Source organism: Neomonachus schauinslandi, chromosome 1 (assembly GCF_002201575.2).
Source record: "Neomonachus schauinslandi chromosome 1, ASM220157v2, whole genome shotgun sequence".
In the NCBI taxonomy this organism is placed as follows: Eukaryota; Metazoa; Chordata; class Mammalia; order Carnivora; family Phocidae; genus Neomonachus; species Neomonachus schauinslandi.
In genome coordinates this window covers 78,444,635-78,512,378 of record NC_058403.1, presented here as the reverse complement: position 1 = coordinate 78,512,378, position 67,744 = coordinate 78,444,635, and the positions used below count along the sequence as shown (strand labels likewise).

Genomic DNA, 67,744 nt, shown 5'->3' with positions numbered 1-67,744 from the left:
CTGAGCTGAAATCAAGAGTCAGACGCTCAACTGACTAAGCCACCAGGTGCCCCAAGATTTATCTGTTTATTTGAGGCAGGGGACGTACAGAAGGAGAGGGAGAGAGAGAATCTCAAGCAGACTCCCTGCTGAGCACAGAGCCTGACACCTCGATCCCACAACCCTGAGATCATGACCTGAACCAAAATCAAGAGTCAGACACTCAACCAACTGAGACACCCAGGCACCCCCTGTTCTTTCTTTTTATATATTTTATAGTACATAATACTTTAATGTTCTATGTGGGAAATTTAGAAAATACAGAATAATGTAAAGCAGAAAATAAAAGCTATTGTAGTCTCACAAGCCAAATGAAACTACTGTGGAAATTCTGGTTATAACTTTCTAGAAATGTTTTCTCCAAATGTCTGTAGGTGTGTATATTCCAAAAAGGGAATCATGCTGTAAATATTTTCCTCAACATAAATCATGACCATTTTTTATGTCCTTAGATTTGATTCCCATAAGTTCTTTCATAATTATAATAAATATATGAATGCCTTTTAAATTTTTTTTTTATTTTTAAGTAATCTCTATGCAACATGGGGTTCAAACTCACAACCCGAAGAGTCACATGCTCCGCCCACCTAGCCAGCCAGGCACCCCAAATATATGAATACCTTTTTTTGTTTGTTTTTTGTTTTTTTTAAGAAGGTTCCACACCCAGCATGGAGCCCAATGCAGGGCTTGAACGCAGGACCCTGAGATCTGAGCTGAAATCAAGAGTTGGAGGCTTAACCGACTGAGCCGCCCAGGCCCCTCTGTGGATACTTTCAATTGTGATATGCTGCCAAAAAATTGCAGTGGGTAAGAAAATTCAGTAAGCATGGTATTTGTTGTTGCTTTTACTGTACTGCCCTGTGGCTAATAGTACAAAAGGTGGGCCCATAAAATAGGTGGAGACCCATCGGTCAGTAGCTGACTCAGAAGGAGGACCCACAGCCTTTACTTCTTGAATACGCGTTTCTACACTTGAGAGGTGATTCAGCTTAAATCTTATTCCAGTGAGTGAGGATTATTTGTGAGATTCCAACCTTGGTAGGAAGCAAGTTTCCCCTCACTAGTAAAATGAGAAGTGGAATGAACGAGGTCAAGAGGCCAAGCTCCTTTTCCAAGGTTATCTTTCCTCCTTTACAGGGAACTGCTGCCCCCCAGAGGATAAATGCATAGGTTAAGGTCTTTCTAGGAAACTCAAGGCTGCTGGGAGAAAATGCTCTCCTCCTCCTCCTCTTCTTTTTCTTCTTCTTCAAGTTTTATTTATTTATTTGAGAGAGAGAGAGTGTGCATGAGTGGGGGAGGGGCAGAGGTAGAGAATCTTCAAGCTGACTCCCCGCTGAGCATAGAGCCCCGAGGTGGGGCTCCATCTCAGGACCCCTGAGATCACCACCCATTAGATCACCACCCATGAAATTACGACCTATGAGATCACAATGTGAGCCGAAACCAAGAGCCTGTTGTCCAGCCAACTGAGCCACCCAGGCATCCCACTTTCTTTTTTTAATGAATACATTTCTGTCCTTTCTTTTCCTTGCTCTTATGGAGTTGCTGTACAATTTCCCTTTGCTTGAGAATTCACTAATTCCCTTTGTTATCTGGTGGTGGATTTTCTTCCCATATGAAAGTTCTTATGTACCCAGGAGGATGTGGGATTCACAAAGGGACGCCAGCCTTTCTGAAGCCTTTGGCAGGGGAAGCTGTCTGTTCCTGGAGGCCTGGTGTGGATCTGCCACAAACACCAGAGAACAAGAGCCTCCCTTGGCAGAAGCTTTTGAATTATATAGGATAACTTAGCCATGGAGGAAATTAAAAGATAAAGTCCAGTAAAATATCTCAAGTTTAATGAGTTGGTTTCAAAAGACCACTAAGAGGGTGCCTGGGTGGCTCAGTCGGTTAAGCGACTGCCTTCAGCTCAGGTCATGATCCCAGAGTCCTGGGATCGAGCCCCACATTGGACTCCCTGCTCAGCGGGAGGCCTGCTTCTCCCTCTCCAGCTCCCTCTGCTTGTGTTCCCTCTTGCTGTCTCTGTCAAATAGATAAATAAAATCTTAGAAGAAGAAGAAGAAGAAGAAGAAGAAGAAGAAGAAGAAGAAGAAGAAAGCAACTTAAAAGGGATTTTTTTTTCCCCTGGGGACTTCCAAGAGGAAAAGTTTAGGTTTATATGAGAATTAATACTATATCTGATTAAAATAAAGTTAAAATATGTAAATTATGATATTAAGATAACTCAAGTATTAATAAAAGTTTAAACAGTATAGCTAGTGTTTTCTCTTATAAACATTCTCAAAAACATTTTTAGATGAGAAAAAGGAAATTTTAGCTTTCATTGAATGACCTGGTGTCCCTTTCAATTATAAAATAAAAAATAGAGATTGGCAAATTGACATTTCACCAACAATTTGTAGTTATAAAAAGGGAATGAAAAGACAAATGCCAGAGAGCCCTTTCATTTGTAAAATGTTTAATTATAAAGACACAGCTTCCTATTGAAAAGACTCTAAGAAATCCTTTTAGGGGCACCTGTGACACAGTAGTTTAAGCATCAGACTCTTCAGGTTTCGGCTCAGATTGTGGTCTTAGGGTCCTGAGATCGAGCCCCTGTTGGGCTCTGTTCTCAGGCACTCAGTGGGGAGTCTGCTTAAGATTCTCTCTTCCTCCCCCTCTAAAATAAATAGATCTTTAAAAAAAGAAATCATTTAACCACAATTTATAGGGTTTTCATGCTACTTTTAAAATATACAAATAAAAAGTAAATATAAGTCAAGTTTACGTGATACTGCTCAAATACTTTGATAAATCATTTCATATATTCTGGCTGTGAAAGATAGCTATATATTTTGTCCTGATTTTGCCATTTGAGAAATAAAAATTCAAACACATAATATGTAATTTCATGTGAGAAGTTTAGCATTTTACAAAATGCTAAATTAAATGCAAGTTTCAAGATTCTAAACACTTGGCTTATAAAGTATTATTGCTTTACACTAATATTTTAATGTATATAAACATAAATATGGGCATGCAACTGGATTTAGTTTTTACTTGAATAACAGGTGTCATTGGAAACCAGTCTCATAAAACCTCAGACAACATTGCAACTTAGGAGAACCTGCAGAGTTCGTCTATTTACCCTGATGTGTAAACTTAGAAGAGGTGAGATCTCTGTGATCAAAGTTGAAACCCGGTATTATATTGAACTTTAATGCCAACTTAATATTTTTTAATCCATAATTGTCTTTGGAACCTTGAACTAATAGATGATTGAGATACTTAGTTAATAATCAACATTTACCTAGGGACTTTTAAAACTGTTAAAGTTCAGAGTGCCAAGAACTGTGAATAATCTAACATTTTACTCTAGTTTCAAGCTAACAAGTTAGCGCCCCCCCCCCCAGTTTCATGATCCTGGCAGAAGATACAAGACACCTGAGTCCAAGACAACATTACACATAGCAATCCCAGAGTTTCACAGGGTGACACAAAAGGGGTCAGCTAAGACCTGCACTGCACACACAGTGGACTGCATAGCAGGAGAGGAACCCCAAGTTTTAAGAAAACAAATATTTTATAATGAGCAGTAAGCCTGCCTGACCTTTGGGCTCAAAGGAGACATTATCTTTTTTATAATGGACAGGAAATAAAATTGCCCTTTACTCAGGAAGGAGACACAATCTCTCCTGCGAGGGCTGTTCATTGTACAAACATCCTTGAAAGATAGTCCAGAACAAAGTTAGCCATTGCCTCTGCTCTTAAGATGTGCAGAATTATGAGAAACCCATGGAAGCTTGTCTCCCAATACAAAGAGAAATAAAAAATAAAATGTATAGTTCCTACACAACACCGAAGCATGTTCTCATATATGTATTCTTATTTATGCATGAATACTATTTTCCTTCAGAATACTCAGTTGAGACAAAATAAATATAAACATCAAATTACGATAGACTTGATAAAGCTGTTTTAAAACCTAGAGTTTTAAAGCTTTAAGTATTGTCATTTAAATTTATGTGACTATATAAGTATATATGGATGCATGTGTACATATCAGAGCTATATCCAGCTTAATAAAATTTTTGAAATTATATATAAAAGAGGAGAGATGGCCTGCAGTTTGGGAAAAGAAAATTAGTCTCTGGATATGTCCTCTGTTGTCAACGTAAAGCAGGTAAAAGTTCTTTGCCTAAATTACGTTCCGACATGGTGGGAAAAATTGTCACAGCTCTGGATGTATACTCGCACTTTTCACAAGTGTGCCAATATTTATCCTGATCCCTGTGATGTCTTTGAGTACTTCATGATTCTACACAAGTATAAAAACAGCAGAGGTTCTTCACTGCTAAAGGAATTTTTTTTCCCACTGTTAACCTCTGTCTGGCTGTTATAAAATATCCATTTAAAATTTTTGGTCACCTTTTCTATTATTTTTATCAACTGTGCAGTCTCTTCAGGCTACTTTTTCCTATATTATCCATTTCTACAATTTGACACCAAATTCAGAAGCTTTGGGCACTTACAGGACATCCCACTCACTGGCCAAGGATCTTGGAAAAACTGGATTCAAATGGCCAGAAATACTCTTCTAGCAAAGAAGCAAGTAGGAGTGGTCACCTCTGGGGAGAGCAGCTGGAGGGGAAAAGGGTATGAGAAAGACTTCTTTTTAACCACTTACCCTTTTCCTTTACATTTTGTACAGCGTGTATTATTGCTTATCCAAAAGTGCATATAATAAAATAACCCTCTTCTAAATTACAATTTCACATACCTGACCCTTGAACTGCGCTTCTTATGGATATATCTGCGCATGTGCAAATGATGACGGTACAAAGCTGTTTACGTCAATGTTGTGTGTAACAGCAAAAGATGGGAAATGTCTAAATGTCCATTGAAGGGGATCGGTGAAATGCACTGTGTAACCGTACTGTAGAATGCAATGCAGACCTAAAGATGGATCGAGATTATGTACTCATATGGAAATGATATCTCCAAATATATTAAGCAAAAAAAAAAAAGAGAGAGAGAGATTCAGAAAAGTAAAGTATCTCTCATTTTCTGTAAATTAGACATGATTTCCTTGCTTATGCATTAAAATATATATCTAGGTGGAGCCTGGGTGGCTCAGTCGTCAAGCGTCTGCCTTCAGCTCAGGTCATGATCCCAGGGTCATGGGATCGAGCCCCGCATCGGGCTCCCTGCTCCGCGGGAGGCCTGCTTCTCCCTCTGCTGCTCCCCTTGCTTGTGTTCCCTCTCTCTCTGTCAAATAAATAAATAAAATCTTTAAAAATATATATATATATCTAAAGGATACAGAAGAAATTAGTATCATTGGTTGAATCTGAAGAGAATAATTAGGTGACAGTGAGACAAGAGTGAGAAGGTGACTCTTCACTGTATATACTCTTGTACCTTTTAAACTTTAAATCTTTTTTTAAAAGATTTTATTTATTTATTTAGAGACAGTGCACATGTGAGCAGGGGGAGGGGCAGAGGGAGAGAGAGAATTTCAAGTAGATTCCACGCTCAGCGTGGAACCCCACACAGGGCTCGATCTCATGACCCTGAGACCATGACCTGAGCCAAAATCAAGAGTCAGACGCTAAGCAACTGAACCACCCAGGCACCCCTAAACTTTAAATCTTATAGATATGTTACCTATTTACAAAATAAAAATAAAAATTTTTAGAAGAGGAGGATAATCGTGAGATGTTACCGATTTCAAAAAACTTCAGCAGTGTGCGTTTTCTACACCTCCCCCAAAGTTCAGTTGGCGCCCCAATAAAGTCCATTCATACTCTCAGAAAGTAGCCTAAGATTGTGTGAAGTAGAAAGAACGTGGTAACTGAACTATTCTGTAGAGACAAACGAGGAAACCCAGGTAGTTTTTCATAGATACAAACTTTTTTTAATGTGTAAGTATCCATACATCAGAGTTCTCTTCTTCCAATGAGCTTTTCCAAACTTTTAAAATTGTGACCTGATTTTAGACTGACAGAAGAGTTACAAAAATAAAATGGTTCTTGTATACCACCTTTCACCCAGCTTCCCCTAAGGTTAACATCTTATCTGATCACAGTACAATTATCGAAACTAAGAAGTTAACATTGTAAAGTATAATACAATAGTAGACATAACATACTATAATACATAATATAATACTATTAACTACACTATCACATTAGTCTGATTTCCTGTGGGCTTTTAAATGATGTTTCAAAATCTACTTGATTCAAAAAGCAAGCCATTAGTAGGAACATGAACATATTGTTTCTTTCTGTTTACAGCAAAAGTTTGGGTTTTTGTTTTTGTTTTTGTTTTTGTCTTCAGGTCTTAACTTTTGTCACATATATTTTTGCAAATGTTCAAAATAGCTAGATTGTATCCTGAAGATTTTTAAATTTTCATATGTATGAAAAGGCACATTTGTATTTGTAATGGAAAAAGTGGGATGCTACAGAATTGAGGATTTGTCTTAACGGGCTGCCTAAATTATGGCCTGAGGGAGCTGTTTATCTGTTTCATCACTTGACCACAATGTTTTACTAGTCAAATATTTTGTTAATTTTCCAGTTAATTGAAAAGATTTCAATTCCATTCCTGAGTCTACCATCAAAAGCAGTAGTTCTCAAAGTGTGGTCCTCAGACCAGCGAGTCAGCATTACCTGGGAACGTGTTAGAGAGGCAAATATCCAGCAATCCATGTTTGAGCAAGCCGTGGGTGATGCTGAAGGTGAAACTTTAAGAATCTGGTTAAAAGAATTATTTTGATGACTAAAGGGAGAGAAGGGAGAGGAGGGAGGGAAAGAAGGAACTAATAGAGAAAATCCCAGGGGGACATTCAGCCTGACGGTTAACAGAAAGGTCTTGCCTCAAACGTGTTTCTCAGGAATTCGATTGTATGTACTTTGTTTCTTTCTCTCTCTCTCTCTCTTTTTAAGTCAAACTTTATTCTATTTTTTTAAGCAATGTCCATCCCCAATGGAGGCTCGAGTTCATGACCCCGAGATCAAGAGTCCCATGCTCTACAGACTGAGCCAGCCAGGTGCCCTTGTACTTTGTCTCTCGTAAGTACTGACTCACCTTCCTGTGCACCAAGGTGGGACCTTAGCCACCTTTTGACCTTAGTGAACTGATTCCAAAGACTACAAAGTAATTAATGTAGAACTTCTATCTTGATAACCTCTTCTGCCAGAAACCGCTTTGATCATTTTCTGGACCCGAAATGAATACTGGCAATCCTTATGTGGCACGGTTCTGATATCCACAGATTTCGGTAGTTAAATGAAGACCAGTCCCCCAACAATGCAGTGCAAATTTCAGTTACCACAGTATATTACCTGTGAGTAATTACATAGTGCAAATTTCACGGTCCTGGAAACACTGGGGAAATAACAGATGTGCATCCTGATTAGTGGCCAATCACATCTCTTCTTACAAAGTGTGTTGATGAGTCGTCAGTGTGCATCTGTTATTCAGTTCACACAGTCTGCCAGGCATGTAGATGCTATAGAGGATGTTTTTAGCCAACTAACTTGAACAATGGAAACCTGACTAAGGTAGAAGGGCCCACAGTGACCCCCAGCCCCCTGGCAGAATACAAACAGGCTGGCTAGGTGACCCACCGCAAAATAGCCATAAACCCTAGCTGACCAATGGGTTACCACCCAGACCAAAAAAGGAAAATTCCACACATTCCGACACCTCCTCGCCCTCCCCACTTAACTACATCACCCCCACCCCACCCTCACCTCTTCACAGACAGTCTCTCCTTTGCTCCCCAACCCCCCTCCGTTGCAGTGTATTCAAGAAATTTCTATCTCCTTTGTTCTGCCTTAGGTGAATCCTTTCACTGCCCCGCTGCTGACTTCCACCCGATCGGGTCACCCCATCTTTGGTGGTCCCCATCCGATCTGGACACACCACAGTAGACACTGTGTCTCCCAGTAATAAACCCACAGGACATTTTACAAAAATGGGTGATGGAAAGAGAACAGTCCAAAAAGGTGAAAATGCAGCAACGAAAGGAGAAGTGATACCGCTAGAAGATAAATTGGATGTGTTTAGAAGTTTTTTGACGGGGAATGTCGATAAAGCTGCCAGACTCTAGACTCCAGGTACGCAGCCAAAGTAATTTGTGACGGCGACTTCACTGACATAAACCCAGACCTCAGTGGGACACAAAGGATGGAGATGTCCCAGTGGAAATGACACCTGCAAGCCCTTCACATCGGAGCACCTTCAGAGGTGTTTCAGAACACTGAATGCACGAGGGATTGAATTTGTAAGCCGACGGAAGTTGTCAAATTATATAGTCCCGTGAGACCTGGGACCTGTACAGATGCCCGACGTGACTCCCTGGGAATTAGGGGCTGAACAACTGAATAGTGAGTTGGAACTACAGTAGTTCAGAGAGAGACTATTGCCATGTCTTGTATAAGCTACTTTTAGCCTCTAAAGTTTGATTTCTCGCTGGCTGTCATTCTTAGCAAGTTACCGGTCTGATAATAATATCTAAATGATTGTCTCTTTTTTTCTGAAAGATATAAATACCTGTGAATTTTCTTTATTAAGCTAGAAAAGGATTTTGGGCTCTTCTCCCGTTTTGATGGTGGTTAAAAGAAAGAAGGAGGGGAGGGGCACGAAGGGGACACAAAGAACAAAGACTAGAGAAAGGAAGAGGAGCTCTGGTCTCCTCCCACCTGGCCCCTTCTGAATTGCTCTCCTTCCCCCCCCCCCCCCCGCCCCGTCTCATTCTTTTCTTAGGGATTCAAGTCTTGTAGATCTTAGTCATTTTAAATGTTCTTATTTCAGGTTCTCATTTAAATAGCCTTTCTGTCATCTGGCATTCATGGCCACTGAATCCCACCGCTTGGTGTAAGGACTGACTCTCACGCGTGGTGCCTTGTTTCCATTTGTGTCCATGTTTTGACTAGGAGCTCCTCTGGAGCCGTGCTTGCTTCTTGCCCAGAGAACCCATTGTGCCCTGGGTGAAAAAGAGTCCTGGCAGATCCATTCTCTGCTGATTCTGCCAGGAGTCTTGAGATGTCACCACACTGGGACACATTCTTATGTTAAGTTCTCACTTTGGGGTTTGGCAGATTTCATTGGTAAGAGAAATTCAAACTCCAAACCCCTCTGAGGAGCTGGACTCCAAGATGTTAACAATGAGGGAAACAGGGTGAGGGGCGCGTACAGGAACTCTGTGTACTATCTTTGCAACTTCTCTGCAAACCCTAAATCATTCCAAAATAAAAAGGTAATGTTTTAAAAATGAAGCCCCCTGGTTCCTAAACCAGTTAAACCCTTAGGTAGATGTGGAGTCAGCTTGTATGCTTACTGTTCCATTTTCACCTCCTTCTTCATTGTGGGTATCTGCAATATCCCTTCTTCCTTGCAAGTTCATCTATGAATTTAAAATAGTCTTTGTTATAATTTATCTAGCATTTCTGGGAGCTATCGTAGGGAGATTTTGAGATCCTGTCAGCTCACTACCTGTGGAATCTTAATTCCCCATCATCTCTTCAGTCTATACAAATCAAACTCCTATCCCACCGCTGAAACTGCCCCGGTCAACCTTACCAGTAGCACTCATCTTGCTAACCAGTGGTCAGTTCTGAATCATGGACTCGATCTTTCATTAGCGTTTGAACAGTTGCACATGACTTCCTTGAAACCCTGTATTCCCTTGGCTTGTCACTTACTTCACTGGCCTTTCCTCAGACTTCTTTGTGGACTCTGGCTCTTTTGCTGACCTTTCAATGTTGAGTGCCTCTGGACTCAGTCTGCCACCCAGTCTCTTATAATTTGACATCACTCCCTCACTGATTCTATTCAGTCCAGGGATTTTATTTTTTATTTTTTAAAGATTTTATTTATTTATTTGAGAGAGAGAATGAGAGACAGAGAGCACGAGAGGGGAGAGGGTCAGAGGGAGAAGCAGACCCCCCGCTGAGCAGGGAGCCCGATGCGGGACTCGATCCTGGGACTCCAGGATCATGACCTGAGCCGAAGGCAGTCGCTTAACCAACTGAGCCACCCAGGTGCCCCAGTCCAGGGATTTTAAATGTCCTATACATGCTAATGATTGTCAACTTGAGATCTTATGACCTGATTTCTTCTGCACCCACCCCTGGGTCCCCAGACTCATGTATACTGTATAACTGCCTAGTCAACATCCCTACTTGAATATCAAACTTAATATGACCCAAACTGAACTCTGGATTTGGCTCCAACAGTAACAGAATAGGTTGTCCCCCATATGCCTGTGGTAGGCCTGGGCCAGGTCTGGTGATGTGGCAGCAAAGAGAACAGAGAAATAAATCCCAATGGCATAGCAAAACCCTCTCTGTGGGGTAACAGGTAGACTTTTCAGTATGAACCTGGCCCTTCCCCGAGTCTAACAGTACGAGACAGTAACACACAGTTCTCTGCATTAACCACCAAATTTCTAGTGTACCTTCATGAGGACCCTCAATCCAGAAACACTACTGCAGTATATTTGGAGAATAAACGTCTAGACTAGTCAGCATGAAGGAGGGAAAGTTGCCTAACTATATGGGGTAGGGGAGGAATTCTTGAAGTCTTTTTCTTTTTTCTTTTGTCCTCATTTAATGTCGCATTTATTCTCATTGCATTGGGCTAGGAAAGGAAAGAGATGGGATCCAGGTTCTAATTTTCTTTAAGTTCAGGATCTGAATCAGTCAGAAGAGGCTGACACCTGTTGGGAGCTGGGGCCTGCTAGGAGACAGGCAGGAAAGAGGAATGTACTTGACTTTGGAGTTTGCATGTCCCAGGGCTCGCATTCGGGTACCTGAGGACCCTCCAGGTAGATCACATGTGGAATACGAATGGTGCAGGCCTGGGGTTGGGCTCAAGAGGTGGGAGGTCAGCCGCATGTGCATAAGAAGGACCTGAGAAGCTGCTGTCCTCTAGTTTGTACCCCAGGATCCTGCGTAGGGCCTCTTCATAAGGATGGGACCAGATTTGCTCCTCGGCCTCTGGTTGGCCTCATGAATAGCAGAAAGTAAATCCTGCAAATTGATGAGCATCTGGAGACATTGTTGCCATTTTTCTTCAGGCCCTTGTGCTTGAGACCCTGGCCAGTTGCTGTTGACCAGACATGATTCTCCTTCCTCCCTTCTTCACGTTCCAGGAGTTCCCGTTCTTGTCGGAAACTCTGGACTTCCTAGTCCCTCTAAGGTTTCATTATTAGGCCCATGGGCTTTTCTGATCCCTAGGTTTCTTTACTTCCTGGAGGTTTCTAGTAATTTCATCCTGATGGGTCACTTTGTCCATTTCTACTCCTGAGTTTTCTCTGCAGCCCCAGGTTTCTAATCCAGGGCGGGCAGAGAGCTGGTCCTTGCCGGACCCCACTGCAGTTCGACTGTCTGGAGGCGCCCCAGCGCAGAAATGTGCTTGCTCCTCTCTACGCTGGTGGTTTCTAACCGCTTTTGCAAAGGATTTTTCAACCCGTGTTTGTGTTTTAGTTTCACATCCCATGTCCAAAGGAACCTGATGCTTCCAATTCCTGAGGCTTTCAGCTGTTCTGCAGCATAACTGGGTTGCTCTTGGCTTCCCCCACTCCCCATTTAAGGCTAAGCTTTCTCCCATCTGTTAATTTTGTCATCATTTCCCCTTTTGCTTTCCAATTTAAGAAGCTTTGTGGGCTGTTGTCTCGTTTCCAATTTTCTTGAGTGTTTAAGTCTTTTTAACCAGACTTTTTACCCTTATGTTAGTTAGCTCTTGGCATCTTCCAACTTGAACCCCAAATCAAGACTGTAATATATAGAGACAAAAAGCCCCTCTCAAAGACCGGGGTCAGGATGGAGCAAAGGTGGGGCTGTTAATGCCTCTAGGGACCTAAAACATCTAGCTAGATCCATGAACTGAATTATTCAGCATTCCCTGGGAAGCTTTGAGACCTCAGTTCATACTTGTTAACCTAAGGAATTGCCTGGGTAGCTCTCCTCATCTCCCTCCACTGAGCAGAGCATTCCTATGCAATCATTTCAAGATAAATCTTTTAATCTCTCTGTACCATCCAACCCCCTCCAAGGTTTTTACCTCCAGGAATCAGGGTCCCTGCAAAGAAGGAAGGCCACCAAAGTTGGAAAATAGGCTCCCCAAAAGGAAATTTAGTCATTATGCTTCAATCTGTACCCCACTGAGAGTCTATCCCTCAGTGATTCTCACTGTCCCACAAGCATACCTCTGTCTTATCAGAAGGCTTCTGATCTGATTAATCTAAGCTCATATACAAATGCACTCCCTGCCTCTACTTTTTAACCTGGGAACCACATTTAGTTCATTTGATAGATGCTCCATTCATTTTTTACTTCAGTGAGTCCAACAAATTCAGCAACTCACCCCAAACTAGAGACAGGCAGGGAAGACATGAAGATCCCCGCCGAAGGCACCCGAAGGATCAGCGGGTTGCCTTTCACTTCTTTTGGTTTGTCGGGGGGTCCATCCGGTGCATCTCCTTTGCCTCTGGAGGCAGTTTTGCCAGCTGAGGTTACCACAGCCTCACCTGGTCCAGGGTCCGGGTTTTAGGGTATGTTTAGACGTACATTTATTAGAATCACTATTTTCTTTCACTTGCACAGCCAACAAGAAGACAGCTAGACACAGGGTCTGAGGTTTCCTAATTGACTAACGGAAGAGACATCAGGTTATGTAGAAAGATTGATTATGTTAAATCAAAGATATCAAAGTTCAACTCCAATTTAAGTGAATAAATTCCATTTTGTACTGCAAACATATTCTGTATATTAAAGAAACACTGCAAAGTTGTATTTGCTTTGCAATAGACAGGATATCAAACTATGAATGAGTGAAGGAAACATATGTGAGCAGCACTGGACATCCAGGAAAATTTTGGTATTTCTTACTGGCCTTCAGAGACAGAGCCTTATACATTACAATTAAATAAGTCCTTTTCTCCACCCATCTGGTCCCCTTATTCCTGAGATTACCGGATTGCTGGATTGTACATATATACACATATGTACAATCTGGCTATATATATATATATATATATATTTTGGAGGCTATATATACATATATAAAATTTTTTTTGAAGGAGGGGAGGTGCAGAGGCAGAGGGAGAGAGGGAATCTTAAGCAAGCTCCATATCCAGCACGGAATCCAACGTGGGGCTCGGTTTCACACACTGAGATCATGACCTGAGCCAAAATCAAGAGTCGGACACTTAACCGACTGAACCACCCAGGTGCCCCTGGACTATACATATTCTTGATCCTTGATTTCTTAACTTATTGTGGAGGATAAAGACCAGCCTAGTACTCTGAAAATTTCAAGTACTTGACATAATAGATCAATGTCATAACAGGTCATAATAGGTTGCTTGCCCCAGAGCTGCTTATTATTATTATTATTATTATTATTATTACTATTAAAGTTTTTTTTTATTTGTTTGAGTAATCTCTATACCCCATGTTGGCCTGGAACTCACAACCCCAAGATCAAGAGTCACATGCATGGGGCGCCTGGGTGTCTCAGCCCTGTTAAGTTTCTGCCTTCGGCTCAGGTCAAGATCCCAGAGTCCTGGGATGGAGTCCCTCATCAGGCTCCCTGCTCAGTGGGGGGCCTGCTTCTCCCTCTCCTTCCCCCGCTTGTGCTCTCTCTTGCTATCTCTGTCTCTCTCTCTCAAATAAATAAATAAAATAAGGTAAAATAAAGAGTCACATGCTTTTCCAACTGAGCCAGCCAGGTGCCCCACTCCAAAGCTTATTAAATGACATTATAACCTATGTGATTTTTAAAACTGAGATCAAGTGTAAGTGTAAAATTTTAAAGTTACTTTTCCAAAAAATGTTAAAGGAAAATAAAAATTAAAGCCTTCAGCAAGGGGGTACTACCCTTTGACTATCTTCTCTCTTCAGGGAAGACTAGAAGACCTTCCCAAGGGGCACCTGGCTGGCTCAGTTGGTGGAGTGTGCAACTCTTGATTTCGGGGTTGTGGGTTTGAGCCCCACGTAGGGTGTAGAGATTACTTTAAAAAAAGGAAGACCTTCCCAAACAGAGAGAGTCTCAGAGAGCGCCAGCTAGTTATGTTTTGCCTCAGCCTTTAAATGGGAGTCAGGAAGATAGCAGAATGGCAGTTCTAGAAGGTTTTTGTTTTGTTTTGCTTTTTTTGCCTAAGCTTTATTGATATAATCAAAAATAATTTTCACCAAAAACAACTGACAATTGATATTTATCTGGCTAGTCACAGACTTCAGCGGGCTTCTCATTCAGAATTCAACTCTGGAAACCAAGATCTAATTGGCCTCTGCCATAGTCTGGCCAAGGACTACAGATTTTGGTAGGCCTGAGGTCTGTCTGTAGCAGTGTATCCCCAGTCAGAAATCTTCAGATGGAGTATATTGACATGCATTTATTTTGATAGTTATGTAATTATTTTAATCAGTATTAGGAAAATGCAACAAATTAAACCTATGATTTCACTCCAATGAAGTAAATGCAAGTCAACTTGTAAAAATATCAGGTAAATAATGGTACTCAGGTGGTACTCAAATATGGCAAAAATCATGAAACCTGAATAATTGAATGGCTGGATTTATACCAAGGCAACGAGATCTGTAAACGCCTGCCTGCTTCACTTCTACGTCTAGTGCACCCCAGATGCAGAGGTAAGGACTGGATCTGAGGAGGACCCCCCCCTCCCCAGGCTGTGCTCCAGACCCAGCCTCCACTTTGGGCAGATTCCTCATACAAATAACATTGACAGAAGTGAACGGACCAGAGCAACCAACAGGGCACCAAACAGCTGGAAATGTTCTGCTGCACTAAGCTTTGTCCCCTAATGTAGTAGGCTGAGGAGAAATTTTACTTTTTAAATGTCCTTTATTGTTTTTAAAGTGTTAGTTGTACCATTAAAAAGTAAGATTATGAAATTGCAGAGTAGAACTGCAATTTGTTTTACAGTCTAGACAGTTTAAAACAGCTCCTTGTTGAAAGCCTGTATGTAAATGTATTTACATAAATTTGCATTTATGTAAATAATCACCATTTCCACAAGTAAATGAAGGCCTACAAGTCCAGGGGATAAAAATTGGCATAGAAGCTGGAGGGAACATCAGGGTGTGTCCTTTTTGAATGTGGATAGGACTCATATTACTCCTTGTAATATTACAAGGAGTAATATACCCTCTAAAAGAAATCAGAGTATCAACATTAAAAATCACTGTAGGAAATACATAATAGTCCTCCATCTATGAGTCCTACTATTCATTCCTCTAGTTATTCACTCATTCATTAAAAAAATAGTTGAGTGCTTACTATGTGTGTAAGGAATTACTGCTAGCAATGAAAAATTCTTCTTCTAATCAGTTTGACCTACGAATCAAAGAAGCAAAAAACTCATTTTGCCATTTTTGAATCAAAATTCACAACTTCTTAGAAGCTTTTTTGGATCAACTCTATTCTATTCTAATGATTTGTTTACTGTCTCCCCTCAGTACTTATTTTATACACTATTCCACAAGTTGATTGGCTGTGGTAGCAGGCGAAATAATGCCCCCTCCCCTCAAATATGTCCACATCTTAATCCCCAAACCAGACTGATGTGGCCAGGAGCCAAGGAAGGTGGGCAGCCTCTAAAGGCTGGAAAACACAAGGAACAGATTCTTCCCAGGGCCTCCCAAAGGAGCACAGCTCTGCTGACCCCTGGATTTTAGCCTTGTGAGATTTATTTCAGTTTCCTGAGTTCTGGAACTAAAAGATAATAAATTTTTTGTTGGTTTAAGCCATTAAGTTCATAGTAATGAGTTACAAGAGCAGTAGAAACTAATGCAAGCATCAAAGCATTGGGCTTCCTGCTGTGGGAGATGCAAAGATGAATAAGACACAGTCCCTCCTCTCAGGACGCTTACTGACTGGTTAGAAGAGATGAGACACATACACTACCTATAAGTTGGAACATGATGACTGTCCTAAGGGGGGGTACCGCGTACTGACTATGGGAGTCCAAGGAAGGAAATCACTTCATTTTAAGGGTAATCAGGAAGAGGAGGCTTTTGAGCTGACCCTAAGAGGATAAGTAAATTTTAAGAGATAAAAGGGATGGAGAAAGTGGCCCAACTCTGACAAATTAAATCACATAACAAATTATTTCTAAGCAAGTCTATTATTAGTTCATTGGTAAAGGAAATGCCCTTCTATATTTTGTCAAAAAAATCATGCCCTACACATCTTTTATATTAAGCAAGACACGGCTGGGTTTTCTTGAACCTGAAGAATGACGTGCATCAGTCCGCTAGAGCTCCCCTGGTCAGATGCTACAGACCAGGCAGCTTAAATAACACAAACTTATTTTCCCACAGTTCAAGAGGCTGGATGTACAAGATCAAGGTGTCTACAGGTCTGGTTTCTCAGAGGCCTCTCTCCTTGTCTTGCAGACAGATGCCTTCTCTGTGTGTGCACATGGCCTTCCATCTGTGCATGCACGCCCTCAGTGTCTTCCTCTTCTCACAAAGACACCAGTTCTTTCAGACAAGAGCCCCCCTTTATGACCTCATTTAACGTAATTACCTCTTTAAAGGCCCCATCTCCTAATCTAGTCACACTAGGGGTTAGGGCTTCAACATATGAACTTGGGGAAGCACAGGTCAGTCCATATCATATTGTAATTATTGTTTTAAAAATTATAGATGTAATATATGCCAGTGGTACAAAAAATAAAGTGAACAGCAGCATGTCAAGTAAAAAACAAAAATTTTCTTCTAATTTTTGTACTTCCTCTAGAGGGAATCAGTTTCCTTCTGAGAAAGTTTTATTGAAATAATTATAGATAAGAGGCCAGAGAGCTTGTTTCCTCTTTCTCTGCCCAAATGCACCTAGGGAAGGCCAAGTGAGGACCCAGTGAGAAGGCTGCCATCTGCCACCCAAGGAGAGAGCTCTCATTGGACATGGACCCTGCCGGCACCTTGATCTTGGACTTCTAGTCTCCAGAACTGTGAGAAATAAATTTCTGTTGTCTAAGCCCCCCAGGTTATGGTACTTTGTTATGGCAGCCCAAACAGACTAAGATAGCATGGTTCTCTGCATAAAACTATGCATATATCTATCCATTTTTAACACAAATAGGATCTTGCTAAATATAATGTTCTTCAACGAGCCTTTTCCATTTACAGTACATTTTGAACATCTTTCCAAACTGGTACACACAGATCTAGTGACCTCATTTTGTTCTTTTCCACTGTCATTTTATCATATCAGTATCCAACCCAGAATACCAGGATACATTTAGCAATTATTCTCTTTATTTTTTAATTAAACTTTTAATTTTATTTTGAGATCATTGTAGATTCACATGCAGTTGTAAGAAATAACACATGTACTCTTGCCCCAGTTTCCCCCGATGGTAAGGAACATCTTGGAAAACTACAGAACAGTATCGCAACCAGGATGCTGACAATGATGCAGTCAAGATATGAATACTTCTGTCATCACAAGGATCTCTCCTGTGGCCCTTTCATAGCCACACCCACTTCTCTCCTGCCCACTCTTTACCCCTCTGCAACTACTAACCTACTCTCCATTTCTGTAATTTTCTCTATTCAAGAATGTGATCTAAATGGAATCACACAGGATGTAACCTTTTGACATTGGGTTTTTTCACTCAGTCCAATAGTCTAGAGATTCATACAGGTTGTGTGTATCGATGAACAGATCCTTCCTTTTTACAACTGAATAGTATTCCATGGCTAGATGTAGTACAACTTAACTGTTCCCCAATTGAAAGACATGTGAATTGTTTCCAGCTTTTGACTATTGTAAATAAAGCTGCTATGATCATTCATGCACAAGACTTTGTGTAAACATAAGTCTTCATTTCTCTCTGGTACATGTCTAGGAGTAACAGTTGCTGCGTCATATGATAGTTACACATTTAGTTTTGTAAGAAACTGCCAAACTGTTTTCCAGAGGAGCTGTACCATTTTACATTCCCATCAGCAATGTAGGAGAGGTGCAGTTTCTCTGCATCCTTGCCAGAATTTGGTATTGTCACTGTTTTTTATTTTAGCCAATTCTATTAGATGTGTGTGATATCTCATTGTAGTTTGGTTTCTTTCTTTTTTTTAGAGGGGGCAGGTGCATGGGAGAGGAAGAGACAGAATCTTAAGCAGGCTCCACGCCCAGCATGGAGCCCAACATGGGGCTCCATCTCATGACCCTGAGATCATGACCTGAGCCAAAACCAAGAGTTGGATGCTTAACCGACTGAGCCACCCAAGCTTCCCTAGTACAGTTGACCTTTGAGTAATGCAGGAGTTAGGGGCACTGATCCCCCATGCAGTCAAAAATCCATACATAAATTTTGACTGCCCCCAAATCTTAACTACTAATAGCCTACTGTGGACCAGAAGCCTTACCAATGACACGAAGAGTCCATTAACAGGGTATCTGGCTGGCTCAGTGAGAAGAGCATGTGATTCTTGATCTCGGGGTCATGAGTGTGAGGCCCACATTGGGTGTAGAGATTACTAAAAAAGAAATAATAATAAACTTTAAGAAATAGTCAACTTTAAAAACTTTAAAAAACAATAAACTTAAAAAATAGTCAAAATAGTCAATTTTGTATGTTATATATATTATATTGTGTTCTTATAAAGTAAGCTAGAAAAAAGAAAATGTTATTCAGAAAGTCATAAGGAGGGGCGCCTGGGTGGCTCAGTCGGTTAAGCATCTGACTTCGGCTCAGGTCATGATCTTAGGGTCCTGGGATCGAGCCCCATGGCGGACTCTGCACTCAGCATCTCCCTCTTCTTCTCCCTCTGCTACTCCCCCCACTCATGCTCTCTCTCTCCCTCCCTCTCTCTCTCTCCCCCTCTCGAATAAATAAAATCTTAAAAAAAAAAAAGAAAGTCATAGGGAAGTGAAAATACATTTTACAGTACTGTACTATATTTATTGAAAAAAATCTGCGTATAAGTGGACTCATACAATTCAAACCTGTGTTGTTCAAGGGACAACTGTACTTTGTCAGATAGGTGGTTTGCAAATATTTTCTCCCATGCTGTAGCTTGTCTTTTCATCCCTTTAACAGAGTATTTCAGAGAGCCAAGGTTTTTCCTTGCATGAAGTTGAGCCTTGGCTGCTGGAGGGCTGACCACGACGCCCTGGGGGCCAGTAGTCAGGGGGCTGGGCTTCCACCTGGGCCGGGGACCGTCCTCCCTGAATGCCTGCCCCGCTGCAGCCCCATCCCAAGTCCGGCGCTCAGTGAGAAAGCTGGGTGCCCAGCACCACGGCCACGTCCCGGAGTGCCCCCAGCTCTCCATCGCCATGGTTAGGGGGCTGCCCTATCCCATCCTGTAGTGGGGGAGCACACATGGCAGGAGATGGACAGGATGCTAGGACAGAAGACGAGGGAAGAGCAGGAGGAAAGGAAGAAAAAGGAGCTGCAGGAGAGAATGTTACCAGAGAAAACCAAGGAACGAATTCGAACGTTGCCAGAGAAGCGTTTGGCCTGCCAGGAAGAGAAGCACCAGCTTTTACTGCAGCTCAAGAAGAAGGAATTTTTCCATGAGGAAGAAAAATGGAGGCCAGAGGAGCAGAGCACCCTGACGTCAGCTTTGTACCAGCAGAGCTTGACTGGTACACGACCACTCACCTCCTCAGCCTGGGAAGACACAATGACCCCGGCACCCTCAAGGTAGCCGACAGCCAAACAGGTATTTGGACCCTAAGTACCTGTTTGCCACCCAGAACCATGTGGGCCCAGCGGCTGCTTTTGTAGGGACCCCAGAGCTCGGGCAGTTCCAGGGCCCAGGCAGTGCCTCGGGGACTGCTCAGCCCCCACCTGACTCAGGGCCCCGCAACCCACCTAGGGTCCCGTGGGCAGCTCAGCACGTGTGCAGCATTTTGTGCAGTGCGGTGCAGTCCGGGTCTCAGCCACAGCCTCAGCCACAGCCTGAGGCCACACGCGGCCACATTCAGACCACCCAGACAAGGCAGTCAGAGCTTTTTTTGGTCTGTGTCTATTAGCTTTCCTGGGTTGCTGACTTCTTCAGTTCCATTCCGGGACATATGAGGCAAGAGCAAAACCCAAAGAACTCATATGTCCATCTCAAGGTTTCTAGCCAGCCTGCCTTCTCCTCTACCTCTCAGTCTTCTTGTGTCTACTTATACATAATGTCCAGGGGTTTTAGTTGTACTTTGCAGGAGAAATAGGGCAAAGTGTGTCTATGCCATCTTCCTAGAAGTGAAAGTTATTGTTTTTAATGGCTAAGTAACGTGCATGGCATATACTTTATTAATCAGCCTCTTTTTGATAGATATGAAGGTTGTTTTTAGGTTTGTTGTTGTTTTTTTTTTGCTATTAAAATAATGACAAAAGGAATAGAAATTCTTTTTTTTTTTTTTTAAAGATTTTATTTATTTATTTGAGAGAGAGAGAGTGAGCCAGAGAGCACAAGCAGGGGGAACTGCCGGGGCAGAGGGAGAAGCAGGATCCCCACTGAGCAGGAAGTAGACGCGGGGCCCATTCCCAGGACCCCAGGAACATGACCTAAGCTGAAGGCAGAAGCTTAACCAATTGAGCCACCCAGGTGCCCAGGAATAGATGTTCTTGTTCTTTGAGGGTGTGGGGGTGGACAATGGGGAGAGAGGCAGAAGACAGGGAAGGGCAGAGTTCTGGGTTCTTGTGGTATTATATGCATAGGATAAATTTCCTAACTGGAATTGTTGGGTCAAAGAACATGTGCATTTTAATTCATCATATTGTCAAAATATACTAAAAAATGTTACACTAATTTAAACCCCCCACCAACGGAAGAATATGTGTTTTTCCATTGAGTATTGTCAGATTTTCTGATCTTTGATCACCTGATTGAGAAATGTTCTCATTTTTATGTGCTTCTTTTCCTTTCTCTCTCAGATCCAAAGTGGGAATTGTGCCTTTTTCATTTTCTTGATGTCTGCAAGGACCCAGCACCATGCTACATACCATAATAGTTATCTGTTTATTGTTGATAGTTTTAGCACTCCCAGTAAAGGATTAGAGCTGGTCATATAGAATTCTGACAAAGTTTCACGACTTCAAATAAAACACACAGTTTCACAAGGTTTTACAAGCAGGTGTTCTTCAAAATGTTGTCTGTAGATTAACCTGAATCAGAATCATGTGGGGGTAATGGAAAATCTAACACCATGTGCCTCCTGATATGATGACTTAAAGAGGATGCTTTGCCACCTAAATGTAATATTCTTGTCAAAAATGTTGACATTGGGGGCGCCTGGGTGGCTCAGATGGTTAAGCGACTGCCTTCAGCTCAGGTCATGATCCCAGGGTCCTGGGATCGAGTCCCGCATCGGGCTCCCTGCTCGGCGGGAAGCCTGCTTCTCCCTCTCCTACTCCCTCTGCTTGAGTTCCCTCTCTCGCTGTGTCCCTCTCTGTCAGATAAATAAATAAAATCTTAAAAAAAAAATGTTGACATTGAACCTAGTACTGAGGGAACAATCAGACAAATTCCAAGTGTGGGACATTCTAAAACAAAGAAATGAAACCAAACTGGTCTAGAATCTTCAAAAATGTGAATGTCCTAGAAGACAGGAAAAACAACCAAACCAGATTAACGAGATCGCAAGAAATGCAAGCACACACCACATACACATAAACACATTATACATATATATGTAATAGACTTTCTAATGAGAAAATCCCTTCTCCAATGGGCGGTATTGTTCTAGATTAAAAGAGACTAAAGAGACAGCAGCCTCACTAAATATAATATGCAACCCTTGATTGGGTCCTAGACTTTATTTATTTTTTTAAAGATTTTATTTTATTTATTTATTTATTTGAGAGAGAGAGAGAGAGAGAGAGAGAGCACATGAGAGGGGGGAGGGTCAGAGGGAGAAGCAGACTCCCCGCTGAGCAGGGAGCCCGATGTGGGACTCGATCCCGGGACTCCAGGATCATGACCTGAGCTGAAGGCAGTCGCTTAACCAACTGAGCCACCCAGGCGCCCCCTAGACTTTATTTTCAAGGCTATAAAGTACATTATTGGGACATTTGAGAAATGTTGATTATGGATAGTTTTGAAGATAGTATTTTAATAGTAAACTTGGGGGGATATAATGATAGTTCTGTGGTTCTATGGAAGGAGAATATCTTTATTTTTAGGATGTAGTGCCAAGTATTAGGAGTCAAGTACCACTCCTATGTCTGTGATTTGCAGAAAGCTCAGAAAAAAGTCATAAATCTGAGAAAGAACAAATGTACTAAACTGTTAACAATTGATAAGTGTGACAAAGATTTGGTGTTCATTACTTTCTTCTTGCAACTCTGGCATATACTTTATTAATCAGTCTCTTTTTCAAAATAAAGTTTTTCAAAATAAAAAGTGGGCCCACCTCAGATCCAATCTCCTGAATCTTGGTGGGAGGGCAGAGGCCACTTGTATCTGCATTTCTTTTCTTTCTTTTTTTTTTTAAGATTTTATTTATTTGACAGAGAGAGACAGCGAGAGAGAGAACACAAGCAGGGAGAGTGGGAGAGGGAGAAGCAGGCTTCCCGCTGAGCCAGGAGCCTGATGCAGGATTCGATCCCAGGACCCTGGAATCATGACCTGAGCCGAAGGCGGATGCTTAATGACTGAGCCACCCAGGTGCCCCTGTATCTGCATTTCAAATAGATCTTCCCATTGATTTGTATGCATACTACAGTGTCGGATGTACTGATTTGAAGTACAATAATGTATTTTTATTTTAGTCTTTATGCAGGTAGAGCTAAAAACAAAAAACAAAAAACAAAAACCCTCCATATCTTGGTTACATAATAGAATTTAAGAACATTGGGTAAACAGATTCAAACCCAGTCCTTATGTAGCTTCCACAGTCTCCTCTGTGGTCCTCCTCAATTTTCTCCATTTCCTTCAACTCTCTTAATCTTTTCTTATCTTTATGCAAATGGTTTTCAAAGTTATTGTGAAGAATGTGTCAGTGAGTGCTGCCCTTCACATTGCTTCAGTGGACACCGCCTACACTCAGGCAGAAGCTAGCCTCGTATTTCCTCCAGCAACTGAATAAAGAGGTAAGTGGAACTACTGTCCCTATCCAGCTCAAGGCAATTCTTCTTAAACACTTATGACAGATGTAGGGACAAGCATGTATTATATTGTGTTTACTAAATAATAAATGACATTAATAAGTAATAAATGAGTTAAAGATCCAAAATACATACCTTAACAAACGTTTGCATGTCAACAGCTTTTTAGACACTGCTTTAAATGCATAACTATCACTTAAGATCAATTGACGGACTTGAAATAATGTAAGAACCTCAAAAGAATACATGGTACTTTCTATAAGAAGCCATCACTATCAACATAAAGCCTACTGTTTTCAAAATTTTGTTGTTGTACTGATAAATTTGTACTAATTCCTTGATTCCTCTGGTGAATAATGGCTTACAATGCTAGCTGGGTTTAGAATTGTCAGCGGAGGCTATTGAAGAGTATAAATGGCCTCAGTGATCCAGGTTAGCAAAGAAGCAGTTGACTTTGAGAAGGCTCTAATTTTAGATCTCAGGAAAGTAGAAAGTTTATCTTAACCATAAAAGAATATGCTCTCTGTTAGCAAACTTTGTTAATATGTGTGGATCTTTAACTCATTTATTACCAAATAGTGTTTAGTAAGCACATGCAAATGTGGTAAACATAGCATTCATTAGAAATACATTGTAGAGAGGTGCCTGGGTGGCTCAGTCGGTTAAGTGTCTGCCTTCAGCTCAGGTCATGATCCCAGGGCCCTGGGATTGAGCCCCGCATTGGGCTCCCTGCTCAGCGGGGAGTCTGCTTCTCCCTCTGCCTCTGCCCCTCCCCCTGCTTGTGCTCTCTCTCTGGCTCTCTCTCTACCTCTCTCTCAAAAAAAAAAAAAAATTACATTGTAGGGTTGCAGGCGCTGTGGGTTTGGATTTTGACTCTGGATTTTTTATTAGGAAGCTTTTTTACCTTGAAACCCCTTCAGCAACTGTGACCTAAACAAGAATTTAGCCCTTGTTTATTTCCTTTTAAGAGATTCTGGAAATCCTCCACAGCATGTAACAGTAGTGCTAAACCTAAAAAAAGGTCAACAATTAGGTGTTAATTGTTGATTGACTTCACCCTGTGATTGATTGGTTTCACCCTAAAGACTCCAGTGAGACTAAATGGTTAGTCATTTTTCTGATTTAGTATTTCCTTCCATTTCTCAGATCCCAGGAGAGTTGTTGTAGGTTTTAGATGAGACAATAAGGATCTTTGACCTCCATTCTCAGAAAATATCTGGCGTTATCTCAAATCTGAATTTGAACATTATTACAGGGGGATGGATAAGGAGCAGCATCCCTAAAATGAGACCCACGTCTACTTTGTCATCTTGGTATTCGTTTTTGTCAGACTTCCTGGCACAATAATAATTTTCAAATACATTTTTTGAAGAAAATGTATTTAGAATCAACTATCATATACAGATTAAAAAATTATGTCAACTTTTAGGTGGCCGTCTGACTTAATGAGAAAATGTTTCCCTGATAATATCTTGCAGTGTGGGTAGTATTTTAAAGTTAAATGACTAAATGCATCGGGCCTAACCCATGCCTGGGTCACAGCTACAGTTGAAAACCTCTGGGGAGAATCGTGCCGTTTATTTAAGCAGCAAGGGTTATATTGCTCTCAATCTCCATTAAATCAATATGCATTAGGTATTAAGCAATTAAAGTTCAAAGCCTTTTGGAAAAAAATGAGCAGTATAGACCAGAATCACAATCTATCTAGTCCCAAAGGGGCATGGAGCTATATCTGCCGGAAGCGTCCATTTAAATTCCTGCATTACAAGGAAAATTACTCCTTAGCAGTTAACCGTTTGCAAAAGTTCACAACGATCTTATCGGGCATTCCCCACACGTAAAAATTATTAGTATTATTTTAAAAAGAGAGCGAGAGAAGACCAGAGGCAACATGAGAACAGTTGGCTACGCCAGAGACATTTGCAAAGGACACTACACATTTTTTCCTCGCTTGGCACAACGTACTACGGTGCACCGGATTTCCTGGGACATGCTGGGTGGCCGACATTTTCCCTAGCAGGAAGTTTCACACTTTTAAGATCTGAATAGATGTTAAACGCTCAGCTAAAGGCCAGGCAGCTCTTTACCGTCGAATTAAACAGCGGTGGGAGCCGGCGGAATAACCCCATTGACCCCCCAGTGCAGAGCGCGGCCGTGCCTCCGCCGCGGGCCCCGAGCGCCGGCGGCGGACGGCGAGCTCGGCCCAACTGGCCCGCGGGGAAGCGCCGGCCGCCCAGCACGCAGCCGCCCCAGGCTTCCGCCTCCCGGTCCCGCTCGGCTCCCCCGGCCGCCTCTGCTTCAGGGACGCGGAAACCCCGTAGGAGCGGGGCGGGCGGGGAGCGCGGTTTGGCTACCGCTTGCTGCAATATTCTTCCGCCGCAAGGCAAAGAGTCCCAACCCTCCCCCAAGGCCCTGGGATTCCCAGCGGCCCTGTAAGATCGAGAAATAACCAAATTTGGATTTTCCCAGCCACTCGCTTAGGATATTTTCTGAGCTAAGGACCCCAGGATCACAATTTGGTGGTTGACCGAAGAGCGACGAGAAAATTCCTCCGCAGAAAACGGGTTCCGGCCGCGAGCCTATAAAAAACGGGTGGCGCGGTACCGCTGTCTTTCCAGTCGGGCGCTGAGTGGTTTTTCGGATCATGTCTGGTGGCTCCGCGGATTATAACAGGTATGGCGCTTTCTCGGCGGTGGTGTTTTGTGGTGAAGGTCATATGGCACCGGCGGAGATGGTAACGGACGGCGTGGAGGCAGGGAGCTCTGGGTTCATAGGCGTTTCCTTGGGGTTTAGCACTCCTCTGCCCTTCGAGAAGCTTCCATGATGGGTAGGGCCTGGATTGCGGGGAGGCAAGGGTACAAAAACGGACTGGTTGGAGGGTGTCTTTTTTTTTTCTCCCCAAGACGCTTTGAAATCCCGGCCGCTTCCCCTGCCCGTACGGAGCAGGTATAGTTAAAGCGGTGGCGCAGTCAGCAGTCGAGACAGTGCAACGGGGCCCGAAGCTTTATTTGCGGCGGAAGGCGCGAGTTGCAGTGCTCGACTTTAGGTGGGGTGGGGGGAGGGTGACAACGGCGCCCGCTCGCCAAGGCCACAAGGCGGATGGGACCGCGCCGGCAACGGGGTCCGTGCGAACCGTTGGCATCGCTCTCGCCAGGCCTCGGCCCGCGTCAATCACCGCGGCTTGCGCAGTGTAAGGGGCGGAGCTCAGCGCGTGGAGCTCTCGCGAGACGGTCTGCCGCCGAGACGGGAGCGCCTGGCGCTCGGGCCTGGGGGAAGGGCCGGCGTCCGTGGGGCCTTTCCTGGGCGTCCCCTGTTGCCGGCCTTCGGGCAGGCGCGCACCGAACATTCCGTGCCCTGCAGCGCCAGCTTCCTTGACTGCCTTGGGGGTGTACACGTGCAGGGGAGAGTGGCCAGACTAGACCGGCTATATAACAGGGCTCTCCCCTAATGTGTAGTAAAGGATGGCTGGGGAAAGGGATGTTCTCTAACTGCAGTATTCTTGTCAGCAGAGAACATGGAGGCCCAGAGGGAATGGACCCTGATGGTGTCATCGAGGTAAGAAATGGTTGTTGATTTTGAGACGTTGGAAAGGTGAGCTTGTTCATCCCATTTATTCAGTTTCTTTTATATGTAATTTACAGAGCAACTGGAATGAGATTGTTGATAACTTTGACGATATGAATTTAAAGGAGTCTCTTCTTCGGGGCATCTATGCTTATGGTTTTGAGAAGCCTTCAGCTATTCAACAGAGAGCTATTATTCCTTGTATTAAAGGTAAAAGAACTAGTTATCACTTTTTTAAAACGAATTAACTGTTCTAGAAAGACCTGGACCGTAAAAGGGAAAATAACTTCTGGGGGACTAGCACCTGTTTGTATTCCTTAAAGTGAAATGATGGCAATCATCTTTCGGGACTGACCTGAAATGAAGAGAATACTCATTGCTGATCACTTATTATTTGGGCATAATTAATGTTCCAAACGGAATACATGGTGTGAACTAGAAGTGGCGGTTTGATGTGGGATCGGTAAATATGTATCCTACTTTTTTTAGGGTATGATGTGATTGCTCAAGCTCAGTCAGGTACTGGCAAGACAGCCACATTTGCTATTTCCATCCTGCAACAGTTGGAGATTGAGTTCAAGGAGACCCAAGCACTAGTATTGGCCCCCACCAGAGAACTGGCTCAACAGGTATTGATAGTGTAGTTCAAAAAAACTGCTTGCGTGTTGCATAGGTTTCAGGTTTCACAACTGTGAAGAATTTAAAACTTAGTGTAAATTGGTCCTATCAGTAAGAGCCCTCCTTTTTAATTGTCCATGCATGCAGGGAGTTTTTGTTGAAAGTTAAAAATAGGAACTGGGTGTGCAGGTACCGGTTGGCAGGGTTGTGTAACAGATTTGAGAAACCAAAGCTTTTCAGGGTGGACTAGATCTGTTCCCATTTTTAAGTTTGAATGCAGTTGTGCAACATGAAAACTGCAGTGACATGTTATCATTTGACTGTCTCAGTAGTTTGTGATGCATCTGTTGCATGCTATGTTTTCAAAGCTCACTGCTATATTGGCTTTGAAGTAAAACCTTGCTAATGAAACTAGGTTTTATTAAGGTCAAGAGGACATAAGGTCCAGTATTTTGGGAAAAACTAAAGTATCAACAAGTTGTCCTAGATGTAATGGCAGAGTTCCACTATTTACACCTTCCTACACAATGAAAAGCAATGTAGGAAATGATTTAACTAAAATCGTTTAACTAACCTAGCTGGTATCTGGGGCAACAGGATCCCAAGTTTGACAAGGCACAAGGAAGACCTGTTAAGGGCATTTTATCATGAAGCAGTTAGATCAGTCTGCATTTTAAGCTTGGAGTTAAGTATTGTGCATGCATAGAAGCTATTTGCAGACCAGATATTTGCCATATGCTTTGGAAGTTTAGGCACAGAGCCTGTAATTCTACTGGATAATAATTAAGGGTTTTGGCTTTTAGATCCAAAAGGTAATTCTGGCACTTGGAGACTATATGGGAGCAACTTGTCATGCCTGCATTGGTGGAACCAATGTTCGGAATGAAATGCAAAAACTGCAGGCTGAAGCACCACACATTGTTGTTGGTACACCAGGGAGAGTATTTGATATGTTAAACAGAAGATATCTTTGTAAGTATTGCTGTCCAATGAGAGTATAATTGTTACTTAAATAGTATCCCTGTGCATCTAGAGCTGATAGTATGTATGGCTTGCTTTGTCAGCTCCAAAATGGATCAAAATGTTTGTTTTGGATGAAGCAGATGAAATGTTGAGCCGAGGGTTTAAGGATCAAATCTATGAGATTTTCCAAAAATTAAATACAAGTATTCAGGTGAGCTTTAATTTTACTCCCTGTTCTGTAGTAGGTTGGGGTTTAGGTTTAATGTAGGTGTACTGATGGATTTGTCCTTCCCCCCTGCTTAAAGCAATTGGTGCATAACTATACACGATTTTGTAGTGAGGCAAAGACACTAGGTCTCAGTTTGAGTGTTGTGAAAGTTGTGCTGTTTGTGTGACCATATGATCATTGTCTTTTTAAGGTTGTGTTGCTTTCTGCCACAATGCCAACTGATGTGTTGGAAGTGACCAAAAAATTCATGAGAGATCCAATTCGAATTCTGGTGAAAAAGGAAGAATTGACCCTTGAAGGAATCAAACAGTTTTATATTAATGTTGAAAGAGAGGTAATTTGTCTAATTACTTAACATTAAGATGTTCATTTTTTAGCCTTCTTGTATAAGCACTGTGCTAAAATTGCAGAAACTAGGATTGCCTTAGTTTTTGTAATAATGCTAGCAGAGTACACACAAGAAGAAAAGTAACTGCACTAGATTGTGAAGACTGGGGTGGACCTCTTTCTTAATGTCCAGTGTCCTTTGTCTTAAGATTTGGTGCAATATGTCTTGGATAGGCCTAACAGAATGAATTTCTAATGAACATGAGTTGGAAACTAGATTTTAATAACTGTTAACTTTGAAAAATTGTAGGAATGGAAGTTGGATACACTTTGTGACTTGTACGAGACACTGACGATTACTCAGGCTGTTATTTTTCTCAATACAAGGCGCAAGGTGGACTGGCTCACTGAGAAAATGCATGCCAGGGACTTCACAGTTTCTGCTCTGGTAAGAGGTGTTCTAGTAGTGATAATTGTATTTGCATTAAAGCAGGATTTAGACTACAATATAGCTGTTAAGTGCTGTGTTGTCGTTCCCCCTGCTCAAAATAAAGTTGTTTCTTAACTATACCTGTCTGCTATACCCCTGTAGCAGCCAGGGACGCTTGGTCTCATACATGTCAATAAAATTAAATAGGTGATTTGACTGGTGATTCTTGAATTAAGGTTTGTTAATTTGCAGCATGGTGACATGGACCAGAAGGAAAGAGATGTTATCATGAGGGAATTCCGATCAGGGTCAAGCCGTGTTTTGATCACTACTGACTTGTTGGTAAGTCTCCCACTGTACTTTTTAATCTACCAAAAGTTTGTTTTGGGGGGAAGGTTTTTTGATAACCTTTACCAGCTTGGGCTCTTTGGGAGAGTAAAGACAAGACCACACTCCACAGTGGGCTATACCACTTACCATAGTTCACTACTATTTTGTGGCCTACATTAATAGCTGTCTAGTTTTTTAAATTAGAATTTGAACACCATACCATTGTGTTTTCAGGCTCGTGGGATTGATGTGCAACAAGTGTCATTGGTTATAAACTATGATCTACCTACCAATCGTGAAAACTATATTCACAGGTGAGTAGGTGGCATTTTGGCTGTTACTGTATTGGTAAAATGAATTCATGTGTGGCTTTTCTACGGATTGATTTGTTTGAAAGGTAACTTCGTATCAGGAAAGCAAAAAGACAAAAGACTTAGTAACTTGGTAAGATGTAACTAAAATTGTACTTGGGAAGATTGGTCATCTACAGTGGGAAAACAGTTGTAAACGTTGCCCAAATTGTGGACTTATTACATACAGATCAGGTGGTTTAGATCTGTTGGTCTTAGCTTACTTTTGAGTTTTTAGTGAAGTTCTTGTGTCCATGTGCTTTCTTGGTGATTCCTCTGTAGTTGGGATTTTCTTGGTGTTGTCTGGTAGCAATTTGAGCAGACCCTGGTTTAGTTATAGTGGCTTTATCCCTAAGTAAATTGAACTGTACTTTGTTATATGATGTAAAAAAAGACTTTTTAAAAAATACAGGAGTCGATAGCAGCAGTTGATGACGAGATGGCGCTCAGAAACGGCGTTGACGTAATTTAGGACGTGGAATCATAAGCGAAACAGCACACTGTTTGAATAAAGAGCGAGTCGGTATTTATATTTGTTTTTCTTTTGTCATGATTATTTGATATTTTTAAGTTGTTCCAGCCAAGGCATTTTTGTATGTTAGTCTCTTAGGCGGTTTGTGTTGTCTGGTTTCTATCAGGAAGGTAGCTGTTCTGGAGGTAAACACGTTTGAGTTAATTTTGAGTTATAACGTGTGAAACTGAGCAAAAAAGCAGTGATAAGTTTGGGTTACCATACCAAATACTTGTTTTCCCACTGGAAAAAGTTGTAAGTTTTAGACAATAGTTAACCTTGCAGCATTTGTATTTACAGTTTACAGTTCCAGAGGTGCGTCGAAATGGATTTACATAACTGTTCTTTTTTGTTTTATCCCTGGTGTTTACATCTGTCCCAGGCTGACATCTGCTCTTGGCTGGCCCACTTTGGTATGGGCTTTAATTTCATTACCCCAAACACAATACTGTCATCTGCTTTAAAAGTAATGCTCAAGACACCTGATAAAATCTCATTTTGCAGCCAGACAAGCCTTGAATCCTTTTGGCACTAACTGCAAAGGAAGATTTTTTTCTCTAGATATTGATTAGCAGCTAGTGCGCTCCAATTAGAAGCACGAACTATAACCCTATTAAGTAAACAGCAGCTGATGGTTAACAAGTGGATCATCATGTTCAGTAGTTCATTCATACTCGAGAAGTAACATTCTAATTGCTCTGATTTCTTTTTCTTACACAGAATTGGCAGAGGGGGTCGATTTGGGAGGAAAGGTGTGGCTATAAACTTTGTTACTGAAGAAGACAAGAGGATTCTTCGTGACATTGAGACTTTCTACAATACTACAGTGGAGGAAATGCCAATGAATGTGGCTGACCTTATTTAATTCCTGGGATGAGATAGTTTTGAATGCAGTGCTCGCTGTTGCTGAATAGGCGATCACAACGTGCATTGTGCTTCTTTGGGAATATTTGAATCTTGTCTCAATGCTCATAACGGATCAGAAATACAGATTTTGATAGCAAAGCGACTTTAGTCGTGAGCTCTTGTGAGGAAAGGCATTGGCTTTATCCTCTTTAGAGTTAGACTGTTGGGGTTGGGTATAAAAGATGGGGTCTGTAAAATCTTTCTTTCTTAGAAATTTATTTCCTAGTTCTGTAGAAATGGTTGTATTAGATGTTCTCTATCATTTAATAATATACTTGTGGACTAAAAGATATAAGTGCTGTATAAAATCAGCCAATTATGTTAAACTAGCATATCTGCCTTTATTGTGTTTGTCATTAGCCTGAATAGAAAGGCCTTTAAAATTGATTTTTTTTTTTTTTTTTTTTTTTTTTTAAGAGAGCATTTGAATGCATTTTGTTTGGTATTGTATTTATTCAATAAAGTATTTAATTAGTGCTAAGTGTGAACTGGACCCTGTTGCTAAGCCCCAGCAAGCAATCATATCCTAGGTAGGGTTAAAGCCCCAGTAAAATTGCCATATTGCACATGTCTTAATGAAGTTTGAATGTTAAATAAATTGTATATTCACTTTAAAGGTGCTTTGGTCATTTTATTTTTATCAGATCATACTTAAACTTGAGTAGCTTACAAAACTGTATCTTAGAAAAATGATCCTTTCAGCAATTCTGAGTTAACTGCTGCATCACCGTCGCACAGAGGCTGATGAGTTGTAGATGTTCATCAGCACCATCTGCTAAGCATTTATCTACTTCCTATAAGAAAACTAAAAGTTAGGAAAATTTGCCATGGAGTTGTATTTAACACATTTTGCTGAAATGTGAAGTGCCTACTTACAGCAAGTTTTTCTGTGATAATGGATTTCTGTTTATCAGAAAGGTTATCATTTTCTACGACCACATCATGAAACTGATTTACAAGCTGAGTTGCTGCATGGCCCTCAGCAATTAAGTCCTGCAACAGAAAGAGTTGAATTTAGTAGGATCATAATTTTTTCCTTCCCCAAAGTTACCTGTAAAGTGACTTACTTTTACCACAGCTTCTAGTTTATCAAAAGAGCCACTCTGACACGCAGCAAATATTCCATCAATTGTCCCAGCTGGTATTACCTAAAGTTTGGGAAGGCAAAGGAAGAACTTGGGAAGAACCTCATGCTCCTATCATGGAGCACCAGAAAATTACTGAAATAAGCTTTTCAGGTAACCATAACCTAACCCTGATTAGGTAATAGTGATGCATTTTGCTTTTAAAATTTTTAATGCCCCTGAAAGTTTCAGGCTTGGGCCCAAGATGGGATAAGAACAGCTGAACTGCTCAGTGGGTGAGCAGCTAAAAACTCTCCCCAATGGCTCAGACCCAAGTGGTTCTAACTGTTCCTCAGCAATGGCTAACATCTATCAACTAGCTTAAAGGGAGATGCCCCCTTTCCTAGTAAAGATGCCACTAATGAGATTGCTTTTAGAAAGCTTATAATACCCAGAAAATTAAAGGGGACTAATGCTATCAATTTCTTAACGGTATGAAAAATATCTTACGAGCTTAAGTCTTAAAAGTAGTAGTTATACTAGTAGAGATGAACCCTGACAAATGATTTCTCCAAGTGGGATACTGCCCCTTTATATATGACCCTTTGTCAGATTAGTAAGAACAGGGATATCTGTTAAATCTCTCAACTGCCGTTATCACTGAAGTGTTGTGATGCTTCCAGGTTATTTCCGTGTAACACTGTTTCTAGCATAGTACTTGGCACATGCTATAGGCTGTCCCTCAGGTTTCGTGTTAAAAATCCCTACTGTGATACTAAGAGGGTGAGAACTTTGGGAAGTTGATTAGGTATGAGAGCAGAATCCCCATGAAAGGGATTAGTGCCCTTATAAAAGGTCTTTCTGCCAGAAAGGATGCAGGTGAGTCCATGAACTAGGAGTCTATGTACTAAGAAGTTGGTCCTCACCAGATACTCAATACAGGTATCTTGATCTTGGACTGCCCAGCCTCCTGAACTGTGAAATTTGTTTATAAGCCACTCAGCTTACAGTATTTTGTTAAAGCTGCCTGAATGGATTAAACCAGCACATAATAAGCATTCTGAATACATTTGTTAGATGAAAATTTTCTAAGAGCCCCAAGCCCAACCAAAATTTTTAAAATTATCTCGTATTCTTACCCCAGCAATGTCTGTTATCACCTTCTCTGTGATCTCCTTTCCACCTGTTAATCGGGTAGCACTTTGAAGAAATGTAATGGCTTTTCTTAAATCTCCTTCTGACACTTTAACAAGACAAGCTATTCCCTGAAAAGAGAAAAAAATTTTTTTAACCTATGATGGCCAATTAAGACTTTGACTTTAATAAAGAAAAGTGAAAAAATGCTGTTTTAGCCGAGTTAGTTGGAGAAAAATAAAACTTATTTTCGGTTTTAAGGGAATGACAAAATTCATGGAGATAGCATCAGTCCAGTGGAAGGCTAGAGATCTCTTGTCTTTGAAAGAAATTTGCAGAGACAAATGTTCCGTATTTCTAATCCTATTTTCTTGAATACATAAAGACGATTCAATTACGGTTAAATTCTGTTAAAATGAGTAAGGCCTACATACCCTCTTTCATCACCAAAATTTCATCACAAAATTCACTCCTCAAGTGAAATATTAGCTAGGACACTAAAATCTTATTATGCAGAGATTTGTTATCGGAGAATTTGCATTATGTGTATGAAATCTGCCCCAGTTCTGGCTCTCTGAAATATTGATAATAAGCTTATAATAGTAACAAGAAGGCTGAACCTGTAATTCCTAGACATTCCAAATGTAAAGCACCACATCTGATGCTTTTGGGACCTCTTATGAATCATCAAAGGAATTCGTAACAACAATATTTGTAATAATAAGTAATTACCTCATTGCTAATTCTGACATGTTCTTTATCAGCAATGTCTAGTAATCGCTGCTGTTGAATTTTATCTGACAGTGGTTTGAATCGGAATTTAGAACATCTAGACGTCAGAGGTTCAATTATTCTGTAAAATATCGGGGAAAAAAAAAAGTGAGTATCTAAAGATTTTCCCCCAAAGAACTCATTTTTATCAAGAACAAATCAAGACTTGATGGAGGAGAAATTACTGTAGCCTTGAAACATTTACATTTTTTTCTCTCCCTAACTGGAGTTATCAAAACAAGGCTGCCTACCATCTATCTTCAGGGCAATATACATACCGACTGACATAGTTACAGATGAGACAGAATCGTGTGGTTTTAGACTCCTTCTCCATGGTACGTCGTAAAGCTGCCTGAGCAGCTGAGGTCATAGAATCTGCCTCATCCAGAATCACAATCTTAAAAGGAGGACATGGCTTCCCACTGATTCAGAAAACAGGAGTTATAATTCATATATTGTCACCAAAATCTAATTTTAGAACACTCTCATCCCAAAAAGAAACCCCATGCCCATCACGCCTTCCAGTTCTCCCAGCGGTAGGCAATCATGGATCTCTACTTTCTGTCTCTAAAGATCTGCCTATTCTGCACATTTCATATAAATGGATTAATACATTGTCTTTTGTGATTGGTTTCTTTCACTTAGCATGCTTTCAAGGTTCATCCATGTTGTAGTATGTCATTACTTCATGTCATTACTCTCCACTACAAATAATACGGCAAAGGGATATAGCACATTTTATTCGTTCATTCATAGGTTGATGGAGAGTTGGGTTGTTTCCACGTTTTGACTACTATGACTAATACTGCTAACGAACATTTTTTAACATGTTTTGAATAGACCTATTTTTTCGTTTCTTGTGAGTATACACCTAGGATTGGAATTACTGGGTTATCTGGTAACTCTATGTTTAATTTTTAGATGACCTGCCAAACTATTTTCAAAATGTCTGTACCATTTTACATTCCAACCAGTGAAGTGTAAGGGTTCCAATTTCTCCACATTCTTGCCAATATGTTGTCTTTTTGCTAAGAGCTACCCTAGTATGCATTAAGTGGTATCTCATCATGGTTTTGATTTGCATTTCTCTATGGCTAATGATGTTGATGAGCATGTTTTCATGTCTTTATGGGCCTTTTGTATAGTAGTCTCCCCTTATCCACAGGGAATGTGTTCTAAGACCCCAGCAAATGCCTGAAGCCCTGGATAGTATCAAACAGTATATAAATATATATATGCCGTGTTTTTCCTATACACACATACCTATGAAAAAGTTCGATTTATAAATCAGGCACAGTAAGAGATTAACAATAACAACATCATTAACAATATAATAATGAAAGAAAACAATTTTAACAATATAGTGTAATAGAAATTATGCAACTGTGGTCTCTCTGAGAATATCTTATTGGACTGTACTCCCCCTTCTTGTGATGTGAGATGGTAAAATGCCTATGTGATGAGACAAAGTGAAGTATGACATAGGCACTGTGATGCTAGGTTACTTACTAATGACCTGATGATGATTATGTCAGAAGGTGAATCATTTGCTCTGGACTTCAGCTGAGTGTAGGCAAGTGAAACCATGGAAACTGACTGAAGCCACAGATAAAGGGGGACTACTGTATCTTCTTTGGTGTAAGGTCTATCAGTTCCTTTGCCTTTTAAATTGGGTTTTCTCTTGATTACTAAAATGTACGAGTTCTTTATATATTCTTGATCGAAGTCCCTTATCAAATATAGGATTTATATGCATTGTCAATCCAAGGTAGATATCAAAAATCAGTCATTCACTTTCTACAAATTCTTAAGTGTGCTCTGATATGAATTTAAATATATACCAGGTTCCAAAAAATTTAATCTTAGAACTGTGCCACATAAGGATTATAAGTAGCTGACTAAACATCCTTGTTTAACTCAGAGCAGTCCTATTTAAATTATTAATAATACTTCCTCTTTTACTCTAAAAGTGTCTCAGTTTGGACAATAACTTATATGGTCACCCTAATTAGGAAATATACACTGAAGCTTAAGATAACTGACAGAACTTTTTTTTATAACACAATAACAAAAATCAGGTGTACCACCAAACTACCAAATTTGATTAATAAATACTCCTTAGACAAAACATAAGTTCAAAACCCTTGACAGCTAAACAATTTAAAATTAGGTATTATAATGGAAAGGTCATTTCTGGGTTTAAATAATTTAGATAAAGGGACACCTGGCTGGCTCAGTCAGTAGAGCAAGCAACTCTTAATTTTGGGGTTGTAAGTTCGAGCCCCATGTTGCTTGTAGAGATTCCTTAAAAAAATAAAATAAAAAAATATACGCTCTAACATGAAAAAGGAGTTGGACATTTGGCAGAAACGTATTTTAAACAAATGCAATGACATGGTATGAAGAAGGAAAAGTGAGCTTTACTTACTCTGAACGACTTCCTGACACAGTTAATTGAGCAAAATTCTTCACTTTTTCTCTAACTACTTGTATTCCACGTTCATCGGATGCATTTAACTCAAGAACTCTTAATCGAAAAAGTTCAGGCCTATGTCAAAATGAAACAAGTATGAAAAATAACAGAGCATATAAGTAACTGAGGTTTAAACCACATTTTAACAATTGCACATTCTGTAGTAGTTTAAAATCCACCTAGTAAGTACTAGATAGAAGGCATGCAATCACTTGTATTTTTTATTTTGTAGAGACATGCAGTTTAAAAAACAGGTAGATGGTATCACATAAATAATAAAATTTTAAATCAATTTTCCACTTAAGATTGTATCATAAATATCTTGCCATGTCATCAGAACCACTGTAAATACCATTTTAATAACTATGACATTCTATCCTATGATTGTACCATCATTTACTTAATTTATTCTTCTATTGTTAGATATTTAAATAGTTTTAAATATGGTACAATTTTAAATAATGCTGCAACACAGCATATTTTCAATTATTTCCATAAGGTAGCTTGCTATAAGGACTATTACTGGATTAAAACATGAACAGGTTTTTTTTTTTTTTTGAGTTTAAAAAAAAATTATTAAAAATAGCTCACCATAGGGTCATCTGAGAAATCAAAAGAAAATTAAAATAACTGGCACACCCTGCCAAGTCTTTGTTTTTGAAAACTTTACTTTACTATACACGTATTTATTTTTTAATTAAAAAAATAAGAACTGGGACTTAGTTTTGTCTTTAGTTTTCCTAAACAGTATGATAACCTTCTAAGCATTTTTCTATGGGCACATTCATAAAGCTCTGTGCATATATTTTCCATTTTAAAACCACATATACTATGAAATGTGTAATTCATAATTAAATTTCGTTCTAAAGGACAAACATTATTTTTAACAGGATATTTTAAAAATTACATAATTTGGACTGACCTCCTCTCAAAAAACTATTAATAAACTACTTGGATTTCATTATGACTACATTGCTAAGGCTCGTTCATCAGGTTGGATCTGAGTTGTGGAATAATCAAAAAAGCTCTTTTATAATTTCCTTGAGAAACAAAAATTGCTGTCAAATAAAATATTAGGTTCACAGCACCTTCCCCTTTTTTCTTCACATTTCAACATAACTAATTATCTGTACATATTTGGTGGTTTCAGAGGTATCTGAATATTTTCACATGTGGGATTTCAGATGTACCCTTTCACCATATATATGCCTGATATAAAAGTTCTGGATAAATTCAAGATAGCCTTTGGTACACTTGATCTTAGCCAAAAGGCCAAGAAGTGATTAAGACAGACTTTGCTATTGGTGCATGTTTTAGGGATATCATACCTGGGCTGATTTATATCTTTTAACTCTAGGTAAAAGGCTCCTCTACAATGGTTGATAAGCCAAGACAGTCAATCCTGAAGAAGAATCTAAGAAAGTGGCTCACAGAGGTCTTCTGGTGTACCTGGAATTCTGCATCAACTACTACATACTCTGCTCACACTCAAGATACTTGAGGTCAAGGAGTTGGCCTAGCCACTCCAGAGGCAGGGCCTGGAAAGGCCAGAGCAAGAAAGAACTCTAGAAGGAGTGGTGTGGGGTCATTAGCATGAGACACAGCAGATCCTATCACACAAGGACACAGATGTGTGAACACAACCACCATTAAGAGAGTAATGAAAGTATTGGCATGAATAAAGATAGGATAGGTCCTTTGGGCTCCAAAATCAAAATGAAAAAGTTAGTGATGACAAAAATCATAAGGCTTCCTATGTTGTAGTACATCAAATATTTGAATAAGGTTCAGAATGAAGATTACAAAAGATGTAGGCAAGCTTATTTATTGGAGGGGAGGAACTGGAAACGGGCCCACTGAATTAATAAAAAATACAGAAATAATAACCTTACAAAGAAACCAAATACAAATTTTTAGTTAAAGAAAAGCAGAGATTTTTGGTGTCAAGTCTTTAAAAAAAAGATTTCAACTTACCCAAAAAGCTCCCTAGCTGCTGCCAAAATGGTGGATGTTTTTCCAGTTCCAGGTGGCCCATAAAACAAGAGATTAGGGAGCTGTAGAAGTTAAATTTTATTTTTTAAAAGTTGTATTCTGGTACAAATAGATGAAAATGATGACTGAAAATGTCTATGGAACAGTGCAACAACTTCCTTAATAGGGCACATATCTGAATACAAATATTTCTTAATATAACCAGTATCACACTATTAGTAGTTGTGAATCCTGCTTTTTCACATAATACTATACTTTCCCCCAAAATGTCTAATATCTTAAGCTGAATCAATATTTATGACTGTTTTATACCCAATATACTTAGGTGAGTTTTCAAAGCAGGAATTAGATACCTTTCTTTCTTTTTCTTAAAAAGATTTTATTTTTAAGTAATCTCTATACCCAACATGGGGCTTGAACTCATAACCCTGAGATCAAGAGTGCAAAGTTCCACCGATTAAGCCAGCCAGGCACCTCGAAACCTCTTTTTTCTGAAGGGAATCTCAGGCTTCTGTCAGTTCCCTATCCCACCCCTCTGCTCAGGATTAGGCAAGATTTTATATTTTGTAAGAAAGATTTTGTATTTTATAAAGATGTCCATTGCTTCAAGGGGGAAACAGACCAAATGAGACCTTCAATTTGGCTAATACAGAGGAAAAAGGAATGAAAAAGACTTATCAGGGCTCTGGATGAGCTGATGTTCCTAGAGTAGTGGTGGGAAAAAAGTTTACTAAGTGCCTGGCAGTACTCTACTCCATGATTATATACCCTGTAGGGATGCCCACATATATCAGGGAGAATTAATTAGAGGAAGAATGGGTAAGACTAAATCACTATCTTCTTTTATACCTTAAATCTCACTGGCTTGGCTCCTATCAAGCAGGCAACTAATCTGTGGTACAGATTGATAAATGTACTAAATTCTAATGAGCTCTGTCATAAAACTGCACTCTTCAGTATGTCCTTTCACGTACAGAAATCACTGCACATGGGACACTAGGAAGCAGTTTATTTGCTTCCATTCTTGCCTAACCCTCAACCTTCCCATCCATTCTTCACCCAAATCAGATGCCCCTCTGCTTGCGACTTAAAACTATTCACTGGCTTCATACTCCACCTAGAAAAACAAAACCAGACGAACAAAAACCAACCTGTATTTATGAACGTCCATGATCTGCTCACCTTTCCAGGCTCCAGTTTACAATGAATTCCAACAACTAAGCACTTACGGCCTATCCCGTCCCCCAGCTAGGGTCTGACTGCTTTTTTCCTGCTTCGCCAACTTCTACTACATTACAAGTCAGAAGCCTTCCCTGACCACCCAATCTAAAGTGGAACTCCTCTGTTACTCTTTGTTGCACTTAATTCAACTTGCAATTATTTATATACAACAATTTACAATCATTGTTCTTTATTTAGTGTTTTGGTTTAATTGTAAAATACGTCTACCTCACTAGATGGTAAGCTTAAGGTCAAGAACCTTATTTATTGGGCGCCTGGGTGGCTCAGTCGGTTAAGCGACTGCCTTCGGCTCAGGTCATGATCCTGGAGTCCCTGGATCGAGTCCCGCATCGGGCTCCCTGCTCAGCAGGAAGTCTGCTTTGCCCTCTGACCCTACCCCCTCTCATGTGTTCTCTCTCATTCTCTCTCTCTCAAATAAATAAATAAAATAAAATAAAAAATCTTAAAAAAAAAGAACCTTATTTATTCATATCTGTATTCTCAGCATCTTGTACAGTACTCAGCATGTGTACAATAAGCCAATGTACAGATAAATATATTAACTGAAGACTATTACATTGGTAGCATACAGCTTAAGATATAGGCTATGAGTTTTGCTACTTAAAAACAAACACCAAAGAACCTCCTAAGCTTTTTGACTGGTTTTGGTATCAAGGTAATGTTGTCCTCATGGAATGAATTTGGAAGTTTTCCTTCCTCTTCCATTTTTTGGAATAGCTTGAGAAGAACAGGTATTAACTCTTCTTTAAATGTTTAGTTGAATTCACTTGTGAAGCCATCTGGTCCTGGGCTTTTGTCTGCTGGGAATTTTTTGATTACCGATTCAATTTCATTACTAGTAATCGGTCTATTCAAATTTTCTGTTTCTTCCTGATTCAGTTTTGAAAGATTGTTAAGTTTCTAGGAATATTTATCCATTTCTTCTAGGTTGTCCAATTTGTTGGTATATGCTTTTCCATAATATTCTCTTATAATTCTTTGTATTTCTGTGGTGTCATTTGCTATTTCTCTTTCTTCATTTCTGATTTTGAGTCCTCTCTTTTTCTTGAGGAGTGGGGTAAAGGTCTATCAATTTTGTTTATCTTTTCAAAGAACCAGCTTTTTTTTTAAATATTTTATTTATTTGAGAGAGCGAGCGAGAGAGAGCATGAGCAGGGAGGTGGGGAGGAGAAGCAGGCTCCCTGCTGAGCCAGGAGCCCAATGCGGAGCCCGATGTGAAGCTCGATCCCAGGACCCAGAGATCATGACCTGAGCTGAAGGCAGACAGTTAACCAACTGAGCTTAACCAACTGAGCCACCCGGGCGCCCCTCAAAGAAGCAGCTCTTGGTTTCACTGATCTTTTCTATTATTTCTTCTTAGTCTCTATTTCACTTATTTCTACTCTAATCTTTATTATTTCCTTCCTTCTGGTAGCTTTGGGCTAGTCAATTTGGGTATGTGAATTATATTAAAATTCCTAGGTTTTTTCATCTTTAACTATTATTTTGATCCATGCATACCTCAATATTTGTAATAATTCATCCATGTAACTATCACATACAATAACTTAACTTCCTTAAAACACGGTAAAATTATTAAACCTTACATTATATAACAGTGATATATATGGTGTACACAAGAACTGTATGCAGAATATTAGTTCTTAAAACTGATTTCTGAAAATCATCTATTGTAATTCTACTTTAAAACCTGTAATTCTACTTTAAAATCTTTTAATGTAAATGAAGGAGTGCTCGCTTTGGCAGCACATATACCAAAGTAAATGAAAGAATGAATTATTTTTCTTTACTCTGTAGAATTTAAAAAATTCCTTCATCTTTAAGTTTTACAAAACGTAGTCTGAAAAGAAACATAAGATATTAAATAAGTGTTTTAAAAGAGGAAGTTCCTAATTCAGCCTTGTAAGATAGGTGGTATAAAGTCAAGAACTGGGTCATAATCCCACTACAATTGCCTCAAGGGTTGAGAATATGGCCAATTAAAATATATCTTGTCCTGCAATCTGTGTAATTATTACTATACAATTAAAACTGTGTATTATAAAATTAAAAGGTAAAGGTATTTGGATGAAATCAAAACAAAAATTGGCAGAGAAAAAGATTTTAAATAGTTTGATAAATATAACTTCTTTCAAAATATATACTCTTATAGTGTAATTCCAGGAAGTGAATAATGGCAGCAAAAGCCAAAAGAAACTCTAATTCAAAGTAGCCAGGTTGAAAGGAAGGAAGCAACTCTTCTTGGGAATAAAGCAAAAACCACACCCCACTTTCATCTGCAACTTTTCCCCTTCTTTCACTGAGCTCTTAAAGCACTTCATCATACACAATTTTAAACTGCTAATTCTTATGGGGTTATCTTGTCTCTGAATCATCTAAAATGCAAGTCATTGAAGAATTTTTTTTATCCCACATATGGACAGAAGACACAATGCTATAAGCAGAATTAAATACTCATTTTTTGTATAGTTCAAACCAAATCCTAACATTAGGTGAGCAATTATACTTTCAAAGAATCTCTGACTCTTCTTTATAGTGCATATTATTATCTATTATTCTCTTATTTATTTGGCTTCCATGATTATTCTCTGTGTCTCCCCACCAAAATCAAAGCTCACAAGGAAAGGGACCCAGTATGTCTTGTTCAGTGGTCTCTACTTAAGTACTATGTAACAATGCCATAAGATAGGAGATGCTCAATAAATATTTGAACTAATATACAGCTAGTATTTAAGGGGGGCAGGAGGTTATGAAAGGAAGGAAAAGAAGGAAAACAATTAAATCTTAATTAAAAAAAAATTTAAATCTTAAATCTCCCAATGACATGAAATATCATCTGCTACTCACATCAGCACCTTCTAAAGACTTTTTCAGCACTGCAACTACTTCTTCCTGGAAAGCAACTTCATCCACACATTTTGGGCGACTGGAAAAGAACCCAAAGAGATTATTTAGTATATTACAGTAGCCACAGAAATGTCTTAAGTGTTCCTTTTGCTAAAATATCAATGATAATACTCAAATATTGGTAATAAAATGGGAAACTTTCATAACTGGAAGTAGGTGGAAACCTCACTTGTATTTACCTTAAGCTAATACATACTGAAGGAGTGAAGTCATTTTTCCCTTTATAGATGCAGTTTACATCTATAATGCTTACAAAAATTAAGCAAAAAGATCTTATTACACCACAAATGTCAACTGGTTAAAAATTTAAAGTGAACACTTGCCCAAAAAGTAATATATTTTGACAAGATCATGCACTTAAGGGGAAAAGGAAGAACTATTTAATAACCTCAGGACAGACAACTATTTTGGTTAATATAGTTAATTGACTAATACCAATTTCATCCATCACCTAACTGCACAAAAAAACGCCTAACCAGTCACTTGATTGAGAGCTAACTAACAAATTTAACCAAGATGAAGTATAATAACATATAATTTTCATTTTACATCATTAACTGGTGATTTTAAGAGAAGCTGGAACAAAGTTATACTCCTAACCCTAAGATTAGGCATTGTGCTTAATTAGCTAGCCCTTCTTTGATTTATACATTTCTAATTAATAAGGTCAATGCCAGGTAGGAATTTTAGGTCAGATAATGTTTTCTAGGGAAACCAGCATAAGTTATAAGCTAGAGTTTCATATTCAAATACCTGGGGCCAGGGAGGAAACAAGAGTAAAAGAAGGCAGAGTATAAGGCAAGAGAAAACAGAAGGAACTACGGTGAACTGAGGTACATATGACCTTTCCAGAATGAGAAGCAGTACTCAAGTCCAACTAACTATTGTCAAATGAGAACCTGCATCTAGTTCTGCCTAATCTCTTGAGAAGCTGAAAAGCTAGATTTTTTTTCCCTTTGTATAATTTATTTTTTTAATTAAAAATCCAGATTTTTATGTGAAATTTCCCATTTTAAAAATCACTGTTAGTGCCAAACTAAACATATGAGGGTCTTATTTGACCTGTAAGTAATCCGCAAACTTTTGATAATAATTGAGCCTACACCAGGGGTTACAACTACTTGTCATAGTATCACTTAGCGGATTGAAATTGAAGTGCCACTTCAAGTGTTGTTTTTGCCAAAAACGTATAAGCAAAAACTCAATGATTTCCACCTATCTGTAATGAAAGGTTCGGGAACAGATTATTTGGATTTATGTAGAACTCCTGACCAAGAGCTTATGGCCACATTCTAGAAATTCTGTTTTCTCTTGCTGTATCTCAATCCCTAAAACCATAGACCTGAGTTATAGGAAAGACCTTGGTTCATCTATAAAGCAATTAAACTAGATCATCTGAAGGTACCTTCGGTTGCAAGGTTCTAGGACTTACATATTTGGGCGATTTTCAAGGACAACTAAACAAAGCAAATCATCCCCCTCTTAAGTAACAACAACAATAATAACAACAACAAAAAAGTGACTAAAACTGGTTAGAGAAGTAATTTATTAACTACGTCAAGAAAAATATAAGCATTCTTACTATTTTTCCACCCATGGAACAGGTTTGGTTTTCTTGTTCTCTCCACTGCTTCCAGCTGTGGCAGCAACTCCTCGATCCTTCAGTGACGGTTTAGTACTGACAGATGTGCCTTTTAGAAAAGCCTGCATCGTTACTTCACTCTGACCAGATGCAAAACAGGAAAGTTCTTTTGAAATCATTACGAGAAAGTGGGAAAGCACACCTAGCACACTTAACCTTGTGCAAAATACTCCAATAATTACTTACTAAATAAAGGACATCACCTCACGACCTAGCAGCCCCTAAATGTATTGTACTGAGAGCTACAGGGACAATTAAAGAGGCCAAAGTGCTTAAGGAACCTAGAATCTATTTATAGTGAGAGTTACAGATCAAAGATAAATCTTATGACTGAAAAAATTTTAAGGGTTCCTCACTTTTTGACAAATATGATGTCATTAGTGGCCAAACTGTGAATGGGCATCTACAGTCTCTTCCATTCCAGTCATGGACCTACCTCTAGCTCAGACCCTGGAATGGACTTAGCAATGAGGAGTGCTGGGACCACAAATGAGAACTTTCATTTCTTTTCCTGGGCCTAGAGCTCCATTCAAGGGCCTGTTTTACTGGTAGAGCCAATGACTGCCTTCAGAGCCTATTTTGTGTGGAGAGTTGGGCCGGGGACTGTGTTGTTAAAATGGAAACCGCTCTTTTGCTAATAACATGCTCATCTGAAGAAACCAAAACAAAGCAGAAAAGTATGAGTTGTTGGGCGCCTGGGTGGCTCAGTTGGTTAAGCGACTGCCTTCGGCTCAGGTCATGATCCTGGAGTCCCGGGATCGAGTCCCGCATCGGGCTCCCTGCTGGGCAGGGAGTCTGCTTCTCCCTCTCCCACTCCCCGTTTGTGTTCCCTCTCTCACTGTGTCTTTCTCTGTCAAATAAATAAATAAAATCTTTAAAAAAAAAAAAAAAAAAAAAGAAAAGTATGAGTTGTTTTAAAAAGTCATACAAAATCTTACCCAGAAGGTAACGACTATTAACGTTCAGGTAAACTTTCTTCTAGGCAGCAGAAGGCTGTTTTAAGGATAGAAAAGCATCATTAGCTTGCCTGAAAATCCCCAGCATCAGTGGCAATTCTACTTTTTTCACTGCTTTTCCCCAGTGCCTAAAGCAGTAACTGGTGCACGACAGATGTTCCATAATATGTGGTGACTGAATTACCATTTATAAGACTCACTTCCCCTGCTATAAAAGGAGTTAAGGCCTATTCAGTAAGGCAGTTAATAAAAGAATGAATAAAAGTTAAATAAAAGAATTGTGAAAGCCCACATGCTCTGTTGGTGGGAATGTAAACTGATGCAGACAGTATGATATACAGTTTCCTTAAAATGGAGTTTCCTCAAAATACTAAAAATAGAGCTACTCTATGATCCAGCAATTCCAGTATTGGGTATCTATCTGGAAAAAAACCAAACAAACCAACAACCTAAAATCACTAATTCAAAAAGATATATGCACCCCTATGTTCAATGCAGCACTATTTACAACAGCCAAGTTATGGAAACAACCTAAGTGTTCATCAGTGGATGAATGGATAAAGATGTGATACACACATGTAATGTTACTCAGCCATAAAAAAGAATAAAATCTTGCCACTTGTGGCAACATGGATGGACCTTGCAAGTATTATACTAATACAGGCAAGTCAGAAAGACAAACACTGCATGATTTCACTTACTTGTGGAATCTAAAAAACAAAGCAAACAAAAACCCAGACTCATAGATACATGGAACAGACCAGTGCTTGTCAGAAGGGAGGACGCAAAAAGGAGGAAGGGGGTTAAGAAGTACAAACTTCCAGTTATAAAATAAATAAGTCATGGGACGTAATGTACAGCATAGGGTATATACTCAATAATTTCACAAACGTCTAATCACTGTTGTACACCTGAAACTAATACTGTATGTCAATTAGACCTCACTTTAATTAAAAAAAAAAAAAGAACACAGAGAGAAAGCATACTTGTGTGTACACGTACTTCTGTGCTTGGCATTTGGATACTCAGTAAATAAATGGCTAATAACTGTAAACAGCCAAGCTTTTTAACGTTACTGGATTACTCCATCCCTGCCAGATGCAGTAATTACTAAACAGTACTACAGCTCAAAGCAGGGCTCTGAAAGATGCTGTACGGAGCTACCACTGCGCGAACCAGTGCGTAAGGGGAAGACATAGCAGGGGCATTAAGGGCGCAGGAGCTGAGGAAAACGAAGGCTACCCTCACAATTTCTCGGGCTGGTCACCTGTTATCCCCAGCTCCCCGTACTCCCGGGCACTGCCTGGGCCTTTCAGCCTCTCGTCTCCGGAGGGTGGACGCCACCGGCTCGTCCCCGGGGCTTCCGGGATAGGGAAAGGGCGAGGTGGTCGCAAAGTCCTAGCTCCGTTCCCAGGTGTGAGACTATCAGGCCTAGGAAGCCCCGAGCCGCCACACCGGGTGACACTTACACTCACCGCCGTCAGCACGGTCGCCCCAGTTCCCGCCACCGACCGGCAGGCGAAGGGCAGGGCGGGAATACGCGGGCACGGCGCGCATCACTTCCGGCTTGTCGCGCGCTCTCCTGGTCCACGGAGCCGCTAACTCGTGCGCCGTTTTATTTGCACAGGTGAGACGGGCTTTAGGGACACCCTGACTGGAGCGAGAATGACTAAGGAGGTGTGAATAGAGTTCCACCTATTGTCGTGCATTCCTCCGACTGGAGGCCGCGGGACAAGGAAGATTGAGCGGGACAGACGCGGAGGAGCGGCTGGGGCGATGGACCCGGCATGCTCAGCGAACGTGGGCGGGGAGGGGTCTGCGGCTGCTTCCATACGTGGGGAGGGGCGTGCTCTTCTTCTGTACCCGCTGTCCCCGGAGGGCTTCAGGAGGCTGGCTCTCTTTTTAGGCACGAGTGTGCAGACCCTGTACCGTACTGTGGACGTCATTGGTGGCCCTGGGGCGTCTCACAGACTTTTCTGCGGCGACACAGTTCGGCTAAAAACCTGCTTCACCCCAAAGAAAGATGGGGAATGGAGAGGGTGGAGTCGGCCCCTCGCCAGAAGAGGGCACCCTGATTATCCTGTCCTCTTCCTCCAGCTTCGTCGTCGCATGGCAAACTGTGCTTTAAAGCTAGAGACGTCTGAAGACGATGTCTTTGCCCTTTTGAACGCATATGGCTTATACCTCTATTACTAACTGGCCGTTGGTGAGAGGGAGCACCTCGGCATGCGGATAATAGTCATTTTCTAATCCCAGAACTGTGCCCAGAAATCTGGTGGTGCAGACCACTCAAGACAAAAGACTGATAATAATGTTTAACCCCACCATGATACATGCCCTGTGGGCTCCAGGCAAGTCTGAGGACTCCCTTTTTATCTTTACCCACTTCTTATCTTAGTTCTGAAATTTTCTTAAATCTAACTGAAATCTGACCCTTTTTAAATGCTACCTTTGCTGGGGCGTCTGTCTTCGCTCTGGTCATGATCCCGGGGTCCTGGGATGGAGCCCCTGCATGGGGCTTCTTGCTCAGCGGGGAGCCTGCTTCTCCCTCTCCCTCTGCCTGTCGCCCCTCCCCCCCCGCTTGTGCTCTCTCTCTCTCTCTGTCAAATAAATAAATAAATAAAATCTTAAAAAATACTAATAAATGCTGCCTTTGCTGCACGCCTTTCCCCTAGCCCATAAGGGTGAGCTGGGTCTTCTCCAAATGAATGGCTATAAATTTTGTTTGGTATAATCTCAACATGATATTCATTGTTAATTTTACATGTTTATTCATTTCTCTTTTAACAAAGCTTATGACACCAAGGTCAAGGTCCTCATTGGAAAAATAATGGGATGCTGAGACTTGAAATAGGGTCATCTGGGTTGATGCATTTGAAAATCTTAAATTTCCATACTTCTTTAAATGCTGTTGAGAACAGAAGTAGCCCATTCTTCCCTGTTAAAGGCTGATGCTTTTCTCTTGTGGATATATGTATAAGCTTGATGATGCAGAGGTTTCTGCCTTCTAACACAACACATATATCTCCTTACCCCTCAACGGTGTACCCCACTCTCCACTCCCGACCACCAGAGCTATAGTGAGGACGAAGAAACGCTGGGCTGGCTAGTGGTAGAAAAGGACTACATGCTGAAGGAGCTGCAGGACTGGTTAACACAAACTGACTGACAAGTAGGAGAGCATATATGGTACTGTGCTGGATGGAAAAGGGAGAAAAACCTGTGATGTGGGATATAATATCCTGGCAAAGCGTTCAGGTGATAGTATTTGGTTGTCCCTTGGAAACTTGGAGAAAGCAGTGACCCACACTAAGTAGAAATGCCCTGCAGTGGCAAGCACTGGGGGAAGAAATCAGACACTTGACTGGGATATACTACATAAGGCCAAAAAGCTACTAGCCTCCTCTGTTCTTAGGATACGGTGTTCTTGTCCAAAGTGACAAGGGATGTGCTAATGAGGGGGGCTCCAGTATTGTTAAGAAGCAGTGGAGGGCTGCCCTCCATAGGCCAAGGCCACTGGTAGGAGATGTTAGGATGGAGCAGGGTTTTTTGATGGGGACAACAGAATTCCAAAACAGAAGCCAGACGGCAATACTTAACTCTCAAAAGTAAGCCAGGTATAATTGTTATCATGAGTGGCAGTGTCAGAGGCAGTCAGAGAGGTCTGACTTACAGAGAGCTAGGGAGGTGATTAATACAGCATAGCATCCTGAGAGACATGATAGATGAACAGCAAATGAGAGTATTGCTCAATCTACAGAACCAAAATAAATCCAAGATGGATGATCAGGAGGCTGACCTGCCACAACAATACAGCCACGACAATAAAAAGTCTTGATCACTCTCTATTTCCAGACCTGAACTGGTTTTCCAACCCAAATCCCATTGACTGACAGAGAGCTCACAAAAAAGAACCCTGCAAACACCATGGCAAAAAAAAAAAAAAAAAGAGGTAATGTTTTCCTTAGTCCTTCTCCAAAGACTTTTACTCATATAACTATACACTGAAGGAAGAGGAATACAAAACCTTTCAAGGATACATGGTCTGAGTTGAGATATCTAGGGGCCCAAAGCATCTTCGTAACTCCCCTCTTGGGAGTGGGGTGGATAAAGGATAGGATAAATGGAGTTCTGACTCAGGTCTGGCTCATGGTAGGTTCACCTACTCCACACGCTCATCTGCTGGTAATTTCCCTCGTTCCCAAAGGAATAATGGAATGGGCATGCTTAGGTATTGGCAGAACCCACATTGGTTCCTTGGCCTGTGGGATAAGGGCTATCATAGTGGAGAATGCCAAGTTGAATCCACCTGAAACCATTCTACCCTTCCCAGCCAAGACAGTAAATCAAAAACAATACCATATGAAGGGATATGGCAGATATTAGTGCTACCCTGAAACAGCTGAAGTAGGCAGGAATGCTGGTCCTCATCATAGGCCCATTCCATTAACACAGTATGTCCCCTACAAACACTAAGTGTATCCTGGAGGATAACAGTGGGTTACCATGAACTCAACCAAGTAGTAGCCTCCCAACTGCAGCTATGAGCCAGATATGGTATCTTTGCTAGATCACATTAAAATGGCTTTGGACACAGAGTATACGGCCATCAATCTCATAAATGTATTCTTTTCAATCCTCATTAGGAAGGATGATCAGTGTAGTTCACATTCACATGGGACAGGACAAGTATACATTCACAATGTTGCCTTTGAGCTATGTTAAATCTGCCCTTTCCTAGAATATAGTCTTAAGGACCTGGACCATCTGGACATTCTGCAAAAAAACACATTCATGTATTATATTAATGATCAGGCGAGCAAGAAGTGGCAAATATACTGGAGGACTGGGTAAGACATGCAAGCCAGAGGACAGAAAAGAGGCTAAATGGTGATTCAGGGGACCATCACATCAGGGAAGTTCTTAGGGATCCAGTGGTTTGGTGTAAGCTGGGACGTATTCTCCCATTCCCACCAAATTAGGACAAATTATTATCTCACACAACTAAGAAGAAAGCACAATGCCTGGCAGTCCTTTTGGTTTCTGGAGGCAGCATATTCCATATTTAGAAGTACTGCTCTCACTTACTACTTAGTGACAAGGAAAACTGCCAGCAGATCCAGGCTGACGTGCAAGCATCACTGCTGCTTGGGCAGTGCAATCAGTGGGCAGTACAACCAGGTAGACTCTCTGGTATTAGAGTTATCTGTGGTGAGAAAAGATGCCATGTGGAAAAGAGTAGAAGCACAACATAAAGCCCTGGGGTCTTGATGCAGATCTATGCCATCTGCAGCAGAGAATCATTTGGAAAAGAGATCCCCATGTGCTACTGAGCCCTGGTGAATAGATTAAGCATCTAACTAGGGGACATTAAGTGACCAGATGTCCAGCATTACCCACCAGGAGCTGGGTTCTGTCAAATTCACCAAGGTTGGGAGGAACCAGCAGCATTCCATCACAAAATGGAAGTGGTAACCCTGGGAACAGCAATGCACAGGGACCTGCATGAGCAAGTGGCCCAAGCTCCCATGTCGCCTACCATTCTGTACCAGTGCCTCTCTCAGCTGACATTTCTGGCTTTGTATTAGTTTTCTACTGCTGCATAACAATATTACTACAAATTTAGCAGCTTAAAACAACACTATTATTTCACAGTTTTTGTGGGTCAGCACTTGGGGCATAACTTAGATGGGTCCTTTTCCTTGGGTTTTCACAAAGCTGTAATCAAGGCATTGATACTATCTGAGCATTGTAATCAAGGCTGTGATATTATCTGGGCATCAACTGGGGAGAGATTCACTTCCAGCCTCATGTGATAATTATCAGAAGCCACTTCCTTGCAGGCTGTCACACTGAGGGGTTTAGCTTCTTGTTGGCTGTTAGCCAGAGACCCCCTTCAGCTCCTTGTCACATGTCCCTTTCCACGTGGTAGCTTGTAACATGGCCACTTGCTTCTTCACAGCAAACAGGCACAGGGAGTGTCCTTGCAAGATGGGTGTTACAATCTTATATAGTGTATCAAGTACACCTTCTCATGTGCACCCCATCATCTTTGCCATACTCCACTGATAGAAGCAAGTCACAGGACATGCCTACACTGAAGGGAAGGGGATTACCCAAGACAGTGAACACCTGGAGGTAGGGATCATGGGGCCATCCTGGAGTCAGCCCTCCACAGATGACATGGAGGGCTCCTATAACTAACTGACAGGAGGAAAAAGGCTGTTTGGTTCAGGGACAGGTCAGTTGGTATGTAGGTGCGAGACAAAAATGAACAGTTACTGTAGTGTAGCCTCAATTAGGGGACCCTCAGGGATTGCAGTGAAGAGTATCCTCCTAAGGATAGAATCAGGCAGTACATCAAGTCATCTCCTTTGTGAAAAAAGAGTAATGGCCCAAGGCAAAGATGCACAGAGGCTTGTGGGCAATGGTGAATAGCTTGGCCAGCTGGTCAGGCACATGAAAAGAAAACATTGGAAGATTGGGGATGAAGGTATGTGGGAAAGAGGTGTGTGACTAGTGGACCAAGATAGTGGGCATGGAGTGTGAACATCTTTGTAACCTATGTTAATGCCCAGCAGAAAGCATCTCCCATAGAACAGGCATTAATCAACTAATCAAACAGCATGACTCTTCCAGTTATCCTCAGCCAGTCTCGGCCCTTGGCCACCCTTGTGTTGGCACAATAAGGTCATGAACGGAGTAGCTATGGAGGCTATGTGCGAGTCCAGCAGCATGGGCCGTTCCAGCTCCCGCACTGCCGGAGGTTCAACCTGCCACAGACAGAAACCAGTGGTGGGCACTCCTCTGCCTTCCAGGCTCCATCTCTCAAGGACACCCCCCCAATCTTTCTCCACAAAGAAAGAAAACATCACTTGTTGCCACCAGAAACAAATTTTTACTCTCTGCATTGTCCTAAAAATCCTTACTTCTTAATGTTTCTCAAAGGGTGACTCAGGGCTATAGCTTCAGAATCACTTGAGGGGCTTGTTACAGATTTCCACCTGACCTGTGGAGTCAGAATCTCTAGGTTTGGTGCCTGGGAATCTGCATTTGTAGAATATGGAGGTTTCGGTCCCTGGCCTTTGGCTACACTTTAATATTCTAACTAAATTTCTGCCAGGAAATAATCCAGTTGCTATGAGATGGGGAAAGAAAATATAAACTTAGGAGTGTCCAGAGTGAAATATATAAAGAACTGATAAAACTCACACCCCCAAAACAAAAGATCCAATAAAAAGCGGGCAGAAGACATGAACAGACGTTTCTCTAAAGAAGACATACAGATGGCCAACAGACACATGAAAAGATGCTTAACATCACTCATTAGGGAAATGCAAATCAAAACTACAAAATATCACCTTACCCCTGTCAGAACGACTAAAATCAAAAACACAAGAAACAAGTGTTGGCAAGGATGTGGAGAGAAAGGAACCCTCGTGCGTTGTTGGTGGGAATGCAAACTGGAAAACAGGATGGATGTTCCTCAAAAAATCAAAAATAGAACTACCCTACAATCCAGTAATTGTACTACTGGGTATTTATCCAATAAATTCAAAAACACTAATTCAAAGGGTACACGCATCCCTATGTTTATTGCAACATTATTTATGATACCCAAACCTGGAAGCAGCCCAAGTATCCATCATAGGTGAATGGATAAAGAAGACGTGGTATATGTATATACAATGGAATATTATTCAGCTGTAAAAATGAATGAAATCTTGCCATTTGTAACAACATGGATAGAGCTAGAGAGTATAATGCCAAGGGAAGTAAGTCAGAAGAAGACAAATACCATATGATTTCACTCATATGTGGAATTTAAGAAACAAAACAAACAAGCAAAGAAAAAAAAAGAGACAAACCAAGAAACAGACTCTTAACTATAGAGTGCAAACCTATGGTTACCAGAGGGGAGGTGGATGGGGGGATGGGTGAAATAGATGATGGGATTAAAGACGACACTTATGATGAAAACAATAAAATAAAATAATGAAAAAATAAAAATAAACTTAAAAAAAAAAAAGTGAAAAATCACTTTACCATACCAGTAAGACAAACCTGTTATTCAGTTACCAATCCAGAAATACATATATAGGGTCTCTGTGTGCCTAGCACTATGCTCTAAGTTGTGATGGAAATTAAAAGCATAAAGTTTAGGGACACCTGGGTCAGTTAGTTAAGCATCTGACTCTTGATTTTGGCTCAGGTCATGATCTCAGGGTTGTGAGATTGAGCCCCGTATTGGGCCCCGCACTGGGCATGGAACCTGCCTAAGGTTCTCTCTCTCCCTCTCCCTTACCTGTCCTCCTCCCTCTCTCTCTTAAAAAAAAAAAAAGAGGCAAAACATAAAGTTTAGATAAGAAGGAAAAAGTCTACACACGTAAAATCTCAGAACTGAAAGGCCCAGAGGCCTTGTCTAGCCCCTTCCTTTTACAGACTGGCAAACGGGGTCAATATCATACAACTTTTCAGCAGCAGAATCAGGTTTTCTGGGTCTGGCTCACCAAGGAGGGTCTGATGAGCTGTCACTGAGAGCAATGCCAACAACGAGGGCTCTAGGAATTCGTAGGGGCCTCGATGCACCATGTGAGTAGTAGCAGGGCCTTGGGCTGGTCCCTGAGAGGAGACGAGACTTCCAGGACAGAATGTAGACTCAGAAGCATCAGGCAACGGGAAAGGGAGGTTTCAGAATCAGGAATATCAGGACCTTATGTCTGTCTAGCATTTTACGAAGTTCTGACACATACCAGATTACCATTCCAGTTCATTCCTATACCACCTTTAACCCTTGGGATTGCTGAGCATAACTCTCTACACTCTGGGCAAGGCATACAAGGATCTGATGACAAGAAGGACACTGGAAGCCTCTGAGGGATGTGGAGACAGGGCCTCTGGAGACAGCCAGGTGGAAGGGGCCTTGTGCCAGAGGGAGTCACAGATGTAGACTGGGTTTGGGCAGGGAAGAGTAGAGTGTAATCTGATGGGAGGAACACAGTAACATGATAAATCAAGGAGGGAGGCAGGTGCTGTGGTTTGGGACAACTTCATTTGCAGCCTGACCACTTATGACTTGGGAGGTTTCAGGAGACTGGGGGAAGCTCAGGCCCAGGGAGAAGGGCTCTGGTGGCAGGCAGCTTCATAGGGGCTGCATGGTGTGCAGGATACAAGGCAAAGACCCAGTTTTGGCAAACATCAGAGCATGGGGCCAGGAAGTGAAGGCTGCAGGCCCCTTGTAGCAACTGTAACAACTCGTGTTGGTTGCATGGATAATTAAGAGTAGACCAATTAACCTTTGAAAAATCACTGAACTGCTTCTAAATGAGCATTTTCAGTGGTGATCTGGAGCCTTGTTTGAGAGGTTCATGGGTGGAATGGAAGGCAATGAGAATGAGAAGGAGGGAGGTAGCCTCAAATATCAGGCTGAGGAGTTTGGCTTTCATGCTGGTGTGGGCAGTGGGGAGCCACTGGAGGTTGAGACCTGGTGTTATTCTCAAAGCTGAACAAATAAGGTTCTGGAGATGTGTGTTCCCCCACCAACTTACATAGTTTGGGCTCATTTCTATTCTCTTGGTGCATCCGTGGAAGAATGGGGAATGTTGGGCTCACTGATATTGCTAACGTCCATATTTAAAGAGCTAGCTGTGATAACTAGGATGGATCCAGAATCAAGGCACACAGGGAACATAGCATGGTAGGTGGGTAAGTGGGAGAGGATGCCAGGGCCAAATAAGCCTGGACTACAGAAACATTTTCTGAATATATGAGAAAAGAAAAAGATCAAAACATACATTTATATACACTTAAACAGATACAGTGTTTCATGTGTGTGGTGGCTTTATTCCTTTAATAGTAGCTTACTTAAATGTGTGTGTTAAAATAAATTAAAATTGGCTTCATTTTGAGTGATTTTTCTCTTTCAGCCCGAAATAAGCTTTTTCATGAAGCATGCAAAAATTGCATGCACAGGTAAATATTATTTTCTCTTTAAAAGAAATATCAAATATTTTGAGACTTCATGTCGATTATTGATTTTCTTAGTTTTTTTTTATTTTTATAAAAAAGATACCAATTCTCTCTTGATGTTTATTAGTAACTCTGATTCCTCTTTGTCTTAGATTGGTTCAAGAAGGAAAAACACACTTCAGAGCTGTATTAGTCTGAGTGTACAAGTTTAAACTCCAGTTCACAGAGTAAAACTTTGCAAAAGGTCCTGAGTCAGCCTAACAACCTAGACTAATCCTGAGACTCTCCTTTTTTTGACATCTAGGTTGCTAGTGGGGCAGATGAGGCAGGAATTAGCCCTGTGGTTTAATACCCACCAGACAACAGCATCACGTGGGTGGCCACAGCACCGTGGTTTCAGCACAAGTGCCAGAGGTCCTAGGGTTCCAGGTTCAAACTCAGCTCTGTCCCTCTGGACGAAGTTACCTACCCTCAATGTGACTTAAGTTCCTAATCTTGTTTTTTACAAAATGGAGGTGACCCCCTTATATAAGGTCTCTCTGTGAAGACTGAGATGGAGCTCAAGGACTTTCATTTATGTTAGCACAATGGTACTGCCCATTGTTCCTCCAAAGGGATGGGAGAAAGCTGTGGCTCAGGCCCTCAGGCAAGGAATAAGAAACTTCTTTAAGGCAGCTCCAGCTCCTCAGTCAAAATAACTCTGTTTATATGCTAGAGATTGTCCTAAAGTTTTCACAAAGTTTACCTTTCTTTGTCTTGAGATGAGAATGAAATCTGGAAGGAACCAAAACAAAAATAGAGTTTGACCATTTAAAATTTGTGCAGGAAGAGATGCCAAGGAATTAGGAGGATCCAGGGTGGTCCCAATCTGCCATCTAGTGGACAAGGAGGGAAAGGAGAAATTTAGAGCAAAATAATTGATCTTAAGATTTTGTCAATGTCTGGAGTTTACCAAAAAAGTATAAACTTTAGTTTATACCTTAGTATAAACTCTGTACTGAATTGGCTTATTAATAGATTCATTTAACTTTTGTAAAGTGAAATAACCCAGTATTCTAAACATTAAGCACTAACACTAAATTCCCTATAACGTTTATCTTTACAAATTGTGAGTTTTGAAGATTGTTGGAAGGAAGAGAGAATGCTCTTGAGTTCATATCATCATGACTTTTTCTGGTCCACCTTTCCCATTTATATTATCCATTTCTCTACAGTACTCTTTGCATTTATTTTGGCACATAGGCTAGAAGTAGCTAGAGCCTGTTAGTGTTATGTCTTCCCCAAAACACTGACTGTAATCACTGGGGAAATAAAATGATTCCATTAATTTTTCAAAAATGTATACCAACTTAAAGTGCTGCTATAGCCAAGATGAACATTTGTTAAGGTCTACGAGCTTGAATTATTTTTTTGCTGATTTATGCATGCACATATTTCCTGTTTTTATTTCTAAGGTCATTTCCTTATGTGTCTATGAGGCTTTCCATTTTGTCTAGGATGAAGACACTGGCAGCCAAATTTCCCCAAAAAGTTAGTGACAGAAGCATGCCTGAAGTGGCCAGTGCTGTTCGGAGACTATTTTTTTTACTCTTATTACTACGAACAATAATATTAGCAGGTGCTATTTATTGAGCTTCTGTGATGTGCCAGCACGTATATGTTCTTGATGTACATACTACTAATCCTCTAACTCTCTAAAATAAATATTGTTATCTTCACTTTAGAAGAAAAACTGATGCTTGTGACCCACTGGGCAAATCCTGACTGTGCCAAATAATCACTGACTGTTTGACCCCTTTGAGGACTAAGGCCTATTCTCTAAGGATGTGCCCGATTTAAGAACTCCTCTGCTGGGAGCTGTGGGGCTTCCCGGGTGAAAAAGATTTTGTCCTTGCCACCACATAGCCTGGGGTCTTATGGAAAAGATAGCCCTAAGGGCACAGAGTGGGATGGTAGTGTATGTTAGAGCAGATGCCCTGGAAGGGACATCATGGCAGGCACCTGTGTGACCTCCCACAAAACACCTTTCTGCACTCTCTCCTTGTCTTCTTTTTCAGTTCTACCTTTCCTATATCCCTACCATTTTCCTTCTGCTTCTCTCTTTTCTTTCTCCCTTTGCCCTGTCCTAGAATGGTGCTTTTTTAACTGTGGGTTTTAATCCATTAGTACGTCAAAAAGTCAGTTCAGTGGGTGTAGACCAGCGTTAAAAAAATGAAATTACACAATCAAACTATTGAAGGGCATCACTCATACTGAGGGTAATGTCTTTTTAAATTTAAATTTAGTTAAAAAAATTTTTTTTTAAAGATTTTACTTATTTATTCATAAGAGACAGAGAGAGAGAGAGAGAGAGAGAGAGAGGCAGGCTCCCCGCTGAGCAGGGAGCCTGTTGCGGGACTCGATCCCAGGACTCTGGGATCATGACCTGAGCCGAAGGCAGACGCTTAACCATCTGAGCCACCCAGGCACCCTAATTTTTAAAATTTTAAATCCAGTGAACATGGGATGCTTTATTAGTCTCAGGTGTACACTACAGTAATTCAACAGTTCCAGACATTATTCAGTGCTCATCAAGACAAGCTCACTCCTATCTCTGAGGGTAATGTTTTGTGTAAAACTTGTTTTAATATGTGTATCTATGTTTGCATAGACACTGGGTCAAGATGTAAACTTTCTATCTTATTTTAAGACATTAGGAAAACACTGCCCTAAAGTGGGGCCCCCCTCCCTTACCTGTGGAATTGCCAGCAAGAAGGCCACAGGCACTGACAATCCCCAGTGTCACCCGGGTCCTGAAGCGCTGGGAAGATCATCTCTTCCCAGGCTCAGGCAGATCCTCCCTGAAGGCAGGGAAAGACCCAGATGACCTTGAAATAATGCAGTCAACCTGTGACCAACCTGTGTGGCAGCCCTGTGCCGGGCTGAGGGTCCCCTCCCCCTCCGGCTGGGCCCACAGGAGAGGAGCAAGCCGCCACCGGTGCCTGGTCATCATTTTATGCCAGGTGCCACTTCCCTGCGTAGCGGCCGCAACTGGCTGTCACGTCTCTCAGTTCCTGCACTGCCCGCCAGCCCTGCCGCCCCCAGGCCCGGAGGGCTCCTTGGCTGCCAGAGGCCTCAGGGCCAGGCCCCACCCCTGGCCTCCCAGCAGGTGGCTCTGGGACCCCTGCCCCCCTCCCCCGCTTTGTCTGGGCCACTGAGGCCATGGCCCCTGGACACGAAGCCTTCCGTTCACGGGTGGCGACGAGGACCTGTGAGTGTGAAAGAGGAAAGAACAGTGAGCGAATTGGTTAGCCATTGCTCCCCTGACTCTCCTTGGAATTTCAGGACAACAAACAAAACTAAGCCAGTGTGCACCGGCTTGCTCGCCCCTGGGGGGGAGACGACTAATCTGCGGGCAAAAGCAGTGCGGGCGAGAGAAGGATGCCGCAGGACCCTCTTCCCCAGAGAACTGACACTGGTTCCAGACCGCAGCGGCTCCCGGCTCGGCCGAGCCGCCCCCAGGCCGCCTTCGTTCCGGGCACAGGCTGCGGCGGGCGCTGGGGGCCGGGCCCACACTTAAACGCGGCCAAGGGGCCTCGGACCCTCCGAATCTGCCACCCTGGCGCGGGGGGAAGGGCCAGGACCACCTTCCAGAAGCCTGAGAAAGGGTCCGCGGCCTGCCGGCGGAGCCCATTCTCCTGGGGCCGGCAGCGGCGAACCTGGGAGTTGCTCCCCACGCGCCTGCGCGAGCTCCGGACATTGGGAGCCGACGTCCGCCACCTCCCGCGCGGCCCCACGCGCGCCTGCGCCAGCGCCGGGACTTGCAGACGCCCGGGACCCTCGGAGCTGTTCACGCGCTTGCTCGAGCGCTAGGCCTGCGTACTGAGGCCGCGGAGGCCACGCCCCGGAGGGCTCTACCGAGCCCGGCAGAAGGCGGAGCCCGCCTGAGGCAGCGGCGTGTTGCGCGGGCTGTGTGCTCGAACCCGCCGTAGTGTCTCTAGCGCCGAGGCTGCTCAGTTTCAGGGAGGATTGGGTCCATGTCGACTTCTGAGAAATTTACGTTTAGATTTTTTAGTTTTAGAATTAATTTTAGAGTAACTTTCTAGTTTTATTAGTTAATTTTCATTAATGTTGAGCTAGTTCTCCAGTTATTTAACTTTGTAGTTTTTATTTTCCAAAGTTCGTTTTCAGTTACTTATCTTCAGTTATTTTTGAATTCGCATTTAGAATTATTTACTTAACACTTAGCTTTAGACTCAGTGTTTGGGTTATTTTTTATAGTTACTCTTTTCAGTTATTGTAATTTTGAGTTATTTTGACTTATTTTCAGTGTAATTTTTTTTTTAGCTGTTGTCGTTTTTAGCTATATATTTTTACATTCATTTAGTTTCTGAATTAATTTTTAGTTATTTTTTGAATTTTCGGACTAATTTTTTGTTTTTTATTTTCTGAAAATTTTGCCATAGGTTTTCACCTAGTTTTGAGTTATCTTCCAAGCTATCTATTGTCAATTGTTTTCTTCCCTTTAATTAATTTTTTCCTGTTCCTTATTTTTACTTATTTAGTTCTAAAGTTTATTTATTTTGAAAATGGCTTAGTTTTAGAATCACTGTCAGGGTCCAATCACTGATGGAAACACCATACTGATTATAATGGAAAGAATTCAATATAAAGAATCGTTGCTCAGCTATTAGAGAACTAAGTTTAGGCAAAACAAACAAAAAGATATTGGAGTATCATGGAGATTTTGTTTGTTTGTTTTATTATGTTATGTTAGTCACCATACAGTACATGGAGATGTTAACTGCAAGACGCAGCTACCAGCGCAAGGGCTGAGGGAGCAAAGGGAAGAGGTTGGAGGTGGCCCCTTAGAGCTGGGCTTAGCCCTCTGAGGAGGAAGTGCTGCTTCATAGGACAGGTGTCCTAAGAGCTGGAAGTTGGTCTGGGAGTTGCCATCTTGGTGCTGGTATCTTTGAAGCAGGGGGGTGGGGGTGGGGGTGATGAGGCTGGTTATGGAAGTGTTGGGAAAATGGCCAACTGCAGCTACTGGAATCAGCTTTGCTCTCAGGGTGCAGACCAGTTGCTAGGAGGATGCTGACAGGAACTCAGGCACACAGAGGTCCCCCTCTCCCCTCTTATATCTTCTGGTCAGTCTGCTCTATTGGCCAAGCCTGACAGACAGTAGCTGGCAAAGGAGGTGAGTGGCCCCAGGCCCCAAAGCAGAAATTAGAAGGGTGGGCTGAAAGCTGAGAAATCATGGCTAATAACCAGCACACTGACCTCTGGAATTACTTAGTTTTAGTTCTGGATTTAGTTTTGGAATTGTTAGGGTTGATTTGATTTTAACTTTTTACCCAGTATAGAATCTGGCTGAATCTTCAGGCCTCTGATTTGTTTCTGGAATGGAATGGGTCAACAAACATTGGAGGAGTGTCTCCCGTAAAACTCAAGAAAATCACTTCAGAATCAAGAAAACAAAAATAAGTGTCTCACTTTGTTCATAAAGAAGCCCTTTGACAACATGGCCAAAACCGGGCAGAAACTAAGAACAGACAGTCAGGGAGGGGTTCTTTGGCACAATTGTCCAGCAGAGTATTCTTTGAAATTTTTTAGAAAGTTATACTTTCTCTCACCCCCTTTCTTAATGACAAAATAGCTTTATTCTTTTTTTTTTTAAAGATTTTATTTATTTATTTGAGAGAGAGAGAATGAGAGACAGAGAGCATGAGAGGGAGGAAGGTCAGAGGGAGAAGCAGACTCCCTGCTGAGCAGGGAGCCCGATGCGGGACTCGATCCCGGGACTCCAGGATCATGACCTGAGCCGAAGGCAGTCGCTTAACCAACTGAGCCACCCAGGCGCCCCAAAATAGCTTTATTCTTAGGTACCTAAATACTTAGGTATTTCAAAATTTTTCAGAAAGTTAGTGTCTGAGGTTGCCTGGTGGAGGACAGGATCAACTCCCCCCCAACCCCTTGAAAAAAAAAAAATTGGTTCTGATATCCAGACTGATGATGATGCCACACATGAATCAAGAGGATATGAAAAGGTCTGTTACTCACATGATGAGGCTTTATGGGAAGAGCAGGGGCAAGTATCCAAGCTAGTCTGAGATGACTTGAGTGAAGGGAAAAGTGAGTGGCTTTGGTTTTTATTGTGGTTGGGGTGCCAGAGAAAGGTTTCCGTGTACAGGCTGGGATTTGTGTGGTTTGAACTTCCCGTCCAGTACCAAGGGAAGGGAAGGAGTATACACACTTTCTTATCAGCTTGCCCAGATGTGAAGCAAAAGGGAAAGAGAAAGGTAGAGTTTGAAAGTTGTCAGTGGTCAAATGTCAAAAATGGAGCCAGACTCTCTATTACAGTTAAGCTGTGTTGTGTGGCTACATTCTTCTTGCCCATTCCCTGTCCAAATGACAAAATATCTTTCTTGGGAGCTGGAGTATGTTTCAAATTGGTAGACTACAATGATTTTTATTTGCACAACAAAATAAAGATCTTCCCAAATTCATAGGGAGTCTTATTTCCTTCTACCACATTATTTTCTAACCTACATTTTTCTATTTGGACCATAAGAACATTTCTTTATTTATGTATGTATTTGTTCATTTCAATAAACACCTATTTCCTGAGCACCCCTGTCCTCAGGAAGGTGCTGGCATCAGGAAAGACCAGGAAGGTATGAAGATGAGTCAGAAGCTCCCAGTACAGTTGGGGGAGACAGATGAGGAAACAGATCATCACAACATAGTGTGAAAATAGTATGGGGGCACGGAACCTGCCACTGACTTCCTGATGTCATCAGGGATGGCATGACATCTGGGCTGGGTCTCCTGGAGCAGGCGTTTTCTCCAGGTGGAGAAGGAGAAGGACATCCTGGTAGTGCACAGGCACAGAAACATGGAGGAGCTATGCATGGCAGGGAGGATGTGTTGACAGAGGCCACTGTGCCACAGGGTTCCTAAAAGCACTAGCGTTAGGGCTGGCCAAGCGCTGGCCCTGGTGCTTGACAGATAGGACCTCACAGCCAGTCTGCAAGAGAGTAGGAAGCAACCTCAAGAGTCAATGCTCTTCCTGGTCTTACTGTTCCAATCACAGCCTAGAAGTTCCTCTGACTTGTCATTTCTGGAATTCTTCAGCTCATTTCAGGCTTTATCCTTGGTCCATTCACTCCTCCCCACCTACCCTTGGAGGTGAGTCCCTCCCTCCTCTATCTTTTGATTCCTGTTTCTTAAACATCCGTGGGGAAGGAGGAGGGTTGAGACCAGCCAGCTGTGGGGTGCAGGTGAGGCCAGCTGCAGAGGAGGCAGACAAGAGCAGAGGAGAGCCCCTGGGGGGGTCTCTTAGGGAAGTTCTGCAGACCAGTATGGTGGGAACTGAGCTCTTGGTGAACCAATCATAACCTGCAACTGCAAACAACACCCCTTGAAAGTTTGTGGGGATGCCTTCCCAAAGTGGGGAACCTGGTTTAGATCCAGCTCAAGCTTGTGAATCAACAGATTGGGATTTTTAAAAGCACACAGAGACCTTTGCTGCATTAACAGCACTGGACATGTCTACCCAGAAATTATAGTCCTTCATAATCTATGATGACATATTTTCACACTTTTTTTATAGAATACATTTCGTTGAATCAGTCTTGAATATGTTTCTCAGCATACTTCTCTGCTTTGGTCTCTCTGGTCATCTTAAAATCACCATATACATTTCTCAATGAGAATATGTAAGAACCGGAGCTGGACAGAAGAATCTCTGGATTCTGACTATTAGAATTGTCAGAAAACACATCACTTGGGTCCTCTTAAACACTCTGACCATTGACTAGCCATGTGTCCACTACAGAAACAGCCCAAAGCTTTCTCAATCTTTTGGACGTCAGTCATTTTCTGAATTTAAAAAACCAGCCACACTTGGTGATGCTGACAGAGTGCAAAGTGCCCAACACGCCCCCAGGCCTCATGTGAGGAACATCTCCACAAATCTTGCATCACAGGTGGGTGACCTGAGAAACGATTTCAGGACCAGTCATCATTGCTGATACTCCTGGAGTGCTGAGCCCATGTCCATTCTGAACGTCCACTCTGGCCAGTGGACACTGCATTTTCTTCTCTGGGGTTGTGCACCCAGTAGCCACTCAGGAAATAGTTCTTGAATGACTTGTGATTGAAGTACATTTTTAAAGCCTTTTAAAAGAAAAAAAAAAAGATTCTTCTCTGGGTAAAACTTTTGTCATCTTTCCATTTGTTTAAATGAGAAAGAATATAGCACAATGAGATAAAAACGTCCTATATCTTTTGGGAGAATTATTCGCTATGGTTTTGTAATATTGCCTCTTGTCCCCTCGAGATAACACACTCTGACTAAAGTGGTGAGACTAAAGGCAGCCTTGATTCTGTAAAGTTGGGTCGTGTTCCGAATGCATATGAAACACTCGCTGTGCATTAAACAATATTTAGAGAAAACAGAAATCATCGAAATCAGCATTTTTTCAGATGTGTTTTTCAGAATCAGGAAGAGAATAACAAGAGATCAGCAATTTTCTCCCTCAAGTTGCAATATAGGAAAAAAGAAAACATGTAGCCAGGTTCAGAGAATTCCTATAGGAAGGAAACCTGCAGACTTTTATTAGCCCCTTCATTTCTCAAACTATTTGACTGCAGAACTCTTGTCTTTGTGGAATGCCATATGCCATGTGGGTTAGTAAGTTGCTGCGACAGGGAGCCCCAACAATACAGTGAGTCAAACAATACATTTATTTCTGTCTCATGGAATAGTGTGCGGTAGCTAGGAAGCCTGCTCTGCTCCACACAGTCACTCAGGATTCCCAGGCTTCTTCCACGTGCGTTTCACACCATCCCCTACAACATCATTTTTGGCTGTATGATCAAAACTGGGTCACAGGCCTATCGTTAATAACATGTATTGTATACTTGGAAGTTGCTGAGAATAGATCTTAAGCGTCTTGCCACACACACACACAAAAAAAAAAAAAAAAGAAAAGAAAAAAGAAAAATTATGCCAGGTGATGGAAGTATTAATTAATTTGATCTTGGCAATCATTTCACAAAGTGTATGTATACCAAATTCCAGCATTGTACACTTTAAATATATGCAATTATATTTGTCAGTCCTCAATAAGCTTGGAATAAGAAAGAAACATGTAGTTCTATGAAAAACAACCAATCCCCAAGCCCTCCCCTCAGAAAACTGAGTCTCAGGCATATCCACATTCCAGTTCATAGGTAGAGAAGAAATTGAAGGATCACACATGCAATATTTTAAGACTCAGCCTGAAAGTAGCACACATCACCTTCTCTCATATTCTGTATTGTCCATATTGTCATGTGGTAACTCCTAGCTTCAAGGAGGGGTCCAGTCCATTATTATGTATCATGGTCCCCCAACCTGTTCCCCTACAGGGAAACAGGGACCAGAGTCCAGGTCTTCTAACTCTTGGTCCACAGTTCTCATTGCCACACCAGATTTCTGTACTCAGCCCACATGTATGGAGTCCTCCAGTATGCCAGGCTCCACGTCAGAGTACAAGGATGGAAAGTTTTATAAAACACAGTCTCCTAATTATATATTTAGTCTAGTATCAGACTTTATAAATGAATAAACTTTCAGGTATGACTTTAATAGTCATATCTTATAGCTTTGCATCATGCTGCTTTCAGTAGTCAAGAGGATACACATTCCTGATGAATAAATACATACAATAAGCAGAATAGAGATTCCTGAAATAGACCCCCAATGCATATGAAAAGTGAATGTATGAAAAAGGCATTTAAAATTAGAATTGAAAAAATAAATATGCACTTAGATAGGGTATTGGGTTCACCAAGAATATATATAAAACAAGAACATATAAAACCTGTGAGACTCTAAAGCTGAGAACCATATTTTCTTCTGGTTGAAGCAGGAAAGCCCAGATGACCCTATCCAGCCTGGAGAGCCTCCACTTATGTACCAGTTGGCAGTGGACCAATCAAAGACTGACAAGTGCATTTGAAAGCCAAACATAACACTCTCCTCACTTCCAAAAATCCCACCCTACAAGAACCAGAGAACTCCACCTTAAGACATTCTTACCAAAGACTGTTTTAAGAGTTCCTCCTTTTGGTATATAAAGCTCACTGTCCTTTTAACCCCCTTCCAGTCTCTACTGGAATAAAAGGTGATAGTAGTGACCCCCTTAGAATCATAAACTTTGACTAAACAGCCTCTGATTAGAAGTTGCTGAGACTAAATCTTAAGTGTTCTTAAGTGTATATAGGTGGTCTTTGTTCATTTGACAAAATAATTACAGGTTGGTCAAATAGTGAATTAAAAGAAAAAGAAATCATGAACATTCTAGCAAAAAAACAACAACAACATATATTAAAGAATAACTTTGAAATGGGAGGAATCGTTAGGCACAAAATCCAGAAACCAAAAGGAAAATGTTAAAAATTAGGTTAAACAGGAAGCAAAAAAATTTGTATAACATATTTTTTTTAAAGGCAAAAGATAAAGACATTTTCAAAACATATAACAAAGGACTAATTTCCTTGATACACAAAAAACTTTTAAAAGTTAATAAAAATAACTCAGTAGGAAAGAATGGACAAAGGAAATAAACACATGAATAGAACACAACACAAATAATATGCAGTAAAAGAAATATAGATAACCAATAAATATATAAAAATACATCCTCATACATAATCAAAGAGATACAAATTAAAACATCTATTAGAGTGTCAAATATTTATTTATTTATTTATTTAGAATGTCAAATATTTATTTTTTTTATGTTTTAGAGAGGGAGAGAGAATGAGACAGAGAGAGAATATTTTTTTTTGAGTGTTTCTTTTTTTTTAAAGATTTTATTTATTTATTTATTTATTTGAGAGTGAGAGAGAGAGCATGAGCAGGGGCAGGGGAGAGGGAGAAGCAGGCTCCCTCCTGAGCAGGGAGCCCAAGTCAGGGCTTAATCCCAGAACCCTGAGATATGACCTGAGATCATGACCTGAGCCAAAGGCAGATGCTTAACCGACTGAGCCACCCAGGTGCCCCGAGAGAGTGAATATCTCAAGCAGTCTTCATGCCTTGTGAAGAGCCGGACATGGGGCTTGATCTCACAACCCTGAGATCATCACCTGAGCCAAAATCGAGAGTTAGACGCTTAACTGACTGAGCCATCCAGGCACCCCTGGAATATCAAATATTTAAATGTTTGACAGTATCCGATATTGGTGAGGGTATAGGGAAACATGTACTCTTATATCGTGTTGGGAGTATAAATCACTATTGAATTTTTGGATCTGAAGTTAAGATGTGCATACAACTTGATCCTGCAATTCCACATCTACACATTTATCCTATTTACTCACACAAATAAGTGTGATGTATACATGTGTACATGTATATGTATAAGGATATTCAAGTTTTTATGTATAGGTATTTTGAAGGGATGAATGCACAGGAGTGTGACTGCTGCTTAATTTCTTAAGAAACTGCTAAACTACTTTCCAGAGTGGCTGTACCATTTTCCATTTCTACTGGCAGATTATGAGTGATCTATTTTCCTCATGTCCTTTTCCAAATTTAGTATTCTCACTATTTTTTGATCTTAAAAAAATTTTGTGCTCTTTATTTTTCCCACCTTTAAAAAAAATCATCCAAAGTTCATAGTTTATATCAGAGTTCACTCTTTGTGTTGTACATTCTATGGGTTTTGACAAATGCATAATATCTATCCACCATTATAATACTTCTTACTATTTTTAATTTTAGCCATCCTAGTTGGTATGTAGTGATACCTCATTGGTGGTTTCAATTTGCTTTTCCCTAATGCCTAATAATGTTGAACATCTTTACATGTGCTTATTTACCATCTATATATCTTATTTTTTTTTTAATTTTATTATGTTATGTTAGTCACCATACATCATTGGTTTTTGATGTGGTGATCCACGATCCATTGTTTTCGTATAACACCCAGTGCTCCATGCAGTACGTGCCCTCCTTAATACCCATCACCGGGCTAACCACTCCCCCCTCCCCCTTCCCCTCTAAAACCCTGTTTGTTTCTCAGAGTCCATAGTCTCTCATGGTTCATCTCTCCCTCCAATTCCCCCTCCCCATTTTTCCTTTCCTGCTCCTAATGTCCTCCATGCTATTCCTTATGTTCCACAAATAAGTGAAACCATATGATAATTGACTTTCTCTGCTTGACTTATTTCACTTAGCATAATCTCCTCCAGTACCATCCATGTTGATGTAAAAGTTGGGTATTCATCCTTT

General features: G+C 41.1%; 2 protein-coding genes and 4 non-coding genes across 13 annotated transcripts; 5 read left to right on the top strand and 1 right to left on the bottom strand.

The window, feature by feature from the left end:
• Positions 1-25,530: 25,530 nt before the first annotated feature.
• On the top strand, positions 25,531-31,948 carry EIF4A2 (eukaryotic translation initiation factor 4A2). Of its 8 annotated transcripts, none has more exons than XR_002480447.2 (12): positions 25,734-25,777; positions 26,611-26,659; positions 26,746-26,878; positions 27,158-27,297; positions 28,090-28,258; positions 28,351-28,460; positions 28,669-28,812; positions 29,116-29,253; positions 29,488-29,577; positions 29,800-29,879; positions 30,328-30,438; positions 31,147-31,231. XR_002480447.2 is itself a non-coding variant. In XM_021692571.2 (11 exons), exons 1-11 carry the CDS (start codon positions 25,749-25,751, stop codon positions 31,289-31,291), a joined length of 1,224 nt encoding a protein of 407 aa, XP_021548246.1. In that variant the 5' UTR covers positions 25,531-25,748; the 3' UTR covers positions 31,292-31,948. The 8 variants fall into 8 exon arrangements, 6 of the variants coding, with proteins under 6 accessions (XP_021548246.1, XP_044775902.1, XP_044775905.1 ...); XR_002480448.2 differs by having other exon boundaries at positions 30,328-30,434; positions 31,147-31,218; XM_021692571.2 differs by lacking the exon at positions 30,328-30,438 and having other exon boundaries at positions 25,531-25,777; positions 26,614-26,659; positions 31,147-31,948.
• Positions 26,989-27,057, top strand: LOC123323250. Its single transcript, XR_006539303.1, has one exon. It is a non-coding gene; the product is annotated as a small nucleolar RNA SNORD2 (small nucleolar RNA).
• On the top strand, positions 28,855-29,030 carry LOC123323243. Its single transcript, XR_006539299.1, has one exon. It is a non-coding gene; the product is annotated as a small nucleolar RNA SNORA81 (small nucleolar RNA).
• Positions 29,293-29,424, top strand: LOC123327007. Its single transcript, XR_006541472.1, has one exon. It is a non-coding gene; the product is annotated as a small nucleolar RNA SNORA63 (small nucleolar RNA).
• LOC123323199 lies at positions 29,604-29,743 on the top strand. Its single transcript, XR_006539273.1, has one exon. It is a non-coding gene; the product is annotated as a small nucleolar RNA SNORA4 (small nucleolar RNA).
• RFC4 (replication factor C subunit 4) lies at positions 31,748-47,018 on the bottom strand. Its single transcript, XM_021692574.2, has 11 exons — positions 46,983-47,018; positions 44,498-44,637; positions 42,856-42,934; positions 38,749-38,828; positions 36,730-36,849; positions 34,580-34,723; positions 34,263-34,383; positions 33,536-33,661; positions 32,400-32,480; positions 32,209-32,325; positions 31,748-32,126 (listed from the first exon to the last, which is right to left on the bottom strand). Exons 2-11 carry the CDS (start codon positions 44,623-44,625, stop codon positions 32,031-32,033), a joined length of 1,092 nt encoding a protein of 363 aa, XP_021548249.1. The 5' UTR covers positions 44,626-44,637; positions 46,983-47,018; the 3' UTR covers positions 31,748-32,030.
• Positions 47,019-67,744: the final 20,726 nt, after the last annotated feature.

Excerpts from the sequence above, each read along its gene's own strand:
- EIF4A2 (XM_021692570.2), top strand. The coding sequence starts at position 25,749 with ATGTCTGGTGGCTCCGCGGATTATAACAG. Across the intron at positions 27,298-28,089 it reads CCAGAGAACTGGCTCAACAG|ATCCAAAAGGTAATTCTGGC; the intron begins GTATTGATAGTG and ends TTTGGCTTTTAG. Across the intron at positions 29,880-31,146 it reads CGTGAAAACTATATTCACAG|AATTGGCAGAGGGGGTCGAT; the intron begins GTGAGTAGGTGG and ends TTTCTTACACAG.
- RFC4 (XM_021692574.2), bottom strand. The coding sequence starts at position 44,625 with ATGCAGGCTTTTCTAAAAGGCACATCTGTCAGTACTAAACCGTCACTG. Across the intron at positions 36,850-38,748 it reads GCAGCTAGGGAGCTTTTTGG|GCCTGAACTTTTTCGATTAA; the intron begins GTAAGTTGAAAT and ends ATTTTGACATAG. Across the intron at positions 33,662-34,262 it reads ATGTCAGAATTAGCAATGAG|GGAATAGCTTGTCTTGTTAA; the intron begins GTAATTACTTAT and ends TTCTCTTTTCAG.